Source organism: Arvicanthis niloticus, chromosome 8 (assembly GCF_011762505.2).
Source record: "Arvicanthis niloticus isolate mArvNil1 chromosome 8, mArvNil1.pat.X, whole genome shotgun sequence".
Classification (NCBI taxonomy): Eukaryota; Metazoa; Chordata; class Mammalia; order Rodentia; family Muridae; genus Arvicanthis; species Arvicanthis niloticus.
The window spans coordinates 65,376,728-65,448,816 of NC_047665.1; the positions used below are offsets into that span (position 1 = coordinate 65,376,728).

A 72,089-nucleotide genomic window follows, 5' to 3' on the forward strand; every position below is an offset into this window, starting at 1 on the left:
ATTAACCATGTGTAACAAGCATTTGAATATGTTTTGGTGAGATATACAGTCTCTTTCTCATTTCTTACAATAGTTTTTCATTTTCTAAAGTCTTACTTGGCTAGTATTTTATCCACTGAGCCCTTAGTAAGTTTTTTTATATGACTTTTGGTTACATTTAGCATATAGAACATACAGCCCCACTTGTACCCAGTGAACTTGGTACTTCACTCCTGAATGTTGTTTATTTTAGGAGTTATCTATTTCTACATTCTCAGTATCACCTGTGAGTAATAAGTTTTCTCTTTTTTTCTTTTTTTTTTCTTTCTTTTTTTGGTTTTTTGAGACAGGGTTTCTCTGTGTAGTCCTGGCTGTCCTGGAACTCACTCTGTAGACCAGGCTGGCCTCGAACTCAGAAATCCGCCTGCCTCTGCCTCCCAAGTGCTGGGAGTAAAGGCGTGCGCCACCACCGCCCAGCATAAGTTTTCTTTATCTCCATCTTTACTCCCTTCTTTACTAATTGAAATTTTTACAAGGGTGAATTGACAACAATGGAATGTTTGTTGCTGTGCAGAAATCATTCATTATGTCCCCACTTAGTATGGTGCCCACTGCAGGCTTCCTCCAGGTATTAGTGATTAAGCATATCCTCTCTTGTTGTTAATTTGAAAACCAGGGGTGTGCAAGTTTGTAACTTCCAGGATGGCTTTTCTGAATTCTTTTTAGATAATTTGGAGATCTGACCTTGGTAATGGTCCTTATCCTACAAATTCATGCATTCAACCTTAGAGTATACACTTATATTTATCTCCTCCAGTGACTACACTGTCTAGACTATTTATAAATTAGTTTCTTTGCAAGAAACTTCAGATTTACAAGGACAATAGACTAAGCTTTTAAAAAAAGACATATATAAAACTTGGCCTTGTGAAAAATATAGCTAGTGTAGAAAAATACTAAGGTAGTGAATGTATCAATTCATTCAGGTCATAATCCACATCATCATTAAATTCATCTAAAAATTTTAACATTTTTAATGTAATATGCTGTAGACATAATATTGACTACAAAAAGTAATCATGTCAATTCTTCACAGGCCATAGGAATTTCCTAGCACTGGGATTTGAAAACAACAAAAACTTCTTTAATGCTTTCATGATCATCACTTAGGTCATGGAAAGGATATAGCCAGGACTCTGAAACACAGCATCAGTGGCTAGTGACTGCTTCCGTTGCTTCCCTTTGGTAACTATAGAGAATACTTTCACAGCAAAACTCATTGAACACAACTGTCCAAGCTTCCAAAAATTAGACTAAGTATCCTGTACTAATGATGGTCTTCTTCGATGCATCCAAGGATACGGGAAGGGAGGTTTGTTTCAGGAATGGTCTTAACTTCTTCAAATACATTTGTAATTCTCTAGCTAGAGTTTGGGTTTTTTTCTAATGAATTGTTTAGTAGGAACTTTAATTATACATAATTTCTAGTAAAGACGTCCTTAATCCTTGTGATGGATTGAAGATGGTCACAAATTGTTCTGCAGTCTCCTCATGCAGAGGTGTCTTAATTTTCTCATTGTTTTTAAGTCTAGCTGGCCCTGTGTGTATCTAATCCTTAGAATGTGGCACACATGATATATGGCCAGTTATGGGACTGCCATTCATGAGGACAGTCTTCCAATTCTTTGGTCTCCAGCAGAGAGAACGACTACATACAGTAAACCAGCTGAGATGCCAGCCAGCCCAACATGCCAGCCACGTGCATGAGACATTATGAAGTCCAGGCCCACTGAGTCCCAAACACTGGAGCCTCACTCATATGATATACATTTAGAATATTGGCGAAGGTCAGAGATTAAACACTGTGCTCTCAAGTTGATTTCAATGGACACTCTCAAAATAATACAGGCTACTGCCATTGCTCTTGTGCCCCGGGACTTGGCCCTATTGCTGAAGATAACATGTACAATGGTTGAAGGACATGCAGGAAACAAGTTGTCACTCACGACCACAGGGAGCAAACACAGCCTATTTGCTAGTCAGTTCTATTTGGCAAGATGGTGGAAGATGGTTATCGACAGGTGTTTTACATCACCAAGTTTGGGTTTGTTTCTTAACTTGGTTATGTCTATATAAATGTATATATGCATATGTATACATGAACATAATTCACAGCACAGCAAGTTTTCCTTTTGGTAGAAGAGCTATACGATGAATGTTGTTAGGATACCGTAAGACACAAATAAAAAGACAAAAATAAAACAGGTGCCTGTAGATATCCAAAATCTCGAAAGAAAGTTACATATACTATAAAGAATAAAATAAAATGCACATAAAATGTTGAGGTGTTTAGATATCTTTAAGTAAAACTCAAATGACATACTGAAAGATTGTGTACCCCCAAATTTAAATATCGAATAAGACAACAGTCTTTATGAACAAAGCTGAACAAGGCACCAGACAGAAATGTGAAAAAATACAACAAAGAATACACTTAGATAACTTACAAATGCACTTACAAATCATTTTTTAATAAAAGAACATAGCTGCAAGCATATAAAAGGCCAACAGTATGGAAAGGTAATTCCAGAAACAATACAAATAACCAACAAACACGGAAATTTGTCCAGTTTTAATAATTATGTAATACAGTTGGGGAGAGGAGAAATTTTATACCCATTAGTACAAGGACACAAGACTGATCCTGTACTTTAATGTTGAGAATAAGGTGGTACAGATGTCTTTGGAGTACAGTTTAGCAGCATCTACCAGAGTTTAAATGTACTACCTTCCACCAAATAATTTTACATTTAGGAATCTGTCTCGTGTGTGCAGGTCTGTACAAAGGTAGAACGCACTTGTGCCTGATCCTTAACTCTGATTCTTCTTATTAAAGTGCTTTTAATAAAATACAGTCTACTGGAACTAGAGAGGTGGCTTCACGCTTGAGAGCTGCACACACACACATGCAGGTAAACACACAGAAAATATTTTTAATTAAAATATGACATAACTTACTTTTAGTGAGATAAATGATATTTTGCCTGGTACATAGCCAGTTTCAATGAACAGATAAATACCACATACTATTTAAAACCTCATTTCATTATATGTGGCATTTTATGTAGCTGTATATAACAAATCTGAAGTGAAAATGTCCACTAATACTAATGTTGGGAAACAGCATGTGCATATTGCCCCATATATGACACTTATTTCTAAGACAACACGTGAACCAAGGAGTAAAAGCATATGATATACATTTAGAATATTGGCGAAGGTCAGAGATTAAACACTGTGCTCTCAAGTTGATTTCAATGGACACTCTCAAAATAATACAGGCTACTGCCATTGCTCTTGTGCCCCGGGACTTGGCCCTATTGCTGAAGATAACATGTACAATGGTTGAAGGACATGCAGGAAACAAGTTGGTACTGACCAGAAAAGTTCTGCATGCTGGTTAGCTTATATAATATTGGGAGGTGCTATGTAGGCTGCTGGGGGAAGTGCCATCAATAGTCTTACCCGGCTGAGAACCCTGTAAACTATAAAAATGACCTGCATGGCAACATATTTCCATGGGTACAATAGTGGCATGGATGTTTCGGGGTAACCCACCACTTTCTGATTGGAGTTAAGGCCTGCTACCCAGAAGCACATGTCTGACACTACACATCTGTCCAAGAACCCATGGTTGAGAAGCTGCCAGGCCCCAGCACTGAGTCTACTGCTATTATCCTGCTACTAAGACATAGTCTCAAACTGCCTTCTAAATATGTCTCTCTGCTCATAAATTGGTGCCTCTCTTAGACCTCAGCAAAGAAGAATCTTCATAGACTGGATGGCAGCTTATGCAAAAATTCACACCTAGGCAAAGTACAGAGAATAAATGTCCCTGGAGTGTTCAGTCATAAATGGAACATCTGCACCACACTTTCCCTGATAAGGCACAGGGACCAGCAGAGAACAGGGAACAGAAAGACTGCAAGAGCCAGAAGTCAGCAAAGAGCAGAGCAAAGCAAAGCAGTGTTTTCTGGACATGATGGGCTATTTGCTCTCCTGTACTCACAGCAGCCACAGTTGACTGAACAAGACCCACTTGTCATCAGCCCTGGTGACTTGAACAAGTGATCGAGGCAGTCAACATTCTGGCATAAAAGGAGAAGGGGTGTATAAGTCCCAACCCTTATTGAGAAGCTATGGACAATTGATGGAGAAGATGTAGTATGGTCCCTGGCAGGTCAACCACACCCCCGTGGATGGTCCTACAGACAGGAGTATGGGAACAAATGGATTCAATGGGTTTTTTTAAAAATGACACAAATTATAAAGTGCAGGTGAGAGGGAGAAGAGAGGTGAATATAATTAAAATATATTACATGAAATTCTCAGTGAATTAACACAATATTTAAAGGATAAAAATAGTTGTTACCTAAGCGACTAAGAAGACATGAGGCTATCATCAACATAGTAAGTGCTGGCATGAAGGGAAGAGCTGAAGACTTGCTTTCAGGTGTCCTTCATTGTTTTAATCCTGTCCTATTTAAACAGCCAATAAAGCTCCATGATCTCACTACGACCAGCAAACTCAACGCATCCAGCCACAACCACTGACCATTTGGCTTCAGTTATTTAAAACCAATCAACTCAACTCATTTTTCAGGATGGAAGTGACCAGAGATATCTTTATGAACTACGTTTTGCATAGCACTTAGAGTTAAAGAGATTTGCATGTATACTTTAATGGGGATGGTCATCAATGAATTTTCTTTGTTTAAGAAAATCATCTTATTGCTGGCAATGACAGATTAATGAAGCAGTTCTGACCGAAATTATTTCAGCAGACTCTGACTAAGGAAATCTCTCATTTGAGAAACCCATAAAACCTTTATAATCTTCCATTAATGGCACATATACAAATTATTAACAATATGAACAATGTGCTGACAGCACAGAATCCTCTAAAAGGGTCCATAGGGCAACAGTTCATGGTGCTCCTGCTAGCCGGTCAAACCCCCCTGTCCTTCCTGGAAGCACTGCTGTGGGTGGGGGAGGGATGGCTGGAAACCCTCCACCACATGTCTGCCTACCCAAGCCTCATGTCCAGCCTCCAGCCACTGCATCTTTACTATATGTGGCTGATAAGAACCTGTAAGAACCTGTCACCAGAATCCAGCAACATCCTAAGGTACTGTCTGTAACTTTGAAGATGTCGTTAATATTTCTTAAGAAGTAAATTTATATATTTGGGGAATGCAGGTAGTTCTGAGAGTTGAACCCAAGCCTGTACTAAGTACTTAGCATGTACTAAGCGCGCATGTGACTATTGAGCCACACCCCCAGCAAGAGCATGTACTTCATCCCTAAAGAAATGTGTATAGCTTTAAATGAGTCCATTCAGCTCAGTTTAACATTATAACTAGGTGATTGTGGGAAGGATAAAGATACAGCTCGGAGGTTAAAATACTTACTGCTCTTACAGAGAACCCAGATTTGGTTCCCAGCAACCCACACTGTGGCTCGCAATCAACCATAACTCCAGTTGAAGAGGATTAGAAGCCATTTTCTGCATCCTCAGGCACCAGGCACAGGTACCAGGTGCACATACAAACATACATACACACATACATACATGAGGCAAACATACACAAAAAAGCAACACATTTTAATGCTATAAATGTAATTTCTTTATAAAATATCTGATGTAGTTTAATGTCAGAACTAAAAAAGAAATTCCAGGCTTTGGCAAAATGTTATACAGACAAGTTTCTAATACAGTTGCAACTTTGTAAAATGTTAATGTCTCATGTCCCTCCAAAACTATGTCCTCCAAGGTTAAAAAAAAAAGTTTAGGTTGAGTTTTTTGTTTGGTTTGGATTTTTTAGTCCATTTACTGTAAATTAATCTGTTAATTTCATTAGTTTTTGAGTTTTTTTTCTATTTTAAGAGTTTAGTAAAGTTCAGTTAAAGTTTAGCTCAATAAAAAGAGATTCTGAACACACTCATGAAGGTGCAAGTCTATTCTACTCAACTTATGAAATTAAAAATTATCCAGGCAAACTAGAATTATTTCTGATCATACCCATTTTTCAAGAGCACATACATTTCTACAACCTGGACATATTCATTGTTTCCTACCATGAGTACTGTGGAAAGAAAGCTTATTGAAGGAAGAAAGGAGACACTGGAAGTTCTCTGGGTCTAGTCAATAACAATACCACTGTGTGAAATGTCTTTTAATTGAAGCCTGTTATTTCACTCCATTAAATAACGTAGAAAAACAAACCCTACTTGATTTCACTATTGTTCTCTCTCTCTCTCTCTCTCTCTCTCTCTCTCTCTCTCTCTCTCTCTCTCTCTCTGTGTGTGTGTGTGTGTGTGTGTGTGTGTGTGTGTGTGTGTGTGTGATTTCATGTGAACCTTCTCCTCATTTTAACTAGTCAGATAAAGGCTAAACCTTGTGATTGGGCAGTAAAAGGGGAAAGTGGGACTGGAGGGATTAGAGAAGTGGAGAGACAAGGAGACAGAGGAAAACAGAGGAAGAGGAGGTGGAAGGAAGATGGAGCAGAACCATGTGGCCTGGAGGAGCAAGGGATCTGACAGCTGGGGAATAGAGTAGTGTAGTGGTATTGTTGGACCTAAAGATCTAAACCAGGGGATGCGCTCCCCCAGAGACACTCACAGATGGGATTCGCTGCAATAACGTGAGGTTTATTGATAATAAGATGAAAGCCAGTATGGTGGTGTTCCCCTGTATGCAGACAAGAGAAACCTCGAGCTGGAGCTGAAAGTAGCTTTTATATCATTTTTTTACAGAGTTCACAAGGACAGTTAATTACTTCTTAAACAATAACCATAAAGCCCAAACTCCAACATCCATTCCCAGGCCTGGTTTCCATTCCCAGGCCTGGTTTCTAAGTAACTCAAATTTGCACCTTATCTTTTTACAACAAAGAAGGTCAGCTTAAGTAGCTTCTGTTTACCCAGGTTTACTGTGTTAAGGGCTCATAAACTCCTATCTTGGGTCTTTCTTCCTGGAATGTTTGTTTGAGTCTTTGGACTGTGCTCTTCCCCGGATGTGCCTAGGGGGCAGCTAATATTTGACTCAAACTTACGGATCTTTTAATTTTAAGTTCAAGCTGAGACCTGAAATTACATTCTTACAGTATATCTGCCCAATCTACTCATGCAGCTTATAAATAGTAGAACTGAGTTGTGTATTCTTTGCACAGGCTTATTGGGGTTGAAGATTTACTGCACTGCTTGTAAATGATGGGGAAGCACTCAATCACTAAGTTACAACCCCAGCCCTTTTTATTTTGAAGCAGAATCTCATAGTTACCTAGGTTGGCCTTGAACTCACTTCCTAGTCTTCGCAGGCTTTGAGCTTGGTACCTTTGTCTCATCCACATGGGTTGTTATACGACCAGGCCAGACTGCCAAGCTATTTCATTGTTTCTCACAGGCTTGTGAGACAACCTAACTGTCTGCACCAAGGTATCACCTAACACCAGGTCAAAGTGCACATTTCTGCCTCTGCGATTACTGATGTGAAAGTCTCAATGGGCAGGATGCTAAGGTACCTGGGGCATGTCTTTTCTTACAAAGTATGAGCTGAAAACAATTCTGCTGTCAGAATTAATCCACAAAGTGCATTTGAGACCATTTAAAATTTTCAACCTGTCTAAACCACAGTTTCAATTGATAGGGATAGAATGCCATCATAAAAGATAAAATAAAATATAATCAGTAATCTCAGCCTGAAATCATACAGAATGTTAGCACAGTGCTGACAGTGAGGAGTGTATAGTAATATAGAACAAGATGTAGTCGAGAATGGCCAAGCAAAATCAAAGTGCATTAATTACAGAATTTTATAGAATCTAATCTGGTGGCATAAAAGTCAATATAAAGGCTGAGTTAATAATTTGCCAGGAAATTGTATGTGTGTAAAGAATTGAGTACTTTTTCATCTCTTAGACATTAATGTTCATGCATTAATGACACATTAATCTGGTTTTAAGAAAAGAAAGGACTCAATACCTTATTTCACAAACTCCCAAGAATCGGAACAAAAGATTTTCTATGGAACTGGGTATGATGGCACACCTGCAACCCCAACATTTGCGAGCTGAGGCAGAAGGAGAGCTGCAAGTCTGGGGCCAGCCTGGGCCACATAGTCCTAATAGGCCCTTTCTCAAAGACAAACAATGATTTTCTAACATTAAAATTGCTACACGAAATTTTCTGGAACAAAAACACTACAGGACAAAAATCTTACCACCTCAAGGCTAGTAACAGAAAAAAGAGAGAGAGAGAGAGAGAGAGAGAGAGAGAGAGAGAGTAAGAAGAGAGAGAGAGAGAGAGAGAGAGAGAGAGAGAGAGAGTAAGAAGAAATATTCCTGCCAAAAGTCAGGTAAGCTCATCAAGGAGAAAGCCCCAAGATGAAGGACTTGCTATAAATCAACTGTCCTGTGCTATTGATATACATCTAAGTCAAGAAGAACCAGTGATGAATCGGCGAATGTCAGGAGGCAGAGGTGTTTTTCATGCAAGTCTGACAGGCTTAGTCCCATTCCTGAAACCCATATAAAGGTGGGAGGAATCAGGTCCTCTGATGTCCATAAACACACTGTGGCACGTGTGCTCCCCCAACACACACACACACACACACACACACACACACACACACACACACACACACACACCAAGCAAGGAACTTCTGTAGACTCAACGAGGTGACAACTGCATGCAGTTCCTGAACCTGGCTTGGAAGTTGACCCAGAGTGCACATGTGCCTGCACATCAAGACTGGGAACAGTGGCAGATTGCCCAAAAATATGCCAGCAACACTGTTTGCCTAACTGGTCACTAAACGGGGGAAATGTAGGAAAGTTTCTAGAAAAATACACACTAAGGAAATTGGGTGCTGATGGTTTCCGATTCCAGAGAGAACACTGGGGAGACTGGAAAGCAGCTGACACATGGATAATTCTGAGAAGGCTTTAAAGTGCTCATTACGCTGTCCTTGCAGGCTGCCTGTAAGTTTGAAATGATTTCAAAGCAAAAAGCAAGCAGAATAGTCTTCAAGCTGACATGAGAATACTAAAAATGTAAAACCTTCAGACTATTTAAGCTTCATCTCTGAAGGAGCCACTTTTGTCTAAGTATTTATACAATTATACCAAAACATGAACAAATCTATTAAATGACTTCCTCTAAGAAATTATACTATTGTATTGCTAAATGTTTTAATTTTTTATTGGATATTTTATTTACATTTCAGATGTTATCCCCTTACCCCATATGCCACAGCCACGGCCCAGGAACCTCCTATCACATCCCCCCTCCTCCTGCTTCTATGAGGATGTGTCCCCACCTATCCCTCCACTCCCATCTCCCCACCCTCCAATTTCCCCACACTTGGCATCTAGCCTTCATGGTGCTAAGGATCTCCTCTCCCACCTATGCCCGACAAGGCCATCCTCCCCTACAAATACAGATAGAGCCATGGGTCCATCCCTATGTGCTCCCAAGCTGGTGGTTTAGACCCTGGGGAGCTCTGATTGGTTGGTTTTGTTGCTCTCCTCATGGGGCCACAAACCCTTTCAGCTCCTTCAGTTTTCTCTCTAACTCCTCCATTGGGAACTCCTTGATCAGATCAATGGTTAGTTGTGAGGATCCGCCTCTAAATATGTCAGATTCTGGCAGACCTCTAAGGAGACAGCTATATCAGGCTCCTGTCAGCATGCACTTCCTGACATCCACATCAGTGTCTACCTTTGGTGACACTGGGATGTATACCCAGGTGGAATGGTCCCTCTTTCCATTTCTGTCCCACACTTTGTCTCCATATTTGCTCCCTTGAGTATTTTGTTACTCCTTCTAAGAAAGACCGAAGCACTCACACTTGGTCTTCCTTCTTCATGAGCTTCATGTGGTCTGTGAGTTGAATCTTGGGTATTTCAAGCTTCTGAACTAATATCCAATTATCAGTGAGTGAATACCATGTGTGTTCTTTTGTGATTGGGTTACCTCACTCAGGATGATATTTTCTAGTTCCACCCATTTAAGAGAGGACTTCTTTCGTGTTTATATTTTATTTGGGAGGTGGCATGTGGATGTCACTGCAGATGTGTGGAGGTCAGAGGACAACTTTGCAGAGCTGGTTCTCACCTTTCACCTCATTGGAGCAGGGTCTGTCTTGTATTTCCCAGGCTGTGTGCTCTGGGCTCATGGCCTGAGAGCTAGCGGATGGATTTCCTGCCTGTTTCCCATAGCCATTAGAATAGTGTGATGACAAACTGACAGACTCCTTCCTCTCCAGGAGGCTTTTTTACCTGTGTCCGGAGGCTTTTTTACCTGTGTCCCAGGGATCCAACTCAGATGTTTAGGCTTTCGGGGCTAGCACTTTGACCCAATGAGTCTCTCTGTTGCTTTTTGGTTTTGGCTTGAGGTTTTTTTGTTGTTGTTATTGTTTTGTTTGGTTTTGTTTTTTTTTCTCACTGTATGTATAATCCAGACCCATAAGTATGAGTCAGAAAAATATCAACAGCCAGGTACTCACTTAAAAATACTTAAACTGTTGCTTTTTTGCACTTGTCCTTTCCTTCCATGGTCCCTTAATGGTTAATTTTCTCAATCTTATAACTGCTCTTCAGTCTGCTCTGAAGTAGCTCAAATACAGAATGGTGCCTGGATAGACACATGGAACAAGAATCCGGCCATCATCTTCATATCATCAAAACACTGTATTTTGTTGAAGTATATATAATATTCCACAATGTGACCTAATAATTGTGCCAAGGGGCTTCTGTGCAGGACAGCAAAAGACAAGAGAATGCTAGTTGCCCTCTGCAATAGTTAGCATGTAAGGGGCTGAAAATAATATTTGGTACGTGAGAAAGGTTGCTGAAATGGTGTAGTAGCAACATGATAAATAGATGCACAGAACTCTCAACATGCAAAACACTTCTGAAAGTGACCAGATCTCAGGCAGTAAAGGCTTTCAGTGAACATGTGTTTATATTTACTTTGCTATTTTAGTAAGCTACAACTAGCAGGGCTGTTTACTGATACTAAATCAACATTAATATGTCACACAATCTTTTCAATTTGCATGTTATATATTGTTAACAAGCTTAAATAAAGAACTGTCAAAATTTTAGTGACTGTCATGAAATGTAATTGAATGCTGCTGGTAATAAAATTTCTTGATATATTTTTTTCAAATGGCAATGGAATTCAAATTCTATTTGATTTGAGCCCTGGTTCATAGGCTAGGGTGACTACAGGAGAAAATTCAGAGATGCAGTCACAGCACGGAGAATTTCAAATAGTTTTTCTCACCTAAAGTCAAACTACCATTTAGCACTTTCCTACACAAATTGACAGTTTAAAATTGCTTGATTCTAGGCGATACCAAACTAAGCCTAAAACTTAAATGTTTTGAGTATATTATTTGAGTAATTCACCAAATAGCTTAAGAATTCATTTTTTTTATTAAAGTTAATTATAATTCCTATTTCAGGGTAGTCTATAACTGGAAGTAGAGAAGTATTCCAGCTTCATGGAGGGAGTGCAGACTGAATGAATGCCTGCTTCAGGGATATGATTGAAGGTATTTCCATAAGGCGGGCATTTAATAAGTGTGAATGTTTTACACTGTGTCATCCAAAACGAGGAAAAATTTCTTCATCACAAAATTCAAGATGAAAACCAACCAAGCAGTGTCTGAGCAGAATAACCGGTAGCGTTTGAGAATTAGTGATCTAATATATGGTGCTCATTTGAACATCCAGTCAGAGGAGACATAAAGTACAATGTAACAAAAATAGCATTTGGGGGAAAAAAAAGATATTGATAACAAATCTGAAAAACTGTTCTGAACTCCACCTCCCTATATGAAGATTTTCTATAGGAGCAAGTAACACAAAAAAAACAAGCCAATCTGAAAAGAGTGTGTTACATGTGTAAGTACACACTAGACCAAACACTCACAGCTACAATTGCATCTGTGTAGCTGCAGCAGACAAAGGATTTCTTTTCTTACCACATCTACATTCGCTTTTAACTTGACCAGTAAATCAGCATATTTTGCCATAGGACAGAAGTCTTTAAAGACCTTATTTAACTAAAGCAGAAGCGAAGAATGCTCAGGACATCTTTCTGTTAAACATGGGGTCAGCGCTTTATCATAAGACTTCTGCTCCCCTGTGTAATTCAGAATAAAACGAAATGTTTCAGAAGACAGCTAGCAATGCTGAGTTATAAAGAACCACAAAGGTTTATCACAGCATGGTTTTATAAGATAACTCTGCAGGTTAGAGTAGATTGCTCCACCAAATATCTGGAAATAATTAATATGATTAGATGTTTCTTTTAGCCAGTAGGCAAAATAAACATCTGCAATTTGTCTAACCTCTTAAAAAATACTTATGATTGAGAAAGCTGTCTTTGTGTGATTAATGCCAATAAAAGTTTGCTCGATAAATAATTTTAACAGTTTAGAAAGATCTTCAACGAATATTCTCCTGGAACTAAGGATGTTATTTGGTGACTGAGCACTTACCTGGAGTGCACAAGGTCCTTGGCTGTGTCTCCGGCAACCCCAACCCTCTCCAGAGAAAAGAAAATGGTTTCCAATACTGAACATTTATTTGAAAATTTTTATGCTTCCACTTTATATCAAAAGCTCACCGTAGAAAATTATGTCCACGCTTCCCAGATATCGATATTAATCCTAAATATTGCCCTACAATTTGAAACCATGGACAGGCAGTTCTAATGCAAGGTCAATCAGTCGTTACAATTTTGTGTTGGCTTTCATTTATAAAGTAAAATATAGATGTCATTGGTAGGTATCACGTTAAATTAAACCAGTTTTTACTTATTGATTTTTTAAAAAGCCTTGAGCACATGTTGTAAAGAATATTAATAAAGGTAACACAAAATTCTTCTTCCCAGGTAATACATCCAATGGCTACCTAAATGATTCACCCTCACCCCTTACCCACTGGTTTAGAATATTTGCAGTGGTCAAAAACAGATGCAGCGAAATACGAAGAAAAATACTGGCAAACACCATGTTTTTTTTTCTTATATTTTAAGAAACAATACAATCCATGGTATTTCATGAAGTTGTTTATTCTTATTATGAAAACTTGGACTCAAGTAATCCGGTTTTTCTGAAAAAAGCACCTTGTTTGTTGGGCCATTTAGTCGTCCTTCTCTACGGTCACCTCGCCATGAAGCACCTTTCTTCTTTGACGTAACATATGAAAATAGAGCTGAGGAAACACTTCATTGGAAAAAAAGAAAACAGAGATGAGTCATTGCTTTAAACACTGCTTGAAACCTGTAAGATGAGAGAACCCTGCACTTTATATAGGACTACGATACACTCAACCCATTGGTGCTTATGGAGCAGGGGCTAAAAGAAAAACTGGAGGCCATGTAACACATAAACTACTGGAGGTGTTTCTGTCATACCAAGTTCACATACCTTGATAAATACATTTTCCATATGGACCTAGACAATCAGGTTTATTTTTAGAAGTCGGTAACACAGAAATATATCAGAACCAAGGACAGCAGAACACACTGTCTGCTTTTATCTGTTCTGTTGACTGTATCTGGCTCCGTGAGCACCTGCATGCACACGCATGTGAATGTCCCGACTGCATCCAGCCTTCATCCATACCCACTGAAGAGCTGCACATGCTTTCGGGACAACACACATTAATGATGTGGTTAACTCTTGGATCAGGAAAGATACCGGACCTGGGCCATAGTCCCAGATGTGGTGTCTAAGGGAGAGCCAGAACAGAGTCCTGATCAGACACTCCCTACAGCTGGGTCTAGGAGCTTCTGTCATGTACACACACAGAAATGTGTGCATAGATCATATCAACCAGATATATGGCTATCTGTGCAGCAAATTTAGAGAAAAATTTGAAGCAGTATGAATCAAGATTTTCAATCACATCATAAAGGCTGGTGTCTGAGCAAATGTGTACCCACTATAAACTCCATATGTAAGGCCATCCCAGAATAACCACAGCAGAAGCGTTCAATATCTTTTTCAAGCAACTTTGGCCTCTGTGTGTGTGTGTGTGTGTGTGTGTTTCAAAAATTGTTTTAAAAACTTAGTTCAAACACTACAAGAATGTAGACAGGGTTCAGTTTTTATTTATATACTTCCCATACTGATAAATTCAGTCATATTATATCTACAGGTTAAAACATGCAGAATATGTATATTTAAAGCAAACCAAGGAATTCTGGTGAGTTCTCCCATAAAATCCTGAGTAGTTTAACAGAAGGCACTGCATCCTGGGTACTTTTACAAGTTCACTGAAATTCTCCCACATGGAATGCCCTCATTGGTGAGTGGGAGATAAAACTTCTCAGTATTGAAATTAAGTATTCAAATACTACTTTTAATTCAAAGTAAAACCAGTTGCTGTATCTATTAATAGCAATGAGGATGTGGAAACACGGGTCTCTGACAGACTGATCTGGGGCAAGAGGAACCTCAGTGACCCCAGGGACAATGAGCTAGAAGTTGCTACTGGCAAAGGTCAGACTTCCATCTCCCAGGACACCTGAAAAGCAGGCTAGAAGTTTGAAGCTTCAAATTACACTCTCTAAAGATCTTGGTTTCTATGGACTAACTTCAGAGGTCACAAGCGAGGGGACCACAGGACAGGTCACCCCTGTGACCACAGCAGTCTATATGAGCTCTGATTCTGTTTGAAGCATGATGTCCCCACCTAGAGACTCTTACAAAGCAAGGGGTGTGACACACGGTGTCTGTCCATCTTCCTTAGCTCACCAGCACTGGCTAGGTGGTCAATCAGGCTGTACCTAGTAAAACCTTGTCCTTGTCCTTTACAAGGTCAAGGAGGATGCTTCCTCTGAACTCTGTCTACTTTGGTTTTAGAAAAGCTCTAGGGTTGGAGCTCTCACAGACTGGCCATATCACATGCACATCCCTGAGAAATCAGAGGCCTTTGTCGCCTGGCCATGTTAAGTTCAGGCTCTCTGAAGTTCTCCCTTCTCCTTATACTTCCCATGGACATCCAACCCCTTATTTTATTGAGAAGATGAACAAATCATGTTTTCTTCTTTTATTTGCTGCTAGTGACGTTAGAAAAAAAAAAAAGACTTAAAAATCTATCACTCTTAGCACCTAAAAGAAAAGAAAAAACTCTCATAAACTCATTGAAACTGTTGAAAGATAGTGAGAAGTTAGGGGAAAGGCTCAATTATTCAAAACATTTTTTAAAAAAGCAGCGTTATTTCTTTCAAGAATATGAAACAACACAAATAAGACTAGAGAGTATTTGTATTAAATCTCCAGATATGCCAAATGGGTAGAAGTGATCTCATATCTTCTTGGTAGGATGCCTATGATTGATACACAGAAGGCTAGATGCTTAACAATAGTCCTACTGATGCATGCTTTTGAAATGATTTAGTTTTGTTCTTTTAGCCATACAAAGCATATTTAAATGCTTTAAAGAAAGCAATCGCTTGAATATTAATGTACTTACCTTTTTACATAAGCAGTAAAAAAAAAAAGGAAGAAAAGTAAAAACCAACTTACTTCCCTTCCGTTATTCCAAACGTATAAACATGTATTTGGGAGGAATGATTCTCTTTTCCCCTTTTTAAATTAGTGTAAGTTGCTGTTCCAAATACTTGCATGTTATACATTAAATCAAAGTACTAACAAGCCTATACTTACACGGTATATACGAGGCCATGGTTATGAGAAGAAAATAGTAGTAGTCAAAAGAGACATTGTACTTGTTAGGAAGCCTTACTGAGAACATTCCTGATTTCTTTACGTAAGGCAAGGCAGCGTATATTGTGAGAAGTTCCCCAGCAACTCCAACAGGATATAGGATGATAAAAAAATTGTATCTGGAGAAAGACAAGACACCGATGTTTGTTTCTCTAGAATGATTATTGTATTTTTACAGCACAGCCCTTCCGTTATGACTGTGTTTTAACTTAGAAATCTCTCTCTATGCATTTACCACATCACACACGGGCTGTTGATCTAACCATATGCTTGCTAATTATCACCTCGCTTCTAATAGTAATTCCCATGCTCAGTGACAACAACATAGGAAAAAAAGAGGCGGTTTACTCTACATAGTACTAAAATATCGTTGTAATTTATTTAAAAGTATACGTGCAGATTTCATTTGTTTGCTTTGCGATGTGGGACTGTTGTGTTGGCCAGGCTGGTCTTGGTCTTGACCGATCCTGGTCTCAAATGACCCTCCTGCTTCGACCTCCAAGTCACTGACACCACCAATGGGGACACTGTGACTATACAGCTCTTTTGTTTCATTTTATTATTTTTTTAAAAATAGCTTCTCTGGGGTATATAATCATAATGGCTCCTTTTTCTCCTATAGCTGCTCATTTAATGATGACCACTATGCCTTTAAAAGGCTAATTAGGATCCTAATTTGGTAGTAAGTTTCAAATGACTAAAGCAGGTATTTTAGGTCATTTAGGTATTTTAGGTCAAACTGTGATTACTGATTAAACATACTATTGGAGGAAACTGACAACACAACGTCAGTCACCAGCCACTAGTAATTAGTACATGGTGCACAATCGCCTTCACAACAACAGAATTTTTATAGAAAAATCATCTGTTTCATTTAACCCCCCAGCTGGCATGAATAAACATCTATACAGAAGAATCACGTAATTCAGCTGGGAGAGTGCTTGCCAAGCACACATGGAGCTCCAAGTTAGAGCCCCAGCATTGCATGAAATGGTCATGGTAAAGCATACTTGGAATGCCAGTACTCTGAGATAGAGGCAGGAGGAGCAGAGGTTCAGAATCATCTTCCACTACACAGAGTTCAAGGCCAGCCTGAGACACATAATACACTGTATGTCAGGAGGTGAGTGGTAGGTGGGAGGGAAGTAAAAGACAGAGAGAAAAAGAAAGAGCAACAGAGACAAACAGATGATAGATAGATGATAGATAGATAGACAGACAGACAGACAGACAGACAGACAGACAGATAGATGGATGGATGAGTGGGTGGGTGGGTGGATGAATGGATGACGGACAGACAGACAGACAGACATACAGGCACACAAATGATAGGTCACCTGATTCCCATGTATTACAGTCATATGAAGAGATAAGGTTGGAACTACACAGAAAGAAAGGGAAAGAGCTTCTGCTGTCCCTACATATTCTGGCCTTTCTGGGTTATGCTCCTGTTCTCTTCCCAGACTTGTATAATTGTGTGTATTATTTAAATCAATGTTTTCCAACTTTACCTTTTAAAAATCCTGTAGCCAGTTTTATAATCTCCTTTGAAACAAAATATCTAATCTAACTTATTTTTTAACCTCACGAAGCTCTCCGGTGATTTTTTAAAAAGTAGTATGTTCACTCCCAAGCTGGTAAGATTAGGTGGTGGGTAAAGGTGCTTGCTTCAAAGGCTGACAACCTGTGTTCAATCCCCAGGACACATACAGCAAAGGAGAAAACCCCTTGCATACTTGTCCTGTGACCTGCACTAACTATGGAAAGCCTTACTACCTTGGAGATTCCCAGATGTTACCTAACATTTCTTTGAGGAAATGTACTTCTGAAATTAAAATGGAAATCAGTGTGAACACATAACCCAACATAAAATTATCCAGGAGCACTTTCAACTCGTAAATAAAATCAAGGTAGTCAATGTTGATAGGTCAAACGATAAACAAGAATCCATTTCCAAACTTTATTTGAGAATAATATCTTCCACATTTGAACTTAAACATGAAAATTACTTTAGATTGTTTAATAAAGTTGGAAAATATATTTAAATATGTGAAATTTTCAAGAGTGTTTGGACATGAAACATAATTATGGATGATGATGGCTAGGCATGATGGTGTTCACACCTTTAATCTCAGCATTCAGGAGGCAGGAGAAGGCAGATCTTTGTAAACTCAAGGCCAGCCTGGTCTACATAATACTAAGCTAGCCAGGGCTACAAAATGAGACTCTATCTTTAAAAAATATTATTGATAATTATAATCAAATGATACGTATATTAGCAGATCTATTTCAGTGTTGGAACAGTTCATGTAAAACCTTTTGTTGTTGTAATTGTTAGAATTGGTCTCACATCATGCCAACTTGGCTTTGAACTACATATGTAGTAGAGGCTGACCCTGGACTACTTCCCACCTTCGTTTCCCAAAAGATAGAACTGCTGTGTACACTAGCATACCCAGATACTAAGCCCTTAACACTAATGAAATGACAAATGATTTCAATACAGCAAGTTGAAGCATGACACAGCAGAGTTCTGTACACTTCTAGAAATGTATGACATGCAGATACATTCCAAACAAGAGGACCAAGACACTGAATGCTAATAGGCCTGACCTATGCAAACATGCAGTGTTCACAGTTACCTTCTTCGTGAAGACTTTACAAAATACAGTTCATGAACAGAGACAGTGTGCTGAGTTAGTATGTTTGAAAGAACCAGAGGTTCCAAAGGCTCTTGGAAAACGGAACTGCCATGCCATCTAGCATTAGGCCCAACTGCATGCAAAGCTGCAGACCTCTTCAAAGGCCTAATGCTTAAATGTAAACGTATTTTCATGTAAAATAAGGATAAAATGAACCTAACTTTGCAACCTTCTTATGGCAAACAGTGAATTGAGATACAGTTTTAGAGCACTGTATTGTGTGTAACATTATGAGGTAAAGATGTCTAAAGAGGAACCAAAGAATATTTTAAGTCTAAGAGTCTAAAAATTACAGTCAACAGTGATGCCTTTGCATAATGGAGTTGTGAATAATTTTTAAAGTTTTACTTCCTTCTTATTTATGTATTTATTTATTCTAATTTATTAGAATATTATTAAACATGCATAATACATGAGTTTTTAAAAAAAATGTTAGGCTTTTAATACATGGGGATCTGGAGCAAGTATGAAAAATTAAGCATGTATTAATACAGATGTCAGAAGCTATTTTGTTTTGTTTGTTTTGGGGGGGGGTGTGTTGTTTTGTTTTGTTTTGTTTTTGGTGTTTTGAGACAAGGTTTCTCTGTGTAGCCCTAGCTATCCTGGAGCTCTCTCTGTAGACCAGGCTGACCTGGAACTCAGAGATCCATCTGCCTCTGCCTCCTGAGTGCTGGAATTAAAGGCATGGGCTGCCATCATCTGGCTAGTTGTTTTGTTTTTAGGACAGGTCTCCCTGTGTAGTGATGGCAGGCTTGGGGCTCACCAGTTTGACCAGGATGGCTTTGAATTCACAGAAACCACCCACCTGCTTCCGCCTTCCACGTGCTAGCATGAAAGGCACGCATCAACTTCTGGGCTTAAAAATCAGTTTGTAACCTCAACCTAGAACTGACCTTAATACATGCATGTAATTAAAATGGTATAAAAGAAGGAGGGGGGATAGGATGGGGGTTCTAAGGAGGGGAAATGGGGAAAGGGGATGATATCTGTATTGTAAATAAATAAAAAATCCAATAACAAATCTAAAAAAAAAAAAAGTCAGTTTTTGAAGAACAGAAATGAGAGATATGGTATTGTCTCTAATATTTTGCAGCACTACTTATAATATCAGAAGGCTGGGAAGGAACACTGCTGGCAGCCTCCAAGTACTGGTGTTGAAGTGCTAGGTTGACATGCTCTCCTGCTGACTAGAAAAGGTATGGAAGGGGTCCTGCCTCGGCAGTTAAGAGCACTTGCTCTCTTGAAGAGGGCCAGGGTTTGGTTACAGGCACCCATATCAGGGTGTTTACAAACACCTGCAACTCCAGCTGCAAGGGAATCTGATGCCTCTGGCCCCCAAGGATGCCGACACTCACTCAGATACATATATATGTACAAAATCAAAAATAATAAAAATAAATCTCAGCCTTTAATCCCAGCATTTGGGAGGCAGAGGCAGGTGGATTTCTGAGTTCGAGGTCAGCCTGGTCTACAGAGTGAGTTTTAAGACAGCCCAGGCTATACAGAGAAACCCTGTCTCGAAAAGCCAAAATAAATAAATAAATAAATAAATAAATAAATCTCCACATAATACCTTAAAGCAAACATTTATAATGTAACTCCCAAAATGTATATTGTACTTTCCAAAATAATAAAATAAGTGACCAACTGAGATCACTTACGGATGGATATTACTTAGGAATATGATTTTACATAAAATATATTTTGGTACTACTATGTGCCTATAACCATTGAAATTCAGCTTTTAGTACCTATGTTAAAACACTGCTAGTGACCCAAGCAGTAGCATTCTGGCATCGTGGAGCTGTGACCCAAATGCAATTCTCCCGTGTTAGCTCAGCACACAAGGTCAGCATGCACAGGGCGGGAAGGAACTAGAAGGCAAGACATTGCCACCTGGCCCATTTAATGAAGTACGGCAAGTGGTCGAGGAGACTGAATGTGTAGAAGGAATAGCGAGTGATCTCAGTCACAGTCCAGGAGACCAGAAAAAGCACCACGCTCTCTTCATTCTGGATCTGCAGATTAGAGAAAGCCACAGTCCCGTTCAACCTCCGGCTTTTTGTCCAGTGAGATAAGCAAATTTTTTTTTAGATTGTTTGTCGCCCTTTATTATAATGGAATGCGGGACACAATGAAGTCACCATTACGTAATTGGTTATAGTTGGTTATAGTTGGAAGGCCTGACTACTTACTGATATTTGCTCCCTCATTCCTCAGTCCAGCCAGTAAATGTGATTAATATCCTGGGACAGCAATGTCGCCTTGAAAGCTGAATGGGAACAATCTGCCCTTCCAACTTCCTAGTAGTCATCAAATCATACAAACGCTACTGCGATATTATGGCAGTCTGAATGACAATGGCTCCTATAGGCTCATATATTTAAAGCTTGGATCCCTCTCCCCCAATTGGTGGAACTGTTTGGGAAGGTATACAAGGTATGGCCTTGGTGGGGTAGGCGTGGCCTTGGTGGGGTAGGTGTGGCCTTGGTGGGGTGGGTGTGACCTTGTTAGGGTGGGTGTGGCCTTGTGGTGGGTGTGGCCTTGTTAGGGTAGGTGTGGCCTTGCTGGGGTAGGTGTGGCCTTGTGTGCTGCTGGGGGATGTGCTTTCAAAAGCTCAAGCCAGGCCCAGTCTCTCTCTCTCTCTCTCTCTCTCTCTCTCTCTCTCTCTCTCTCTCTCTCTCTCTCTCTCTTTCTCTGTCTGCTGCCTATGAAGCTCAGTTCTCAGCTATTGCTCCAGCACTATGCCCATCTGCTTGCTGTCATGATGACAATGGACTGGCGCTGTGAAACTCTAAGTAAGCCTCCAATTAAAGGCTTTCTTTTATAAGAGCTGCCTTGGTCATGATGACTCTTCACAGCAATAGAACAGTGACTGAAGATACCAACTCTCTAATCTGGCCATTCTTCTTTGTCCCTAACATTCGGATTTCAGTTCCAGCTTTATCAAGTCACAGTTGGACCATTCTAACTATTTCCTAGTGGTTTTCATTTCTTTATTCTCCTCTCCAACACGAAAGTTTTCTTAAAAATAAAACAAAGCTGATGATGATGATGATGATGATGATGGTGGTGGTGGTGATGGTGATGAAATCAGACTAAGTCATATGATATGAAACTTAGCATTGATCTCTCCTTGCTTAACAGACTAAAAAGGTAAATTCTAACACCTGAATACTATATAAAGGTCCTCCTAGTCTGAGCTCAGTAACCTCCACAACTTCATCTGCAGTTACTTATCTCTCTCCACTCCTCACTGTGGTAATGTTCTAGTTTGTATTATTTCCCGGTTATGCTTAGAACATCTTTACACATGCCGATACCTCTAATTAGAATTAGTTTTTCCCATACAAAACCCTTTCTCATCTCTTAAGACCCAGCTCTGAGATTACCCAGCCCCTGCAAACATTCCTGTTATGGGTTGAATGTGTCAAACATGCCTGGTGGTGGCACTACTTGGGGAGACAATGGAAATTGGCAGAGGGGACATAGCTGAAGGACACAGGTCCCTGGAGAGGTAGAGCTTTGAAGGTTACACCTGATTCCTGATCCCTTATTCTCTCCACCTCCTGTCTCTACTGTGAGCTGAGTAATTTGTACATATTCCTGCTGCCAGGATGCTGTCCCTCCACATGGCCTAGGAGGCAAGGACTATATGCTGAAACCTCTAAAACCATGACCTCAAATGAGTCTCTTCATTGTTAAGTTGTTTGTGTCAAGCACACTGTCACGGTGATTCAGTCTAACACAAGTCCTAAGCCTCTCCAAGGCCTGTTCAGCTCCTAGCTCACCTTCCCATTCTGACACGACTTTCTGGATTAACACTCATCCATCTGAATTGAAAATGTTCTAATACATCAGTCAGTGCTCACTCATCTTACATACACCTTTGTCTCTGGCAGCTCCAGTCACTTCCCAGAAGACACTAAACTCTAGCTATAAAATGTAATGCCTACTGTGCTCTTGTCTTAAAGGCAATCAACTCAGCATTTTCATAACTATGTATTTAGATTCCCTCCATCACAGGCTCAGAGGGTCAGAAACCCTTCTGCTTTGTTGACAGCCACATCCTCAGCATAGTGTCAGGCACAGAGTGGCTGCACAGCCGCTGCGTGACCTGTGTACCCAGCATCCAGCAGAGTGAGAGCTGCAGTTGCCGTATTCGATTTTTGGAAATCCAGGCATTAATACGAGACGTATAGAATACGTTCACTAAATATTGACTGAATTAATTAATTAGTTGTTGATAAATGTCAATGGGAAGCTACTGTCAGAGAAAATCAAATAATAAACTCAAGGGATAGAGCCTCCAGGGTGTGAAAGGGCCAGGAGCCTCCTTTCCCCCTTAGGACCTCCCCGTCCGTAACTTCTCTTTAATGGTTTCCTCTAGGTAGTGTCAGCTACACAACTCTGCCTTCCTTCTTTCTCCTTCTTCAGAGTCTCTGTGGTCCTGGCCAATATTATATTCCTTCACTGTCTAGAGTCATCGTTCTGCTGGTCTGTCAATGTGGTAGACCTGCTTTTAAACTAGAAAGCAACTTTAGAAAACGCTTGGGCAGTGTGTGCGGTGTGTACTCAGTGCTGGCTACAGACAGGTGGTTCAAGTCAGTTGAGCAAAAGATCCCCGTCAAGAAGGCTAACGTGCAGAGGAGTGAGAGGAAACAAGGTCAGAGATCTGTCCCCACACAGACACGAGGCCAGGGAGGCACAGAGGAAATGGAGAGGAGGTTAGGTGTCAGCCCCAAAGCACAGAGGAGACGAGAAAGGAATCTGAGGGATGGAAAGAAAGCCAGAGATCTGTCCTCAAGTGGACAGGAGACTACGGAGGCTGTCAAGAAGGTCAGAAGGGTCAAGCTGAGAAATGTTTCTGACACGGGTTTAAAAGGCCCAACATCCTCAGAGAGACTTGCACAGTGTTTGTTTTGTCTACATCGTTAAAACCACTAATTAGATTCAGTAATTAGGTCTGTCTCCTGTCATGCGTCCATAAATAATGTGTCTATTTTTCCTCTAAGTTCTTCAACCTTAACTTTCAAAATGTATTTTAATTAGCAAATTAAAACTGCATATATTTATGGTACATAACATGCTGTTCTGAAAATATGTACGCATTACAGAATGGCTGACTGAAGCTAATTAACTTACACTTTACCTTGGCATATTTCTCATGTGTTTGGGGTAAACACTTTTAAACCCTACTGTCAACAACTTTCAAGTAGACATTGTCAACATCTGCAGTCACCACGTGCAACAGCTCTCTGAAATGTCCTGTCCGAGATCTAAAAGCTACAACTTTTAATGCAAGTGTTTTCTATCGGTTCAGATGTAAGACTACATTTACATCTGCCTGTTGTTTTAATGCCTGTGCTAAACAACGAGAAGCAAATAACTATTTACACTGACAACTTCGAAGGTTTTTTTTTTTTTTTTTTAATGACTTAGGTTAAGAAGAAATGTAACCTAATAGAAAAGAAAAATTCAGCTGGATGGAAATGTGTTCCCATCCAGAAAACACAGGAGCAGATGCTCTTAACAGAGGATACGGCCTATTCGACACCAAAGCCCACCTTCTCTTTGCGCAATCATTGGGCTTCCCGAAACACTAGAGTGTTAGTACTTTAGGTTTCTAAGAATGAAAAGCTTCCCCGTGGCTCAAGTAGACAACATGTCCGCATCACTTACGGGTTTTATACTGTGAGTAATGAGCCATACCATGAAGATTCTTGAACTCACTTGGACCCCAGTCACAAGCACAGAAGTGGGTACAATTCCTGGAAGAGAAATTGAGTCAATGACTGCCTCACAGGCACTTTAAAACAAAAGTATAAAATTAAAGGAAAAACTCACCAATCAGACAGTGGACTACCTGTAGGGAAATTGAGAAACGACAAGTCAATAACATGAACATTAAATACCCATCGGCAGGGGTAGGAAACAAGCCCATAGGTATTATGTAATTAGCAAATGAGGATTCCCATTGTTCAACTGAAGTATTTCCAAATAAACACCACAGCAGACATACTGAAAAAAACTTACCTCAAGCAAAGCAAATGTTTGGAAAAATTTAAGTGTCTTCTGAATGCTTTTATATAAACCTCTGTGTGTTCCTTTTTCCATATAAAAGCGTACCATAGCAATAGCTAGAACCAACCACCTAGGGAAAATAAAAGCATTTTACAAAGTTCTATCAGAACTAACATTACTGCTACATGCATGCAATTATGGCAGCATTATTTACTATTAGTGGTAACTAAAAGGTAGAAGCAACAGGTATCGGTCGCTGACTGACTGTAGTCAGTCCATGGTACCTAAATTCAAGCCACCCTATTTCACTCATGTTGCGCTCTGCAATAAACCAACAGTGTAGACAGAAATATACCAGTGCTTGACATTCCTATCTATGGGACTCCTTCCTACAGGCCCAGAATATTATTCTGTCTTTAAAAAGAAGGGACTACAGTATATGCTATGACATAGGTGGACCCTGAAGGCAGGTACTGAGGGAAATAAGCCAGTTGCAAAAGGACACATACTCTACTTCATCTACATGAGGTACCAAGGGTTACTGGAATCCTAGGCTTTGAAAGACTGGTGGTTGTCAGGCACTGGGGAAAAGGGCGAGTAGGAGTTAGTGTCTAATGTGTGCAGAATTTTGTTGTCTGTGATGAACTTAGGGATATGAACTGTGATGACAGCCACCCAAATCGTAAATGTACTTAGTGTCTCAGGACTATACCTGTTAATAAAGTTCAAGATGATTCTGACGTGTATATTTACCCTTAAAGACTCACTGAACTTCTTGAAAACATATGCCAAAAACTCTACAGTAATATTTGTTCTTGGTTCGTTATTTTGAAAACAAACAAACAAAAACAGCCCAGAGGAAAAAGAGAGAACAGAAGGCATTCTCTGGAATATACGAGGGGCTGACTACAGACAAGCAGTGGCTGAGATGTGCTTGTTTTCAGCAATTAAACTGACAGATTACAGAAGTAGCTGCGTGTATTTAAAAAAGAATGCGATTATCAAAGAATTTATAATTACATAATGTCACAGTGCCACTTTCCTTATATTTCTGTGATAAAACATTCGGATCCAAAGCAACTTGGAGAGGAAAGGGTTTGTTTCAGCTTACATTTCCGGGTCGCAGACCATCATGGAGGGAAATCTAGGCAGAAACTGAACCAAACACCATGGAGGAACCGATTACTGGTTTGCTTCCTTCCGCAGCTAGCTTTTTTTTTCTTTATACAGCCCAGACCTACTTGCCTAGGGATGGTCCCGCCCACAGGAGGCTCAGCCCTCCCCCATCAATCATCAAGTAAGCTGATGTTCCACAAACAGGCCCACAGGTTGATCTAATCTCTAATCTGGGCAATTCCTCAGTAGATTTTTCCCTCTGCCCAGGTAGCAGGTTAACAATAAGTAAACTAACCAGTACAAGTCTCAAGTTAAAAAGCTATCAAAAAGCTGAAACCATAAGAAAATACAGCTTAAAAGGAGGAGGGGAAATGGGATAGGGCTTTCTAGGGAGGGGAAAGGGGATGGCATCTGAAATGTAAATAAAATATAAAATAAATAAATAAATAAGAAAATACAGCTTATAATTTATGTAGGCACACACAGAAAACTTTAATAAGAATCATTTATTAATCTTCCCTAAACAAAACCAATGGCTGGAATATTGAAGAGATACATACAGATCAAATATGAGCCTGGTTTCAAAGAGTTACTGTTGTTGGAAGCCAGGTCTTACTGTGATGGCCTGGCTGGTCTAGAACTGTGTAGACTAGGCTGACCTCAAAGTCATATAGATCTGCCTACTTCTATCTTCCACATGCTAGGAGTGAGGATACTTGCCAGCACTCCCAACCAAATGTTGGAGTTTTTAAAAAAGAAAAGAACATGTATTGACCCCTTTTCAGCTTACAGATCTATGTTAAGTATGCACTCTCCTCCATGAATTTACACTTGTGGACAGCAGCTCTCTGGTACACTCATCACACACTTGACATAGTTCCTGGTGAGAGCTAACTTCCTGGTTTCCATCTCCACTCCTGTATGCTGAAGCTTAAGAAGGTTGCCTCATCAGTGGCTTTTGAAAGCCTGGACCACTCCATCTACAGACATGAGCATTTACCCTAGGCTTTAAGAGAGGGACGTATCAACGTGTACAGTCAAATCAGCAGTTGTCAACCTGTGGGTTGCAACCCCTTCAGGGATGAAACAACCCTTTCATAGGGGTCACCTAAGACCACTGGGAAATCACGGATCTTTACATTATGATTCAAAACATAGCAAAATTACAGTTATGAAGTAGCAATGAAAAATAATTTTATAGTTGGGGGTCACCAGAACATGAGGAACTGTATTAAAAGGTCACAGCATTGGGAAGGCTGAACCACTGGCTTAAATGCATTCCTTTATAAAGATAGCAGTGACTATACAGCCTTGACAGAACTGAAGGACAGAGTGCAACATGCAGAACCACTCTCCTCTCCCCCTGCTTGGCACAGGGCACACTGGACAGGACAACACAAAGCCAAGCAAATGTCTAACACCATCAGACTTCTGTGATGCAGAAATACTAACAACTACAGCAAAGACAGTAAGTGGATCTTCAGCTCTGTTTCAGACATGGCCACACACCAATTTTGGTCCTTGCAGCAAACTTCTGAAGGATTATTCGTGGGTTTTGTTTTTTTTTCTGATAAAGAAGCAGACACAGAGGGACACACAGCCAAGCCAGCTGAGACCTAGAGCCCCCACTCCTGAGCTCCTGAGCTGAGTGTCTTGGGCTGACTTCAGCCACTATGATCCCAGAATCATCCATGCTTACCTTATATTGCAAAGTCTTAGGGAGAGACTGTGCTCAAACATTTTGATAGTATGATTTTTAAGAGTCTACTCATAATAAAGAGGTTAATTTCCTAAGCCTCCTGCTGAGGACATAGCTCTGTGGTAGACTGCCTGCTTATTGGTAGACTGCCACCGACTACACAGGAAATAGTCGGCTCAATCCTTAACATTGGGGGAAAAAAACTTACAGAATGCCTCTTGGAGTAAGATACTGGGCAAGGTTGGGGATGAGTCTCTAAAGTCCCCAAACCTCTGTCCTATCACATCACAGCTTTATTTGATTCAGCTCATGACCCTGACTTCTGTAAGGGCAATTTCTAGAATCAGTACTGAGCTATTCCTGAAGCACTGGTTTAAAGATGTTCTAAGCAGCTCAAAACGTAATAACTTTATCAACCTTGGTTCTAAGTCCCTAAGGTTCTAATAAGAAAACCAAAAAAGTTAGTGGAGACATACTCATTTTCCATACACCTGGCAGAGACAAGTTAGACTCCTATAAAATCTAATTTGTGAGGCAATTACTAAGTTAACAACAACAACAACAACAAAATCGTCAAAGCATTAAGTGTTCTTCACATTTTAAACAGTATTTCTGTGGTATTTCAAGTTTGGTACTGTCCCATAGGTGGCAGCATTGTACCAGCTACATGCTATACAAGTGAAAACAAACGGAGGCACGGGAGCTGGAAAAGACCAGCAGGGCTTTGACTCCATCTGCGTTTCAGTAAACAAGGCCAAGATGTATATAAACTAATCAGACCTCATTTCCCATGGATACCTTCACCAAGAATGCCCAAAGGTTCTCTAAGGGCCCTACATTTAGCAAACTTTGGGTATCAGTTTAATAATTTTATATATATATATATATATATATATATATATATATATATATATATGTGTGTGTGTGTGTGTGTGTGTGTGTGTGTGTGTGTGTGTTATAGATGATAGATAGATAGATAGATAGATAGATGAATACATAGATACATACATACATACATACATACTTACATACATAAATACATAGAGATATATCATAGCATTGGGAATTGGTTTGAGGGATGTTTGTTTTCTTTTAAATGTGCTAGGAATATCAATTACATGAACTCAAATAGATTCAATTTTCGTCCTTGACAAGCCAGATTCTCAAGCCTAACAAACAAACAAACAAACCCATCAGATTCTCTTAACGCAAAAACAAACAATCAAAAACTGTTTCAAAGGGGTTTCTGCTTGCTTTTTTTCATTCATTCGTCCATTAATTCCTCTTTCAGCAAGTATTACTAAGATAGGGAGGTGCTAAACTAGATGTGAGATAAATGGGACATGATTTATTTTAGCTCAAACTGCACTAACTTAGCAAGTAAAGATAAGAGGACAGTGCTGGGACAAGCAACATATGTCAGAACCTACAAAATGAAGGGGTTTTTTTATGTCACACTGGCTCCAATGTCCTTGACAAGTTTATCTCTTTCTTTTAGCGAACTTCTAGCACTTTTTCTTAAAGATTTCTTCTAGATTTCTAGACACAACACCTGTTCTTTGAAGCACTTGGTTATGTATATTCATAGTTCTTTTGGAAAACTTACATTATGATTTTTACTATAAAACAGCTTCAAACTTACACAAAATTATATACAATGGTAAAGAGATGCCCCCATGTGCCTACCATCCAGCTTCAAGGACTACCATGCTGTGGTCATCTTGTTGCATCAAGGCCTCTACTATTGATACTGCTCTAATTAATTTTAACTAGATCCATGACACTCACTAATGTGGTCCTGAATACTTTATTGTATATCTCTAAAATTACTATCTTTATAATTAAAACTATAATCCTCAGTGCCCTACATAAAAATAACGACTTCTGGCTGTTATAAAACATTGAGGGCTAGCAAGATGGGTGAAAAGGTGTCTACCACTAAACTTGATGACCTGAATTTGGTCCCTGAAACCCACATGGTAGGAGGAGAGAACTGACTCCTGAACTTTGTCCTCTGACTACATAAGCATCAGAGCATGTGCACGGCACGCATACGTGCATGTGCGTGTGTATACACACACACACACACACACACTTTAAACAGGATTCATCTATTCTAATTATTTGGTGTGTCTCTTGAATCTACAGGTCTCCTTCTCCCTCCCCTTCCCTTCATCCCTTTCTTTCAAGTTGTCTGGTGGACACTGGGTGGCTGGGCCTGCGGTATGTGCCACTGTCTTGATCTAACTGGATACTTGAGGTTTTAAGTCATTCACTATGTTCTGCCTCCTACATTTCTATAAATTGGCAGTTAGTTCTAGGGCTCCATCAGACTCTGACAAGGCTACTTTAACAAGTTTTCTGGTGTATTTCTAAAGGACTAAAACATTTCTGGCTGTTCTTTCTTTGTGATGTTAGTCTCTGCTCACTGCCTGAATCTACCATTTCCACCACGGTTGAAAAATGTCACCCTAATTTGGAATTTCTTCTTTGTACCCCCTTGAGATTAACAATTAGGCCTGCAGGAGGGATGCCTCCAATTCATACACCGCTGTACTTGCATATGTAATCCATTTTCAACTCTTAATTGCATTTCCTAGACTAAATTGCTACTTCCTTCTGCAGTCAACACATGAATGCTTTGACTGCCTGCAAATAGGCACCCATGCCCATAAAGAGTTAAATGGAAAGGTTCAGAGACAGCGCAGACTTAGGATTAGGAGTACCTGCTCTCTGAGAGCCACTGATGAAAGAGAGCAGGAACCAGGAGAAGGTATCTGCAAATCACATACCTGGCAAAGGGCTACTTAAAGAATTATTAAAAGCTAATATTAGGAAACCAAACAGCACATCAAAGCAAAATAATTGGCAAGAGATTTAAACAGACATTAAGCCCAAGAAGACATTCAAGCTTACCAACAAGTAAGCCCATGAAAACATATCCAGTATCATTGGTCATGAAAATGAAAATTAAATTCACCCTGAGGATATACAATATACTTACTGGGTGTGGTGGCTAATTTTATGTCCACTTAACACGGGCTAGAGTCATTTAAGAGGTGGGAACCTCAATTAAGAAAATGCTCTCATATGATCAGGCTGTAAACAAATCTATAGAGCATTTTCTTAATTAGTGATTGATGGAGAAGGGGCTGTAATTGATGGGGGAGGGCCCAATCCATTGTAGGTGGGGTCATCAGGGCTGGTGGTCCTGGGATCTGTAAGAAAACAGACTAAGCAAGCCATGAGGAACAAGTATCCAGCACTCCTTCATGGCCCCTGCATCAGCTCCTGCCTCCAGGTTCCTGCCCTGTTTGAGTTCCCGTCCTAACTGTATTCAGCGATGGACAGTGATCATTGGCCATACCAATAGTTGCCAATGACATGCAGGAACTGTCTCATTTATTTTTAATGGTAAGGGAAAATGGCATTACACCTTGGGAGAAGAGCTGAGTGTCTTGAGACATTGGACATGTGGTTACTCTATGACAGAACCACTAAACTTTTAAATCTTTATCCAAGAAAAATGAAAGCAAAAATCCACATGCAGACCTGTGCATGAATGTTAAATATATTACAGTCCCAAACAAGAAATACCCATCAACAGGTAAATGGATAAACCAACTGTGGTATATCCATTCACTCAATCTACCATCCATAGCAAGATATGGCTATTAACATTTTGGGAAATGAAATTTGATTTATTTTTCTATCAAGGTACATTCAGTATAACAGTGAAAAGAAAAAATCTTAAATAGTTTCTCTTTTTTTTCCCCCATGAAGTGTAATTTCAAATTAACCACTAGGGATAGGATACTTCTTCCTGAAGTGTGAGGCACAAATTACTAAGCAGCAACCCTTTTTGGCCAATACACCGACTCCTGCATCTGTTCATCAAACACCTCTGCTAAGAACTTCATAGCTATCATCTCTTTACCCCTGTAATAATCTAGCAAAGCAGTTGTGTTGTTCCAGTTCTACGGATGGGAAAACTAAGGCTCAAAGGTCAAACAATTTATCAACTTTATTGCACTACAGAACCTTTCATCAAAAGTTTCACAGTGTTTAAAAAATAAAATCCACACATCAGCAAGGCACCTGCAGCCTTACAATGGACGGGCTGAGCAGCCGAGCTACCTGTCTATCTGCTTCAGGGCCATTGGTGTTGCCTAACTGATGTCTCCCAGTATCCTGTCTCTATACTAGCACAGGCTATCTTCTCAACCGTGTCTGGTAAACCTGGCTTAGCCTTCAAAGATCTGTTCAAATGCCTTCATCTCCTTCACAAAGATTTCTCTCAGTCTCCCTGTCTTCTCAGTCCTCTGGCTCCTGTTTTGTATTCACTCATCCTATTCCATCTTTATTGCAATTAGTATCTACCTGTAAATGTCCAGGCTGTGCTTCTTCGAGGACGAGCCTGGAATATACATGTCTTACATTCCCCACTTGACCTAAGACAATGCATTAGCCTCTATGGGTTTGTTGGAAAGTAAAGCACAGATGCTCTTTACTCTAGTCAAGAACTTATGAGTAAGCCATATATATATATATATATATATATATATATATATATATATATATTCATAAAAATCCCTCCTTTAAAAGTGCCTGTACTCTGGATTTGCCTAAAGCCACTAATTATTCCACAGGGTCAGGGTAGAAGGACTTTAAAATGTCACTAGGGCCTGACTTAATCCATAATTGTACATTTCTTCCATACAGTCTTATATAACAATATAAAATAGAGTTATGAAAATTAGAATGACATAATTGAATATCAAGTCGAAACAGGATCTTATACAAAAGACATTCATCACCAATGTTCTACAAGATATTCACTCACTCATTCACTCATTCATTCATTCATTCAATAAGTATTTATGACTTCCTAGAGCTTACAATGAAGAATTAGCACAATATATGGTATGGTTGAGTAACAGTAAGTGGGACGGAGAAAAATCAAGGAGTCAGGATGTACTAGTACATCACAGAAGATGTCCAGGCAAAGTCTCCCTAAGGATAGAGATTTGGGCATAAACTTGAAGGGAATCAGATGCTCAAATGATAAGTAAGGAAATATAAAAGCTTATCTATAGGCGGCTCACAGAACTACGTGGATTGCTGCATCTGAGTACTCTGCTTTGATAAGAGTAACAGTGGGCCCTCAGTACAAATGAAAGACATGTTTAGGATAAGCAGTGGCTGGCTGGAAAGGAGGGCAGAGAGGACTGAAGTGTGAAAACACAAAGCATGAGCCCCTCGAGGCAAGGGAGCCTAGAAAACTTCAAACACACTGCTTCAGCCACGAGAATAAGGATGGCATCACGGAAAGAGGGAACAGCTTAGGCAGAGACGGAGAGAGCTGTAAAATGCACCCTGAAAAACAGAGTTGGGGGTTTCAAAATCAAGAACACTGGAAAGGTGAACTGGGGAGTACGTAAAAATGGTCTTCAATGAGGACAGCCCCAAGTCCCTTAAAACGGGAGAAGGTAACCCAGGGAACACCTTAACATTTTCATTCAAGATCTTAAACTGGGATTATGCAGCAAGTTTTCACTTTTGAAACAGTTAACGTGGCAAAAAAAAAAAAAAAAAAAAAAAAAAAAAAGCAGGCTGAACAGGGAAGGGACAGCCAATCAACTAACATAAGGTGGGTAAAAACGTTTACTAACTTGGTGAGACTGTCTCCGAGGAGAGGGGACTCTCTCAGCCCCTGTTGCATTTTAAGGCAACGGAGCACCGTGGGCACTGAACTGTCTGCCAATTGTCGTTTTAAGCCGGCTCGTTTTCTGAACTTTCAAAGGTCTATAATTTGGGGCAGCAAGAAGATGAAGCTGCACAACTCTGGAGTCAGTCTCTGTGGAAATCCATGCCTGACACTTTCTGGTTGTGATTTCCAGCCAGTGACTTAAGGTTTCTCCTGTACCCCCTCACAGAAAACTAAAAATTAGAAGACATAGCCAAAGGAAAACAGCACAGTCCCTGGCACACAGTAACCCTCAATAAATACATATTTATGAACTATATTTGATGTTCAGTATTATATGTTAGATGATCAACAGGAACATTTGTTAAGTAGAAGAATTGCATTTTTCTACACTTGACGTAGCTAACAGGTCAATTCAATTTATAGAAAAGTTCACATGATTTCTATAAACCTCAGAGACTGTTGTAAATACTAAACATTTCTTCGCAACTCTGTAACTTAAAACGTGCGAAGATATTGACAAAGTAACTTTCTAAAGGGAAGATAGCAAAGGACATTTTTATAATGGGTTTAAGCCACCGTAGACCCATAAGTCACTTGACAGCCCTTTGAAGACTGATCTTGTATGATCCTAACTTCCAACTCACACTAAGCCTGGAGGGTTGGGGGCAGAGGAGGTGGGCCGGAGGGTGGAGGAGACGGGAAATCTGGAAAGGGTAAGGCCGGAACAACACTGGACATCTGCCCTGCTCCATGTGTTTCAAACAAAGTCCCAAGTGGGCATTTCTAAGTGTCATGCTTAAAAAGAAACTGTAGGTGAAGAAGAAACAGTAGGTGAAGACACTGTCCAGCGATACACAGCACCAAGAACCACAAGCCCAGGGTCCGTTGTCCACAGCCAGCGGACAGCTCCTGGCTCGGGGAAACAGACCCGGCGGTTTCTTCAACAGCAGGCGGAGGCGGCTGGGCCACAGTCGCCTCCCCCGTGGGTCAGCCCCACATTCCTGCCCGGGTCTATACTTAACCTCCGGCCCGCGCCCCGTGCCGCCGCGCCACACCGTGCACCGTATTAGGCAATGCCCAGCGAGCGGCGGCCGGCCCGCCCCGCCCCGCTCCATTCAACCCCGCTGCGCCCCTCCCCCACCGCGCCGCGCGCCCCCGCCGCGACCACCTAGGGCCCAGCACGCGCGCTCTGGCTCTCTGCGCCGCGGCCACGAGCCCAGAGTGCTCCGATCGCAAGTGGCCGGGCACACGCGCTCCCCCCCCCCCGCCCCTGCTCCAAGTGCGCCAGCGACGCCGGGACCCCCCAATTGGCCGACACTCGCGCTCTCGCTCCATAAGCGCCCCTACGTCCGTCGCGCGCCTCCGCCTCGACCCCTGAGAACTCCCGTGCGCGCTTCCGTTCCACCCCGGTGCGCGCGCCGTCGCCGCGGCTCGACCCCCGGCAGCCCTGCGAGCGCGCGCTCCCCGCGTCCCCGAGCCCCGATCGCGAAGGGACCGCACAAGTGCGTGCGGAGCGTGGAAGGACCTTCGCGCGCACATACCCGGCGGTCATGGCGATATTGTAGAAGGTGAGCCACGCGGTGGCCAGGAAGCCTAGGCGTCTCCGCTTGCCGGTAGCTTCCTTCTCGTCGCTAGCCTCGGAGGCGCCGTTGGTGCCGTCTTCCTCACTGGACGCCATGGTGACCGCGCACGCGGACCCGGAGGAGCAGCGCACAGGAGCGGGAGGGGCCGGCTGAGCGCGCCACTGAAGCGCCGCTGCCCGCGGTCGCCGCCTCGGTCCAGCGCTCCATGTGCGACGCGCGGGGGGTCGGCGCCGCCTGCCCGGACGCCAGCGAGGGGGAGGAGCGCGCCCCCGGCCGCGCGCCCCGCCCCGGCGCCGCCTCTTGGGAGCGCGCGCTCAGGGCCCCAGCCCCGGGGTGGGCCAGCTGGGGTCACGGCTTCTAGGCGGTGTCGCGCTGCGCACTCCCGCGAAAGAGCTGTCCGCGCTGGCTGCGACCTCTTCCTAGAGAGACGCGGGCGACGCGCGCCCTGGCAATGGGTGCCCCGCTGGTGCGCCTTGTCCAGACAGAGCGAGTGCACCTAAGGTAGTGGGGGTTTTGACCCTAGAGCAGGGTCTCCCCACCAAAGACTCGGTCTCCCGAGCTTCTGGAGAAGCAGCTCCGGTCTTGTCCCCTGCCATTACTGGGTCAGATGGGTATCCTGGGCTCTAGAGAATCTGTTTTAAAGTTGTGTGCCAAAGGGGAAAGGACATGGTAACAGGGGTAGGTGTTAGGGTACTTCTAGGAAATCCAGCCATGGTGTTAACAAGTTCCCTGTCCTGCTGGGAAGAAGTGCTCCACTACTCTCCACACTTAATCTCCCATTTTTCTCTCTTCCTTTCAAGAACCATTCTTGTAATAGCTCCCTTTCCTTTTCTCTTTATAGAGTGTAGCTAAGCAAGCAGGCTATCAGTTTACGGGAAATTCAGCCCCCAAATTCCTGACTCCACCAGTCTGGAAATTTAGAAGTTTGTGTATGCCTAAAATTCCGCAAAAGAAAGCAAAATGGTGTACCTGATAAGAGAGGTAGGGTTAAATAAATTATCCATCAAAAGCAGGTACTGACTTGCTACTGTTCGTCACCTTATCAAATACGTGTATTAGTACTTTTCTGGTGATCTTGCTTATAAATAGAGAGGAATTTAGCAAAGGGCACCCGGAAGTGTTACACAGTTCAGCAACGGAATCAGTTACCGTCAGAGGGGACAAATGACTATAGGTTTTGTCCATGTGCTCCCCTAGGTGTGCGTATTATTCTGGATGTGACCCAATTTCAGAAATGTCGGGGGTTGGGGGGTTGGGGGGGGGCGTAAGAAAAACCTTCCAAGTGGAAAGTGCAATAGGGATAAATTTACTATAGCACGTGCTGGCCCTGTACATTAAATCACTGCCATATGACAGGCCTCCAAATCTCAAAATGTTAGGATGTCAGTTCGCTCCAGATGCCAGCAGACTTTATTTGAAAAGCTAAAACCTACAGATCCATGAAAGTGTATAGAAGAACAAGGAGCACGTGCATAGCCTCAATGTGGGGCACTGTAGCCGCAGAGTCCAAATCTACTATAATCTAAAATAATTCAGTGTGGGAATTCTAATCTTTTCAATGAGTGGAACTGGACAACCACATAAAAATGAATCTTACATCACAGACACGTGCTAACTTCAAGGTGAGATCATAGAGTTAAACACAGAACCAAGCGCTGTAAAACTCCTAGAAGAAAGCAGCAGAATCTCTGATGTTAAGGAAAAAAGCAAAGACTTCTTAGGTGCAACTACCATCAAAAACAGGAAGGAAGAAGGGAGGAAGGAAGGAAGGAAGGGAAGAAGGAAGGAAAGAAGACTTAAAAATTGAACATCAAAATGTAAAAATCTATTCCAAATCTATTCATTTTAAAAATGAAAAATAGTCACCATACATTCAAGTAACAAGAATACATGATGAATCTTTATAATTCAATAAGACAGGGGCTGGAGAGAGAGCCCAGCAGTTTAAAGTGCTTGCTGCTCTTCCAGAGGATCCAAATTTGGCGCCCAGCACCCAGGTCTGTGATTTCACAGCCTCCAGTTCCTGGGTATCTAAACCCCTTTCCTGGCCTCCTCGGGCACCTACACACAGAGAGACACACAGCACAGGAGTGAAATAAAGTATTTTTTAATTCAATAAAAGAGTCTGTTTTTGCTCATTTGTTTTTAGCAAATAAGAGAATGTAGACCACAGGGGAATATAGAAATAGCCAGTGTCACATTCAAAGGTGCTTTGCCTCATTAGTTGTTTGAGAAATTTGAATTAAACCCACAGAGAGAAGAACAGCACAATTAAACTGGCTAGCATTTCAAAGGGCTGGCAAGGCTGTGTAGCAATTGGCCTTTTCCACAGGGCTAAAGAGAACATTGCTTTGGAAAACAATTTATCAACTTATTTAAAAGATCAACACATTTAGTTGTCATATGGCCGAGCAATTTCCCCCTTTGTATTTAAGCAAGGCAAACAAAAACATATGCCCACACAATGAATTAGACACAGATATTCCTAACAGTTTAGTCATAGTAGTCCCAGACTAAAAATAACCCGCATGTCCATTAACACATGAGTGAATAGACAAATGGTAGTGCATTCGTTTAGTGCGATATTACTCAGCAGAATAAAGAGATGAGCAGCTGGCCATTCCACAAAAATGAATCTCATAAACGCCATGCTGAGCTAAAGGAGCCAAACATACAACGTATGGTTATATTTTATGAAATTAGAAAGGATAAAAGCTTAACAGTAACAGTGTTACTTAAAGCTAATGATGTGTGGGGAAGAAAGACCAAGACTAAACAGGGGCCCTGTTGGTTGTGATTTCTATTTTCACACCAAGTTAATATATATATATATATATATATATATATATATATATATATATATATATATATAATTTAATATATATTATATATATATACACATTTAATATATTAAATTATTTATAAAGTGTATATTTACAAATTAGTGGTGACAAGAATCCCAATATCATAGCAGAGGTGGGGTTTATTCCATGGTTAATAAATCATCTTTCTGATATCTGTACTCCCCCTGAACACCTATGCTCCTGTGTCATCCCCTTCTCCACATCCTGCATTTTTGTGTTTATAACCCCTGTGTTAAAAAGTAAAAATTATGATTTGATAATAAAATAAAAATAGGAAAAAATCATCTTTCTGCCGGGCAGTGGTAGCACATGCCTTTAATTCCAGCACTTGGGAGGCAGAGGCAGGCGGATTTCTGAGTTCGAGGCCAGCCTGGTCTACAGAGTGAGTTCCAGGACAGCCAGAGCTACACAGAGAAACCCTGTCATGAAAAAACAAAACAAAACTAAACAAAAAAAAAATCATCTTCTTTCCAAACATCCCTTTAAAGCATCGAATTTGAGTCACTTCTTAGCAGTTTGACTGAGACGAGCACAAACCACAGAACCTGACACAAGATTGTACCTCATTTTTATGATAATGATGTTTCTTACAAAGTTCAAAATATAACATTTCAGAAAAATAGTAAATACTTAGGAATAAATAATGACAGATTTTCTAAACTCTCTCTGAAAATGAGTAATTTATTGTGTACTAGTTGTAAATAGCTTGTACAGATGAGTGAAAAATGAGGGTATATCCTCGTGAGCAGTATTTTATAGTGGATAGGAAAAATAGTCTTATGAATAAATTTCAGGATATACTCTATATTTTGGAGTAATAAGATGTGTTAGTTGCATAACACCTCTCCTGAGAGGGAGTTGATTTAATAGTCTCTTTACCTTTTATGAATGTCAAGAAGAAGGTCCCTTAAGCCCTACACAGAATCTAAAACCTCCTTCACAATGGAGGCAATCATAAAAATTGATAGCCTGAGAGTTGAAAACCAAGATTTCTTTTTTTATTGGATATTTTATTTACATTTCAAATGTAATCCCCTTCCCCCACCCACCCACCCAGGAACCCCCTATCCTATCCCCTCTCCTCCTGCTTCTATGAGGATATGCCCTCACCCACCCTGATCATGAAAATATTCACATGCTACGATAAACAGTCATTGTGCATGACTGAATATAACATCTGAAGGAGTATTTTAAATTTTCCTTTAGGGAGAGTGTTCAGATAAGCAGATAAAGTCCAGGGAACTTTAGAATGAAGATGCTTTTCTTCTTGTAAATCTCCCTACAGCCAGCATCTGCACATTTCAGTGTTAAACACTGAATTTCCTTTAAAACTTTTAAAGAAATCTTTGCACGGCAAATTGCTTTGAAGAAGCAGATTCCTTGGGGGAGGAGTCTTCTTTTCAAAGATCCTTCATAGTGTGTCAGCTGCAGACCCAAGCAAGGACTTGCTCTCAACCCAGACCAGCTGGCAGATGCAGGTTAGCCACTTAACCAGCCTGTGGCAGTTAATAAGTGTTAGACTCACTGTTACAGGGAAGAGGGAAAGTCCAAACGTGAACTATAAACTGGGGAAGAGTATTTATTATAAAACTGTTATTGGTTATGAAGAGGCTATTTACAAACTTTGGCATTATAAACCTTAGTTCAACCACTTTCCAAAAGTCAGGAAAGGGAAAATAATCTAGGAACGAGAGAATGGTCTGAGACTGTAGTTTTCAAGCATTTTTCTGGCTTTGTTAACTATTTACTTTTCTTACTTCATTTATTAACATTGATTTTTGACATAGAACACCCCTCCCCAGCTGTGTTAAAATACAAAATGCTGAATATTCAAAGTGCCTCACTCACAGGTGAATGCTGGCAAAAGTACCAGCTTATTTCAATGTTTTCCTTTTTCATCTTAAATATTTTTGTTAATTCTTTGAAGATTTCCTATAATGTGTTTTGATCATATCAGCCGTTCAGATCCACCATCCTCCAAATTCATCCATCTTACTGATCTCTTTTTTAATCTTACTTTATTCTTTTTAAAAAATTCTTTTCTTTTTATTTCCTGTGCATTGGCGTGTTGCCTGCATAGGTGTTGTGTGAGGATGTCGGAGCCTCTGGCACTGGAGTTACTGAAACTGGAGATAGAAACAGTTGTGAGCTGCCACTTTGGTGCCGGGAATTGAACCCAGGTCCTCTGGAAGAGCAGCCAGTTGTCTTAACTGCCGAGCCATCTCTCCAGCTCCCCCTTTATTTTATTCTTAACCAAAATATGATTACATCATTTCTCAGTTTTCTTTCCTTCCTTAAATCCCTCTCAACCTTCCCACCTCCCTGCTTCTCAAATTCACAGCCTCTTCTTTTTATTGTTACTACATATCAAAATAAATATAAAAATACAACCCACAGAGTCAGTTTCATAAAAGATATGCTTTGATGCATATCTTTGAATGTTGTCCACTGGTATTGGGTAACCAATTAGCTGCATTAGGGAAGACTAATTCTTCCTCTCTCAGCAGATATGAATCTCCTATGGGTCTTCATCTTTGGGTGGGGTCCCATGTAACTTCACTAAATTCATGTTGGTGTTTCAACTGTTTTCACCATTGTTGGGATTTGATGGGTGTAGCTTTCTTGTCATAGTTAGAAGATACAATCTTGCAAACGGCTTCCTGATTTTCTGGCTGTTATGAGCCTTCTGTTCTCTCTCTGATAATGTCCCCCCTAGGTCTTAGATATAAGAGTTGTGCTGTACGTAGATGTATCCGTTGAAGCAGAGAACATGGCAGTCAGTTGTTCTCTGAATTTTGACCAGTTGTAGATTCTCATATGAACTCCATCAGCTGCAAAGAAGATGTTTCTCTGATGCTGGGTGAAAGTGATACTTATTTATGAGTATAAAAAAGAGAATTAGGAATGCAGCTAGGAATTTAGGTAATTTAGAAAAGTGGTCGTAATAGATTCTTCTCTAAATTCCATCACCTCCTTAGCCATGGGTAGTTGGCTAGGTTTACAGTACTAAGTATAATTTTCCTCCTTTGAGTGAGCTGTAATTCCAATTAAACAGCTGCTCGTTACCACAAAGCTATGAATGCTATTATTATAACTTTAGAAATATCTTACCAAACTGGTCATTGGTGTAGCTCATAAGAGTCACAATGTAGTAGGATTGTTGATTGCTTTCTTCCCTTGGCAGCTTTCAGAGCAACTATGAAAGCTAACATTCCTTTAGTCGTGTGTATGAAGTGCAACTTGGAGATTCTCTTACTCCAGTCATAATGACTAAGCTCAAGAAAACAAGGGATAACAGGTGCTGGTAAGGATGTGGGGAAAGGGAAATACTTATTCAGTGTTGTAGAGTTGCAAAATGATCCAGCCAGTCTGAAAAGCAATGTGGATAATTCTCAAAAGGCTGGAAAATAAATCTACCATACAACTTGTCTAGACCATTCCTTGGCATATTCCCAAAGAGCTGGACCTCCCACTCCACAGATACTCAGTCAGATGTACTCTGATCTATTCTTTCTCCTCATTAAATAGCTAGAAAATGCAAACAACAGAAATGTCTTTCAACGGATGATTGGATAATCAAAATATGGTATATATTATATAAAATATTATTCAGCTTTAAATAAAAGCAGTAATTAATAATGAAAATGTAGTATATTTGTACAATAAAATGTTAGCTACTAATAAAATTAAATTTTCAGGCAAATGGATAAAGCTAGAAACCAGTCATCCTGAGGGAGTTAACCCAGAACCGGAAAGACAAATATGGTATATACTCACATATATGTGGATATTTGCTGTTAAGTCAATAATAATCAAGCTATAATCTGTAGAACCACAGGGGTGAGATAGAGGGTGAGGGGCTAGAGGAGACAGATCTCCAGGAAAGGGAAATAGAATAGTGAGGAATGGGCAGGTGTGGGGGGGGCGTGGGATGGGAGGATCAAGTAGGGGTGGAGGGTAAAGGGGGACAAGGGAGGGGCTCTAGAGAGAGATAGCTAAAATTAAGGGCCATTTGGGGAGTAGTATGGAAACCTCCTAAAGAAGAAGCTTCACTGTGTAGCCCCAGCCTTCCCCATACTGGGATTGTAGAGGTGTTGAGGATATACACATGTCTACCATATACAATTTGGAATTTCATTGTTAAAAAATATCTGTAGGAGGGATTGAGCATCTAGCTCAGTGGTAGGGTGTTGAGGATATTTGATCATACTGTGAACCCCGAGATTGTGTTACTTACTGACAAAAGTATGTGTAGTTGTGGTGTGTCTCAACCCTTAGCATAGACCCTTTTAATCCCCCTGGCTAGAATACAGACATGTCCTGAGTACACACCTTTTAATCCTAAAACATGAGGGTAGAATTTGTTTGTAGAAGGGAGCACCTGTGTTTGAGAGTAATGTCTAACTGAGTGGCAGACAGGTGATGCACACCTTTAACCCTAACAGTTAAGGCAAAGGAAGACAGATCTCTGTGAATCTGAAGACAGCCTGGTCTACAAAGAGTTCCAGGACAGCTGGGACTACACAGAGAAATACTGTCTCAAATAAAGAAACAAACAAGCAACGAAACAAACAAAAAACCCTATGGTCAAAACACTTAGGTCATCTGCTTACAAAGTTGAGTTTACTAGACATTAATAAAGAAGATTATGGATTGACTCCAACCGGGGAAGCACATCAGTGCCTTGGTGAGCCATCATCAGAGAAGTTTCTTCCTGCAGCAGAAGGGAACAAATACAGAGACCCACAGCCAGACGATATGCAAAAAAAGTGAATGAGAGACCTTGGAACACTTCCTCCCAAATGGGAGGCTCACTTCTGTCTTAGTTAGGGTTTCAGAGACACCATGACGGAGGCAACTCTTATAAAGGACAACATTTTATTGCGGCTATCTTATAGGTTCAGAGGTTCAGTCCATTATCATCAAAGCTGGAAACATGGCAGCATCCAGGCAGGCATGGTGCAGGAGGAGCTGAGAGTTCTATATCTTCATCTGAAGGCAGCTAAGAGAAGACTGGCTTCCATGTGGTTAGAAGGAAGGTCTCATTGCTCATCCCTACAGTGACACACACTTCCTCCAACAAGGCCACACCTACTCCAACAAGGCCACACCTCCCAATAGTGCCACTCCCTGAGCCAAGCAAATCCAAACTATCATACCTTCAAATTCGTCTCCTCAGCCCTCAGGGAACCCTGAAAAAGAAAAGCAACCCAAGTGCTTCTTTGGAGCTTCTTTGACTCATACCATAGTGCCAGGCCAGGGTTCTATTTTATTATTTTATTTCATTTTATTACTTCTTTATTCTTCCCTCATATATTACATCCCAGCCACAGTTTTTCATCCCCATTCTCCTTCCAGTCCCTCTCCACCAGATTTACTTCTCCATTTCCCTTCAGATAAAGGCAGGCCTCCCAGGGATATCAACCAAACATGGCATATCAAGTTGCAGTAAGATTAGACACCTCCCCTTATATTAAGGCAAAACAAGAAAACCTGGTAGAAAGACAAGGGTCTCCAGAGCAGACAAAAGTGTCAGAAGCACCCCTGACTCCCACTGTTATGAGTCCCATGAGATACCTACACAATCATAACATGTTCAGAGGGCCTAGGTCAGACCCATACAGGCTCCCTGATGTGAGTTCAGTCTCTGTGAGGCCCTATGAGCCCTGGTTAGTTGATTCTGTAGGCCATTTTCTTGTGGTGTCCTTGACCCCTCTGGCTCCTTTAATTCTTTCTCCATCTTCCACAGATTTTCCTGAGGTTCACCTAAATGTTTGGCTGTGCGTCTCTGCTTCTGTCTTCATCAGTTGCTGGATGAAGCCTCTCTGGTGACAACTGGGCTGGGCTCCAATCTATGACTATAGCAGAATATCATCAGGCATCATTTCATTATTTTTTTTCCAGATGTGTTTGGTTCTATCCTAGGTCTCTGGGCTATCCAGCGTCAGGAGTGGTTTCCCTCCTGTGGCATGGGTCTCAAGTTGAAACAGTCATTGGTTGGGCACTCCACAAGTTCTGTACCACCTTTAATTTTATCTTTTTAACTTTATTTATATACTCATCTCTTCTCTTCTCCTCTCTCTCTCTCTCTCTCTCTCTCTCTCTCTCTATCTCTATCTCTATCTCTATCTCTATCTCTATCTCTATCTCTATCTCTATCTCTATCTCTCTCTCACAGTTCCTTTGTGTATATATTAAGGTTTCCAGTTTTGTATTTGTCAATGAGTAGGTTTCTTCATCTGTTTCTTGTGCCTTTGCTTAAAATCTTTTCCTTCTGTTTGTTTTGCACTGTTCTGGGGAGTTTTTGTTTTATTATATTTTATGGCACATATATTTTTAAATATTTTATATATAAACAAATATATTTAAATATATTATAAATATATAATATATAATGTATGTGTACATATATATTAAATATACATATAGACATACATATTTATATATATAATATGGCACATATATTTTTAAATATTTTATATATAAACAAATATATTTAAATATATTATAAATATATAATATATAATGTATATGTACATATATATTAAATATACATATAGAGATATATATTTTTTAAAAACTGGTAATGTGCTCCTTAAAGAGCCATGGACTATCTAACAAAACCCCCAGTCCCAGATATGAGAAACCATCTTTCGAGCAGGTCAACGGAATCCAAAAGACTCCCATAACAACATCAGCTATTGCTGTTGCCCTCACTTGCCTCTCAGAGGGTGAAGATAGGTTCCTACTGCTGAAGGCGTCAATATTTTCATTTTAAAATTATTTAGTTGGCATATAAAATAGTTTATGACACTTTATACATATATGACATTGTGCTTTGTTCATATCAGCCCATGCATTAGAATCTCTCCGTGTGTGTGTGTGTGTGTGTGTGTATGTGTGTGTGTAGTAAAAAATATGAAAAATCCTAGTCCAGAGCTTCTTTCCCACCATAGAACATTTATGTTTCCTGAAGAAAGACACATTTCAGCCTTTATAGTTTTTTTTTTTAAATATGCCTTAGGTATCACAATATCTAGGCAGCTGCCTACCTTCCATGTTGTTAAAATCTACTTTTGATAACCCCAAGTTATCACTTACTATTTACTATGTTCCATCTGGGCTGCTCTTAATCTAATTAGGCAGCCCTCTGGGACAAGTTCTTTTGGTCCTTAGCCCACATCGGCTCTCCTCCCTCCTGCTGCTGCATCTCCTCCTCTTCCTTTTTCTCCTCCTCTTCTTCCTCCTCTTCCTCCTCCTCCTTTCTCTTCTTCCATGGAGGCTCCTTCTCTCCCCTCCCTCCTTGTTTCCTCCTGCAAACATGTGAAACCTCAATCCCACTGATATCTTTTCTGCCCAGCTATTAGCTATTGGTATCTTTATTGACCAATCAGAATTAACTTGAGGCCAGGGTCCCAGGGGCTATGTGCAGACTCCAGGTCTTGTGGTCTAGCACTTAGTATTACAATAGACAGAAAAAGACAAAATCCTCAACGTGTATGTGTGTGGGGTGGTGTGTGTGTGTGGTATAGTGTGTGTGTGTGTGGTGTGTGTGTATGTGTGTGTGTGTATGGTATGTGTGGTGTGTGTGTGTATGGTATGTGTGTGTGCGCAAATACATGTTGAATCCAGATACTGATGTCCATTGTTTTCCTTGTTTATATTCCACCATTTTTGGTACAGGGTCTCTTACTAAATCTTATTAAAATCTAGCCTGGTTCGCCAGTGATGTCCAGGTACCTGCCTATCTGTCTTCTCTGAAATGGTGTTTTGTTTCTCAATATCAGATTTGTATGTGGATTCTGGGGACCTAAATTGAGGTTCTCATATTTGGAGAATGACATTTAGCAGTATAGTATAGGCTTGCCTTAGCCTCACAGATATCTGGGTCTGACAGCTGAGTGCTAGGATTAAAGTCCTGCATCACCATGCCAAGACCCGAAAACATCACCAGGATCAAAACAAAAGTTCAGGGACACCCCCCCCCCTCGTGGTGTCTCTGCCTCCCCATCGCTGAGATCCCAGGCAGTGATGCTATGCCTGCTCTATGTAGGTTTGGGGCAATGAATTGAGATTCTCATGCTTACACTTTAGCAACCAAGTCATCTCCCCAACCCATGTTTCATAGAATACTCTTATATTTAAAGTGGGTTCTTTGTTGTATGGTAATTTCTGATTGGATTAGACATTATTTTACTATGTTAGATGCTATAACTATGATCCGTGTACTCAAGACTTCAATGTCTCCTGCCACTTTTGTGTTTCACTTTAAAAAATAAACTTTAAAATTTATCTGTATGTGCCTTGGTGTTTGCCTGCATGTATGTCTATGTGAAAGTGCCAGATTCCCTATAACTGGAGGTACAGACAGTTGTGAGCAGTCATTTGTGTGCTTGGAATTGAGCCCTGGTTTGCTGTAAAAACAGCCAGTGCTCTTAATCACTGAGCCATCTCTTCAGCCCCATTCCCTTCTCCAGTTCCCAGACACGGTTATTCTGTAGAACAGCCTTGGCTGTCCTGGAACTCAATTTGTAGACCAGTCTAGTGTTGAAATCAGAGATCTGCCTGCCCCTGCTTCTCTAGTGCTGGGATTAAAAGCTTGTACCACCATGCCTAGGTTTCCTTTTCTTTTCCTTCCTTCCTTCCTTCCTTCCTTCCTTCCTTCCTTCCTTCCTTCCTTCCCTTTTCCTTTCTCTTTTCTTGTTGTTTGTTTTTGCTTTTTCAGAACAGGGTCCTGGAACTTGCTTTGTAGACTTGGTTGTCTTTGAACTCAGAGATTTGCCCGAATCGACTCTCTGCCTCCTGAGTGAGTGCTGGGATTAAAGGTATGTGCCACTATGCCCTGTCCCTCCCCCCTTCCTCCAAGCCTTGATTTTACTCTTTAGCCTAGGCTGTCTTCAATGGCAAAGTAATTCTCTGGCCTTAGCTTCCTCAGTGTCAGGGTTACAGGCATGAGACATCATGTTTTACTTATTCTCCCCTCCCCGGGAACTTCACACACAGCACACTATTTTGGTTTTTGTTATTTTTGTTGTTTCCACGGATAATTGAGGTTCTGATCATTTTTTTCAGGCTGCTTTGCTTGCATTCTTGTATTTTTATTTCTGTCATCTACATCCAATTTACATTTTCTTTTATTGTTTTCCATTTCTGGGCTTTCCATGTGCTCCTTTTGGGTACCATTTATTTCTCTCATTTCTCTTTTCTATACTTAATTTTCTGTAAAGTCTGGAGCACATGATCATAGTTATAGCAGCTATTAAAACATCCCTACAGTATCTGAGACATCCTTTCATTTCAGGGTCTGTTTCTTCAGGCTATCCTGGTGAGTCACATTTTCTGTCATATGTTCAGTAATTTTCTCATTGACCCTTGGACATTGTAGATGGTTGTACTTTAAAATATTGCATCTTTTGGGTGCTACAGTTTGGGCCATGTGTCCCCCCCCCCCCAAGTATCAATGTGTTAAAGGCTTGGTCCTCATCTTGACATTATTGAAAGGTGGTGGAAATGTTAGCAAATAGGCTCCTGCCAGGAGATACTTCCTGTCTTTTGCTATCCTACCACTGAATGTGTGATTCTGTTTTGCCACTGGCTCTTTCAAAGATATGTTATGTCAAAAGGACGACGAATGAATGAGCATGGGCTGAAACCTCTAAACTATGCACTAGTCTCTTGGCCTCCCTCAATTCTGATTTTTTTTCTCTTCAGTAATACCTTAGGGTTTTACTGCTGTGAACAGACCCCATGACGAAGGCAACTCTTATAAAAACAACATTTAATTGGGGCTGCCTTACAGGTTCAGAGGTTCAGTCCACTATCATCAAGGTGGGAGCATGGCAGCATCCAGGCAGGGATGGTGCAGGAGGAGCTGAGTGTTCTACACCTTCATCTGAAGGCTGCTAGAGGAAGACTGGCTTCCGGGCAGTTAGGACAAGGATATTAAAGCCCATACCCAGAGTGACACATCTACAACCACAGGCCACATCTACTCCAACAAGGCCACACTTTCCTAACAGTGCCACTTCCCCAGCCAAGTATATTCGAACAATCACAAGTACATTATGACTACTTGGGGTCATTTTTGGGTTCTATGCTACAGTTCAGAAACCAGTCGTGAGCTGGCCAGAAGCTCTTGACTCTTATGTGGCTCGATGCACATTTCCTGCCTCCTTGGCATTTGTTTTATACTGCTATTGGCTCATGTTGGAAATCACCTGTACCTTATAGTCTGACTTTTTCATAGCTGGGATAAAATGCCTGGCCTAAGCAACTTCAAAGGAGGAAAGATTTGTTTTAGTTTACACCCTCAGAGGCCTCAGCCCATGGCCAGCTGGCTCTACTGTTTCTGGGCTGTGAGAAGCAGAACCCAAAGCTGCCATTTCACTGTGGCCATGAAGCAGGGCTAGAGAGACAAAGAAGAGATTTTGAAGATATACTTCCTCTGATGAGACCTCACTTCCAGTTCCGTTATGAACATTATCTGTTGATGAGGTTAGTATCCTCATGATCTGATTGTCTTCAATAGCATCACCAGTGGGGAATACATGAGCCTTCAAGGCACATTTCAATCTAATCTATAATATATGAATTTCCCCCAGTTTTCTTTTGCTTACAATAAAGGAGGTACAGATTTTGTAACCTCTTATGGCCAGTAACGGCCATAGTATGCTGTTTTAATCATAGCAGATTGCATTTATTCCATTTAGTAAACATCATGGAACAGCTAACTATAAAAAGCCAATACATATAAATAATTTGAAATAAAATGCTTAAACAGAGGGTACAATACTGTGGTAGCATTTAAACATGCCCCCTACCCCAGTTCGTTGAAAGTCATTTCACCAAAAGATCAACTTTGTTCTCTGTCCTTGAGTGTAGACACTGTGGCTGCAATAGAGCATAGTTAAAGTGATGCTATCCCCACTTTCTAGTCCACGTCTTAAGGAATGGGAAGCTTCCTCTTCTTGTCTCCTGAAATGTTCCGACTTATGTCCATTCAGTATGCTGGGAGAAGCCAAGTAGATGCATAGCGTGCTCTGTGCAGTTGGTGTGGCAGACAGGCCCAATGACTCAGCCAACTTCCAGCATCCACTGCCAGACACACTCTGAGCAACTTCGTTAAATATTGAAAACAAGCTGTATTGATCCCAGTCACTGTACCAATTCTGTTGATGCTGTCTGAGGGAGGAGGCAAGCTGTTCATGGTGAGGTCTGACCAAACTTGCGATTCATAAGCAAAATAAACCTATTGTTCTTACACTAAGAGGCTACACTTAGAATGTGTTATGTAGTAAGCAGTATCTGGAACAAATGTTAACCCACCGATCCCCTACCTAGTGCTGTGATAGAAGTGACCACTTAACAGATTAATTAGCAAACATTTATGACGTATTGTTATTCATCACGTACTGAGTTAGGAAATGCTCTTGTCAGTGATACCTAAGTGGAGATTCAGAGAAGGTCCAGAGATTTCTAAATACAACAAGAGTGATAAATGTTGTCTGTTTTAGGATATGGAAGGTATGGGACATCTGGACTGCTGTTGTAGTTCAGAAACACCTAAAGTATGTGAAGTGAAGGGGCAATCGGGGGGCCAACTCATTAAGAATGTAATAGTAGTATAAGGCTGGGCATTCCTCCCTTGGAGCACCTCCCACTCTTAAACATTCTTTCTCATTTTTCCTTAACAATTCTATGTGTTAAAAAATGAATTAACTTTGAAGGCAGGAGACTCTCTGCATACCTATAATAGGGCAACAACTTAAGGACTCTCTTCTTGATATGTATCCTATAATATTTCCAGCATATAAATACCTGAAAGATATAAGAAGTTGATACATATTTATTGAATCATTGCCTGATTGAGGAATCATGTAAGAGTTGTGAATGAATGATGTCACATTTATTGAAAAATCACTCTGTAATATAGAGAGTGGTTTACAGATAGGTAGGTTGAGTGTATTAATTGTGGGTTATTATAATAACAGAAATTTTTCCTGGAGCTACTCCATTTTACACACAGATATCTTTATAATATAGAACAGTTTTAAAAATCAAGTTGATTAACGGGATGTAACATTTCAAAATTAACTGTGGGACTTATTAACTGTATTACAGAAACATTTTAATGTGAAATCAAGTCTCTAAAATGTTTTTAAAGAAACTGTTATTAAAACCAGTAATTTCAGTATTTTAGGTAATATGACAAGTTAACCCCAAAATACAAAGCCATGCCACCTTGTATATTTGGCTTTTCTTGTACATATAACATTTCTTATTTTCCAAACCTCTATTTCATAGCATATTACATCATAAAGATCCCTAATAGCAAAGTCATTCTTCTAGGTCAGAATACATGGTTAATGTTATCAATACTAATATATGTTATTCCTGATTTTCACATATTGATGATTAAAACTTGAAAAGTACTGTTTTGCTAGCAACATAACAATTCAGTTTCAGTACTGGATTATAAGCATGCCTAAATAAGTTTTCATAACCATCTGGCTCTGAGTCAGGGCAATTATGATAAGGTACCTAAGGCACAGGTTCATCATTTTAAATGGATAAGTTGACACTTCATTCTGTCAGTGCAGTAATCAAGAGAAAGTCTATTAAAAGACTCTGCTTCCCATACCAACAGCGGGAAGATTTTATACTTCTCATAATGACACACAAGCACTTCAAAATGTTAAGAATATGGCAGCTTTAATGTATGATGTTTGTTACATTCTTATATTTTAATCTCACCCTTTTGAAAGGAAAATCATGCTCATCATTAAATCACTTGGAAAATATAAAATGCATAAGCAAAAAATTATTCAGAGAGATCCTGTCCAGAAATAATCATGTCATTCATGTTTTCATTCAGATTGTTAAAAATTGCAGAACTTATTTCACATGTATTTGTAGGCTTTTTTCAGTGCTAAGGACAGAACTCAGAGCCTCTTTCATTTTAAACAAGCACTCCATCATTGAGCCACATACTTAGTCTTTACAACCTTTTACATTTTTATGTACTCAGATGTCTACCTATGTTAATACAGATCTAGACTGTTACTTTCAATGGCTAAATAATTTTTTATATCACAGACGCTCTATTTGAGCAGTACAATGAAAACTATTGATTGCACTTGAGTGCTTGCTATATGATAGACACTATTACAGGGGATTTGCTTCTACTAATTTAATCTTCAGTAGTTTTTTTTTTTTTTCATTTCCGTTTCTTATAAGTGAGGAAACAGACACGAAGAAGAGTTTGTCCAATCTCTTTAATGTCGGACATTTTAGCAGTCAGCAATGCTTCGATGCTGTAAACAACGCTGCCATTAATATCTTGGTTCATGTTTTTAAAGACTGTCTTTATGTACATTTTAAAAATCAGGATTACTGGAACCAAAGGCACATTTCCAAAAGCTCGCTATATACTTCCCATCGTTTCTCTTAAGAATGCTATATTAATTTATATCCCATCAGGCAACTTTGTTTTCCATCCCTTGGATTCTTTTATTTTTAAGTAACTGAAAACATTAACCGATGCTTTAGTTTGCTCCTTTCTCTTCAGAATTCGACTTTAACCGTTTGGTAAGCAAGCTGTTTGTACTGTTACACAAATCTTGTTGACATCTATTAGTTTATAAGCTTCATTTCTAAGTGTCCCTATTTGGGCACATTTTACATAATCTCACTGCGTGTGCAAGATCGACTTACTAATTTTACGTAATATTTCCAAGAGATGATTCTTTAGATTTCACATCATTTAGAGGGCAATGTGTGTGTGTGTGTGGGGGGGGGGCGTTTGTTACACACACATTTACAAATTAGATCACCAAATCAACATTTAAGTTGCCAAGAGTCCTCATCAATGTCTGGCTTCATTTTTCGTGGTTTCTTGTTTTTGTTTTTTTTTTTTTTATTTCTGCTGCTGGATGTGTGTGCTTAACTAGGGCTGCGACGGTCTAATCTTCCAGTCACCCCAGCGACTCAGTGACTGCACGTTTAGTCAGTCGGAGCCGACACCCAGAAAGCTTCCCTCTGATCTCAGGCTGGGGAAGGAGCCAGCGTTACCTCAGCCTCTCGGGAGGCTGCGCGCCTCGACACTCCCCCTCCGAGGGATTCCAGGCAGTTCCACCAGCTCACATGACTCCAATCCCAACAACTTCCTTGGCCCCCCAACCAGCACGCTCGACATTCTACTCAAATAACCCAAAGGACTGTCTGATCTTCTAGAGGGATTACAACATCATCACAAACAACCCATCGAATAAACTCAAGGAGTTAAAAATTAAAGGCTTGGCTGGACCCAAACCGAACCCTCTTCCTTTCCCAGTCTCTGATTCACTCCAGAGGCTCTTAGTTGGCCTCGGTGCGCCTGAAGGACCTCGTCCTCCCGAGACGCCCGGGCAATGGAAAAGCCGAGAACATAGCCTCTGACCACACGGGCACGCGGAAGCTCAGTAGAGGAAGCGACAGAGGCGGCTCCTCGCCTGGGTCTCGGTGCAGGCGGCGAGTTCTAGGAGTTCTAGTTAGAACTGGAGCAGGCAGCGTTCAGGCAGCGCTCAAGTCGCCTAAATTCCCGACACGCCCCGCGCGGGGACCTGTTCAGCTTCTCCGCTGTTGCCGCCGCCGCCGCCTCTGTTGCTGGGGGTGGGTGAGAGGAGGGGCTGAGAAGGACCCTGCACTGGCAGATTCCCTGGCTGTTTTTGTACCTGAGGGGCCTCCTTTCTCCGTCACACCTTGAGTGCCGCGGTGTCGAGGGCAGTCCCTGGGGACACCTCGGCACGCAGCGGACATGCCTCTCTTTGCCACCAACCCCTTCGACCAGGATGTTGGTAAGTGTTTTCATCGTCCCCGGTGGGTTCCCCACGGGACTGCGAGCCCACGCCGCCCACCCACCCCCTGCGTTCGTTCTTTCTGGATTCCCAAGGCCGAGCTCACGTTCTTCTCTCCCGGGGCCCCTTCGTTCAGAGTTGGGAGAGGGTTGAGCGTTTGGCGCATCCTCTTTGAAAGACATGGGACTTAGAACCTCTCTAATGGGCCTTGAGGAGGGGGAGCTTTGAAAGGATCGCTTAAGGGATTTGGGGTAAAGGGTTGCCTCGGGAGGAGGAACAGACGACGAAGCCATCTGCCGCTGGGGCTTGGCTTCTGGGAGAAGTAAAGGGCTGAGGCGTATCTTGGCTTGAGCAAATTGATTATAAGCTCTATCGCCAAAGTATTTGGCCCAATGGAAAGCATCAGGAACTGGCAAAATGTTTTAGGTAAGGTTACTTACTTAAAGGGTTTTTTTAAGTGGCCCTTATAACGGTCCCTGGAGGACAGAGGTCTGGTTACGTATGGATAGTTTGAAATGTTGGAAGAGATGAAGATGGATTACTTGGCAACAACTGAAACGCCATTGAAGACTTGAGCCTTTTTCAGGCTGGGCCTCTGCCTTTGGGAAGTGTAGAAGAGGATTTTGATTCTAGAAAGGGGTCTGAAATCGTAAATTTTTGTTGTTGTCTGAATCACTGGTATTAGGTACCGATCGTACCAATTTAGCAGGACTGTTTTCCTGGCCTGAATTTGAATTTCTTGAAAGAATTTTGGAATGTTTTGAATGCACTACACTGAACTACACTGGCACCATAGTGTAGAATGAAGGCGAACCAGCCAGTCCCACAGGCTGAATTTAACCGTAACTGTATTAAAAGAAAGGTAAAGATAACTTGTGAGAGTTACTTTATGAATTTTGTTTATTAAAGGTGAATTTTAAATTTTGCCAACTGGAAATCCTATTACTGCCACTTTGTTCCTGGTTCATAGTGATTTAATTGAATGTCCTGAATCTGAGCTGTGGATGGAACTTGAGAAATCATCAATAATGCTAAATAAGTAATGAATTGGGAAATTGTGTTTAATAAATGCTTAGCACCAGTACTTACTGAACACAGTGTTCATTGACCATAAAGAGCATCTCATTGCAGTCCTTTGGCAGTTTTACAGTTTGTTGCATCAGTTTTTAGGACATATGCTTATAATAAAAAACTTGCTGTTTCTGTTCCCAGCACCTGTAGTGATCCTATATAATCTTGCTTTCTGCAGTCACACTTATATTCTCCTGGCTTGTTAGTTTTCATGGTGTCCGGAATGGAACCCAGGGATCAATATGTGTTCTTTCTGATTTTTTTTTTTTGAACCTACATTTGCAGTGGATTCAGATGGATTTCTTAATGTTAAACCTGTTCTTGCTACCTACGCCGCCCAGTCCAAACACAGGCCCCTTCTTGCCTTTATGCTTTTGTTTCTGTTATTTCATCTGTCTTTCTACATATGTGTCCTCATGCTTTGAGGTCAAATTAGAGTCAGACTTGTTGTACCTGAATTATTTGCTGATTCCTGCAACCTGGAGTTTATAAGTAGCAGCATTATTGACTGTTTAGACTAGATAAAATCCTTAAGGAGGTTATGTTCTAAACAGTGTAGAGTGTTAACTTTGTATTTGCTCTTCATCCAGTAGATGCCAATAACATTTCACAGTCAGTCATGACTTTAAGTCTTCAGTCATGATTTAATGTCTCTGGGGCTGTTTAAATATGGTAATTTTCACCTTCCCCCATCTTCTACAAATCTCAGCATTTTTGTCTTTACTAAATTAAACATTACATATTTGAATAAATGTTTGTTGAGTTGAAAATATGTTAAGCCTGTTAGACTTTTTTTTAAAAAAATGCAGTTTGAATTATAAAGATAATTTGTACCATCAAGCTCCCTACTGATTTGTATTTAACAATTCCAACAGTCAGTTCCTCATCCAGTTTTTTATTGATGTCTTACATTTTTCTTCTGTGCTTTACCTATAGGTTTGTAGGTCACCAACTCTTTCTGGTTTTCTGCTTAGCTTTTTAGTGTCCTCCTCCCCTTTTTTTCAGTGTCCAAATGTTGAGCAGTAATAAAACCTCTTCTCCATTGGCACTTTGTTCTCGTAGAGTCTTATGAGACTCAGTGCTTAGAGTTTGGGGTGATTTGCTTAAATTCAGGTTTCAGACTAGCCCCTTATCAGCAATGTGGCTTTAAGCTAGTTGCTTAGATATTCTGTACCTTTGTTTCTTTGTCTTTAAATATGGAGTATAAGAACTATAATGTTTCCTTGAAAATATATTTGCAAAAGCAAAAGACAAACAAATAAAAAAGTACAGTGTTTCTTAACTGACAGCGTTGGTAAGAGAATTGAGTCAGTGTTTAAGAAGTACTTAGAAAAAAATTTTTTGCCCAGCAGTGGTGGCTCACACCTTTAATCCCAGTACTTGGGAGGCAGATGCAGGAGGATTTCTGAGTTCCAGGCCAGCCTGGTCTACAGAGTGAGTTCCAGGTCAGCCAGGGCTACACAGAGAAACCCTGTCTTGAGAAACAAAAAAACAAACAAACAAAAAAAACAAAAAAAATTTTTTTTAAATATTTATGATGTAAGATTTAAAACAGCTTTAAACACTTTTCATATTCCAATTACTCACAAGTTTAAATAGTCTGTCAGTATTGGAAGTTTAGGCATCCATCTGCTGAATATTTCCACTGGATTTTGATAGGCGTCTAGAAAAACTCATTTATTCCCCTCCCACTTCTCATTCTGTCATCTTAGCCCGTCTCAGGATTGAGTCATTAATCTTTCCTGTTAGTCAGTTCTGATGTCTAAGAGTCATGTTGATTCTTTCATACTTCCACCCGTTCTGTTAGTAAGATCTTTTGGCCCTATGTAACTTGTATCCAGATTCTTGTTAGCTCAATGTTATACTCAGCCATATCTCAGCCCTCTCAGAGACTGTGACAGGGGCTTTGTGATAGAATTTTTTTATTACCTTTTTGTTCCTCTAATAAGGTTTCACTTATAAAAGCCATTACTCTTTGAAAAAAAATACTGGGTAAGGTCACCTACCTGTTCAAAAAAATCTCTGGTAATTTTCTCTATGTAATACCTAAAGATATATATGATTCTGATCCTTGGATTCCCTATCATGTCAAGCTGCTTGGATCTGAACTTTGCAAGCATTTCCACCACTGTAGCTTTGTAGACCATTTTCTTTGCTTATGTTAATGTTCCCATAGGCATTTTACGATCTTAATGTCCATCACATCATTTGGGCACTCTGTTCAAAAATTTTTCTAAGAGAGGCTTTCCTAGCTACTGTCTCTTAAAGCAAATCATCAGTTGTTTCTACTCACTACTCCTTACTCATTTTCTTGATAGTATTAAGTTCATCAATTGATGGTCTTGTATGGCATAAACGTCATAAAGAATATTTCAGTCTTGTCTCTTGTACCTTAGGGGCAATTCCTAAAATGTACTAAAACCCATAATTTATCTAGCAATGACCTACTGACAGTTTTATAGATTGTCAGTTTGACGTTCAGTTACCACTTAAAAGTCAGTGTATTAGAAACTTGAATTTACCTTTCCATTATGTTATTTTCATTATTTGATTATTTTATAATGTTCCATTTATCTTGACTTTGGTTTTTGAGACAGGATTTCACTGTTTAACATGGCTGTCCCAGAATTCAACACTATACTAGGTTGGCCTTGAACTCATAGAATTCCAATTTGCCTCTGCCTTCCAAGTGCTAGGATTAAAGGCTTGTCCCATCACCTGGCAAAACATGAGATTTTGTATGTGTCATTCATCTTGAGTTTTGGTTTTTGAGACAAGGTTTCACTGTGTAGCCTTGTCTGTACTAGAACTAGCTCCATAGACCAGGCTGGCCTTGAACTCAGAGATTTGCCTACTTAACCTTTGCCTTCTTAACCTTTAAAATATAAAAAGTGTGGGTTTCCCTCCCTTCTGTGCTGGAGATCTAACTCAGGGCCTTGCATTGGCTAGGAAACCCAAACCCTGCAGTCCCTGGTCTTGTTTTCTTGAGATGGGACTCACTTTGTATCCAAGCCTGCCTTTGCTTCCTAAGTGCTGCCTTTGCCTGCTAAGTGACAGTTGTGCAAAAACAAGCCTAGTGCCAATAAGAAATGTCTTTGAATCATTCCTTTGTCTCTGATAAATGCTGCTTTAAATATTTAGAATAAATAGTAAGTTAGCAGCCAGGTGTGGTGGCCTACACCTTTAATCCCAGCTCTCAAGAGGCAGAGGCAAGTAGGTGGTTCTCTACTGGTTGGAGGACAGCCTGGTTTACCTAGTAAGTTCCAGGTTAGCCAAAGGTATTATATATAGCAAGACCTTGCCTAAAACCAAACAAACTAATTAATTAATTAATTAATTAATTTTTAAAAAGTATGTATTTCTAGTCAAACTGTTTGACCAGTCCATGTCATGAATACTATTAATCCACTATATGTACTTTTTACTTATTTTGTTTAGTCCAGTCAGCATCATAAACCACAGTCAGGTTAGTTTTTCCTCTAAAGCAGTGGTTCTCAACCTTTGTAATGCTGCAACCCCTTAATAAAGTTCTTTATATTGTAGTAACCCCTACAACCATAAAATTATTTTCAATGCTGCTTTATAACTGTAGTTTTGCTACTGTTTTGAATCATAATGTTAATTTTTTGTTTTATTTTTTTTTTGAAATAGAGGTTTGCCAGGAGTTCAAGACCCACAGGTTGAGAACCACTGTCCTGAGCTCTTGATTTTGGCCTTCAATTGCCCCTATAGCATTTACTATTAGTGAGTAGGAGAATTTTGTATTAAACAGGATCAAACTCCTTTGAATTCATTTTCTAGTGTTGTAAGTAGTTATAAAAATATCTCAGGTTGCTATCAGGATTATTTGTCAAGACACTTGATATTCTAATTCTTTACTGGTATAGAATATGTTTCATACACCTGAACCTCAGCTTGTTCAAACCTATATTGAACCTTTTTTTTTTATTAGTTAACATTTTTTCCTTTTGTTTTTCTGACTAGACATCAGTTATTATTTGTTATTTAGGTTAGTAGCCTGTATGACATCTTGACTGCCATTGTTGTAATTGTCTACATTCCTGACAACAAATATGTACTCTTGACTGTGTAATAGACGAACTTACTGTGTCCCTTCAGGATAATGGTATAGTGTATATGCTTTATCTTAATTGCTTTGAATCCATCCTTCTATTTCTGCAACTGGGAAGTTATTTACCATTGTAAATAGCTTTTAGATTAGTACAGAAGCTTTTAATTGTTTTCTTCTTTCTCTAGTGATGTTTGGTTGTGTTTTAAGAATGTAAATGTAATCCTTTTGATTAAATATTTTTAATTGACTCTACAGTCTAATATGAACTCATGATGAATTATAACAACTCAAATTTTCTGGTTCCCCTGTGCCTTCATGTGAAACCTTGACAGATCAAAAAGCTTTCTTTAAAGCGGGCTGTTGTTTGAAGCAATTCTCCTGCCTCTGCATCTAAATATTGGGATTGTAGGTGTGTAGCTCTGGTGTCTGACTTGGCTTCTTTTTAATTCTGCAGTCTTTTCTTCCTCCCTCCCTCTCTCCCTTTCTTCCTTTCTGTTTATGTAGTGGTATTGGTGTTTTCCCTGTTGCCTGTATGTAGTCTGTGTGTGTGTGTGTAAGGGTTTTGGATCCTCTGCAACTGGATGGAGTTATAGACAGTTGTAAGCAGCCATGTGGGTGCTGGGAATTGAACCTGGGTCCTCTGGAAGATCAGACAGTGCACTTAACCACTGAACCAATCTTTCCAGCCCTCTATCTCTTTCTTAAACATTTCTACTCCTTACTGTTTTTATGCAGCTGTGTTTGGTCAGATACATCTCTCTTCTGACTTTAATTAGCTTTCTTGTCACTAGCTTGGTTCTTTGTTGAGGATTGAGCCCAGTATCTGAAACATAGCATATACTTTAACACTGAGTCTCAAGCCCCTAATGCTCAGTTTTAGACAACATCTTGAAGCTGGCAAATGAGAATTCCTTTTCTACAGGATGATGGTTATGGGTTATGAGTTCTGTCCCATTTCTTTATTTTCTCACATGTTCAACAGTTAAATTTTAGGAAATCAGAAATACCTGCTATCTTAATTAGGGTTTCTATTGCTGTGAAGAGACACCATAACAAAGACAACTCTTATAAGGACAGCATTTAATTGGGGCTGACTTACAGGTTCAGAGGTTCAGTCCATTATCATCAAGGTGGGAACATGGCAGCATCCAGGCAGGCATGATGCTGGAGAAGGAACTCAGAGTTTTATGATTTGATCCAAAGGTAGCCAGGAGAAGATTGTTTTCCAGGCAGCTAGGAGGAGAGTCTCAAAACCCACCTCCACAGTGACACACTTTCTTCACAAGGCCACACCTCCTAATAGTGCTATTCCCTGGGCCAAGCATATTCAAACCACCACACCTGCTTATCAGTAAAAACTTGTCTAATCTGTTAAGAAGACTTAAAATTCATTTGAAGCATTAATAATGTGTGATTCTACTGAGTACTTTTAGAAAATCCTTACTCTGCTCCTTATGACTGTTGTCTTAGTGTTCTATTGCTTTGAAAGGACACCATGGCCATAGCAACTCTTACAAAGAAAAGCTTTTAATTGGGTCTGGTTTACAGTTCAGAGGTTTCATCCATTATTGTCATAGTTGGAAGCATGGCAGTGTGGAGGCAGACTTGGTACTGGGGAGTAGCTGAGAATTTTACATCTTGATTGGTGGGCAGCAGGAAGAGAGAAAGACACTGGACCTAGTTTGAGCATATGTGACCTCAAAGCCCACCCCAGTGATATAATTCCATCCAACAAGACCACACTTTGTAATAGTGCCACTTCCAATAAATCTATAGGGGCCATTTTCATTCAGACCACCACAACTGCAGAGATAATCTAATGATAAAATAAGCCCGGCTGTGGTGCCATGTGCCTTTAATAACAGCACTCAGAAGAAGTAGGGGCAGAGGGATCTCTGTGAATTCAGGACCATACTGATCTACAGAGCTGAGCTCCAGGACAGTCAAGGCTGTTGTTACACAGAGAAGCCTTGTCTGAGGAAAAAAAAAACCCAAAAAACAAACAAACAAAAATAGGTTTTGAATTCTTTAGAAGCAGATATGGGTGGGTGTGTGTATTTATGTATGTATGTATGTATGTATGTATGTATGTATGTGTCTTGTGTGAGCTGAGAAGAATTAGGCCACTATTTGGTTGATCTTGAGGAAGCATCAGAAATGATTAGTTCAGAACTGTAAAATGTATTATTGAGGTGTTTGGTTTTTTGTTTTTGAGGCAAGATTCTCAGTGTAGCCCTGGAAGCCCTCGCACTTGTTCTGTAGACCAAGATGGCCTTGAATTTAGAGATCTATATAATTCTGCCCTTCCAAGTGATAGGTTTAAAAGCATGCACCACTGTGCCTGCTACATGCATTTCTGATTTACATGAGCAAATGTGAGTCAGATGCTGATCCTCTGTATGCATGTGGAGAAGGGAATTTATAGTCTTTGGCATGTTTGATAAGGATTGTGCCATAGATTCTGGTTGGGTGAGTTTTCTTTTTTTTCCTTTCTTCCCTCCCTCTCTCCCTCCCTCCCTGCCTCCCTTCCTTCCTTGGAACCTCTACTAAGAAAATAGTCTGTAGGGCATTATCTTGGTTAGTGATGGGGTGTGACCCCTGGGTAGGTGGTTCTGGAGTGTATAGGAAAGCAACTGAGCAAGCCATGAAGAACAAAGCTAGTAAGTAGCATTTCTCCATGGTCTTTAGTTTCTACCTCCACGTCCTGCTGTGTCGTTGCTCGATGTACTATGACGGATATGTAAGCCAAATCTTTTTTCTCTCCAAGTTTCTTTTGGTCATGGTGTTTTATTGCAGCAGTAGAAACCAAGCTAAGATGCCATATATTCATGGAAATGTCATTTTAGGAAACGTCAATTTAGGAGACGTAAAGTCATAACAAGCAATGTATAGTTCATCAAAAGTAGGACTGGTAGTTCCAGTTAGCATGAAACTTTTAAATAGGTGTCATTTTGATTCATTCACATAGGCTTTTTTTTTTTTTTTTTAAGTGCCTGCTTGGCTACTTGTCCAAGATGAATCAATTATTAAAATGCACTACTAAATCAAAGTAATAACTGGTTTCCAAAGATGAAGTAAATGTTAGACTGAGAGATGGCTGTATAGGCTGACTCAAACCTTCTTGGGATTCAAAGCAGCTGAGGTCTGGTCCTACAGGGCTTTAGATACTGACGTTTTATTTTACGTATGGGGCTTCCTTAGCACTTGTTCAACAGGTAGAGAGCATGGATTTTGAAACACTTAAGATAGAATTGTTATTTTTGAGGAAACCTAGACTATATTTTGGCTGCCTGAATAATTGCAGGTATGTTTGAAACAGTTCTTTCTCAATCAGAACTAAACTGAAAAAGCATTTTGTATTTGCATTCTAAACAACCCACCTAGTTATGACAGGTTCATAAATTTTTTGTTTTCTTCTTTTTCCTTTTATAAGCTGCTTTTATATTCATGGAGAATGATTCTTTTTTTCTGACAACCCAAATCTGATTGTATTTGCTTGTTCAAGACTCTTGGCCTTCTGATGTTTCTTGAATCAATACAAACACCTCTTCTAATGGGTTACATAGTAGTGTAGTAATTGTGTCTTATTATTTCATCATTATCCTTTTCTGTTTTTATTACTTTATGCTTTATCCCTTAAGTAGAAAGAAAAGAGATCTTCCCATTTCTTTTTAGTTTCTAAATTCATCCAACATCCTTTCTGATTTTTTCTTTCTTCCCCACCACTCTTTTCTTTTAAATTGTGTTGATCATCATCATTTTGGGACACTTTTCCTGTTTTATATTAGGTCTCTGTTAACTCCTTTGTTATTATAGTTGTAAGCTGCTTCAGATATGACCTGGACTGGGTTAGAAATCCATTTTATTTTCTTGAATATATACTTAGATTTTGTAATTTCCTGTAAAATCAATTTAGCAATGTAGAGAAGAGCAGGTGATCTATTTCTAAGATGGTATTGTGGTTTGTATCCCTTGTATCAAACCAGATTAAGCTGGGCATGGTGGTGCTTATTAGTGGTCTTCCTGTCATTAGGGTGAGTGAAGCGGGAAGATTATATATTCAGGCTAGCCTGCACTTTAATGAATCCAAGGGTTGCTTAAAAAAAAAATTAAGGTAGGTTAACAAGAGATAAACATAATAAATTGTGATAATAATTTTTCTTGACATGGGAGCCATATTACTGAAGTCTCAGACATCTGGGGTTCTGTTCATTTTTATGCTAAAATTCGATATTTGCACAGCTATGTAGAAAAGTTATTGGACAGAAAGTCTATGAGCTAGTGGTAATGAAGTGAGTGGAGAAACCTACTGAGACCTACCTGTTGAGATGATTCTTCTGTCTGCTGTAGCAGATCCTCTGAGTGTGAACCAGGACACCTCTGTAATGATGGTCTTAAAGTTTTTACAGCCAGCTCCTAGACAGAAAGGCAGAGAAAGATTAGAGTAATCCTAGTTTTTACAGCTGACTGAGGAAAGAATGGCTTTTAGTTTCTATAATGTAACTTTGGAAAGGTTTATGGCTTTGATCATGACAGAATGAGGGAGAGACTGAGGTGCAGGAAAAAATAAAAAATTGCATGTGAGGCCTTTGCTTTGAGGTATCATTTTCTGAGGCTAAGTAAATTAAAAAATGTTTTGAAAATTGTGTATTCTTACATATCAATGAATAACTTATTTTTGTTATTTTCCATATTAAAAGATTATGCAACACTATTGTAGTTTAAGTATGGCCCTCAGGTTCATGAGCTAGAAACTTGGTGCCCACTGTGGCAATGTTGAGTAGTGATGGACCTTTTAAAAGGTGGAACTTAAGAGGGAAGTAATTGGGTTGTTGGAAGAGATGAACATAGTTCTTACAGAACCTGGATTAGTTCCTATAAAAATGAGCTGGTATTCATTTATATTTTAAAATGAGCCTGTTGTCTAAAATTCCATGGCTTCCTGTTTCATGAAATTATGTGACTGGTGTGTTAAAATCTACTCTGAAGTTATGTGACTGGTGTGTTAAAATCTACTGTGAAGTCTCCGGATGGGGCTACTAGAGCAACCAGTCTCAGGTATTTGTTATTACAACCTCACACTGGTGATAGAGACAGCAAGGCAGAGGCACTGTGTGAACTAGCACCTGTGGGTTGATGCCTTTCTTGAAAGGTGTTTATTCTAGACGTTCAAGGCTAGAGACTAACTTGAGCAATGCTATGATCCTGACAGCTCTGATATGGATCGTTTTGTAAGCCTGAAGGAATTTTCTGCTTTTAAACTTGCCAATACCTCCTTTACCTTTACCCGTTGAACAGGGAATGTTCTTGAATTAGCACAGCACTAAGAAAGACCAAATACTACAAATAAGAATCTTTGTTTAGCTCTGTACCCCATTTTTAATAGGGTTATTTGGTTGTCTGGAGCCTAATTTCTTGAGTTCTTTTTATATATTGGATATTAACCCTCTATTAGATGTGGGATTGGTAAAGATCTTTTCCCAATCTGTGGGTTGCTGTTTTGTCCTATTGACAGTGTCCCTTGCCTTACAGAAACTTTGCAATTTTATGAGGTCCCATTTGTCAATTCTTGATCTTAGAGTATAAGCCATTGGTGTTCTGTTCAGGAACTTTCCCCTGTGCTTCTTCCCCACCTTCTTTTCTATTAGTTTCAGTGTATCTGGTTTTATGTGAAGGTCCTTTATCCACTTGGACTTGGAGCTTTGTATAAGGAGATAAGAATGGATCGACTTGCATTCTTCTACCTGTTGTCCTCCAGTTGAATCAGCACCATTTGTTGAAACTGTTGTCCTTTTTCCACTGGACAGTTTTAGTGCCTTTGTCAAAGATCAAGTGAGCATAGATGTGTGGGTCTTCAATTCTATTCCATTGATCTTCCTGCCTGTCTCTGTACCAATACCATGCAGTTTTCATCACTATTGCTCTATAGTACAGCTTGAGATCAGGGATGGTGATTCCTCCAGTTCTTTTATTGTTGAGAATAGTTTTCGCTACCCTGGGTTTTTTGTTATTCCAAATGAATTTGAGCGTTTCTCTTTCTAACTCTGTGAAGAATTGAGTTGGGATTTTAATGGGAATTGCATTGAATCTGTAGATTGCTTTTGGCAAGATGGCCGTTTTTACTATATTAATCCTGCAAATCCATGAGCATGGGAGATCTTTCCATCTTCTGAGAACTTCTTCGATTTCTTTCTTCAGAGACTTGAAGTTCTTGTCATACAAATCTTTCACTTGCTTGGTTAGATTCACTCCAAGATATTTTATATTATTTGTGACTATTGTGAAGGGTGTCATTTCCCTAATTTCTTTCTCAGCCTGTTTATCCTTTAAGTAGAGGAAGGCTACTGATTTGTTTGAGTTGATTTTATATCCAGCCACTTTTCTGAAGTTGCTTATCAGGTTTAGGAGTTCTCTGGTGGAAGTTTTAGAGTCACTTAAGTATACTATCATAATCATCTGCAAATAGTGAAATTTTGACATTTTCCTTTCCTATTTCTATTCCTTTGACTTCCTTCTGTTGTCTAATTGCTCTGGCTAGGACTTCCAGTACTCTATTGAATAGGTAGGGTGAGAGTGGGCAGCCTTGTCTAGTCCCTGATCTTAGTGGGGTTGCTTCAAGTTTCTCTTCATTTAGTTTGATGTTGGCTACTGGTTTGCTGTATATTGCTTTTACTATGTTTAGGTATGGGCCTTGGATTCCTGATCTTTCCAAGACTTTTACTATGAAAGGGATGTTGAATTTTGTCAAATGCTTTCTCAGCATCTAGTGAGATGATCATGTGTTTTTTTTTTTCCTTTGAGTTTATTTATATAGTGGATTACATTGATGGATTTCTGAGTATTGAACCATCCCTGCATTCCTGGGATAAAGCTTACTTGATCACGATGGATGATTGTTTCCATGTGTTGTTGGATTCGGTTTGCGAGAATTTTATTGAGGATTTTTGCATCGATATTCATAAGGGAGATTGGTCTGAAGTTCTCTTTCTTTGTTGGGTCTTTGTGAGGTTTAACGTATGAGTGTGAAATGGGATACAGAGCTAAACAAAGGTTTCTCAACTGAGAAAACTTGAATGGCCAAGAAGCTCCGAAAGAAATGTTCAGCATCCTTAGTCATCAGGGAAATGCAAATCAAAACAACCCTGAGATTCCACCTCACACCAGTCACAAAGGCTAAGATCAAAAACTCAGGTGATATTAGATGCTAGTGAGGATGTGGAGAAAGAGGAACAATCCTCCATTGTTGGTGGCATTGCAAGATGGTGCAACCATTCTGCAAATCAGTCTGGCGGGTCTTCAGAAGTTGGACCAATCCTCCATTGTTGGTGGCATTGCAAGATGGTGCAACCATTCTGCAAATCAGTCTGGCGGGTCTTCAGAAGTTGGACATAGCATTACCTGAAAACCCAGCTATACCACTTCTGGGCATATAACCAGAAGATGCTCCAACATATAACAAGGGCATATGTTCCACTATGTTCATAGCAGCCTTATTTATAATAGCCAGAAGCTGGAAAGAACCCAGATGCCCTTCAACAGAGGAATGGATACAGAAAATGTGGTACATTTACACAATGGAGTACTACTCAGCTATTAAAAACAATGAATTCCTGAAATTCTTAGGCAAATGGATGGAACTAGAAAATATCCTGAGTGAGGTAACCCAGTCACAAAAGAACACACATGGTATTCACTCACTGATAATTGGATATTAGCCTAGAAGCTTGCAATACCCAAGATTCAACTCACAGACCACATGAAGCTCATGAAGAAGGAAGACCAAGTGTGGATGCCTAGGTCTTTCTTAAAAGGAGTAACAAAATACTCAAGGGAGCAAATATGGAGACAAAGTGTGGGACAGAAACGGAAGGAGGGACCATTCCACCTGGGTATACATCCCATGTGCAGTCACCAAAGGTAGACGCTGATGTGGATGTCAGGAAGTGCATGCTGACAGGAGCTTGATATAGCTGTCTCCTTAGAGGTCTGCCAGAGTCTGACATATTCAGAGGCAGATCCTCACAGCTAACCATTGAACTGATCATGGGGTTCCCAATGGAGGAGTGAGAGAGAAGGACCTGAAGGAGCTGAAAGAGTTTGTGGCCCCATGAGGAGAGTAACAATACCAACCAACCAGAGCTCCCAGGGTCCAAACCACCAGCTTGGGAGCACACAGGGAGAGACCCATGGCTCCAGCTGTATATGTAGGGGAGGATGGCCTTGTAGGGCATACGTAGGAGAGGAGATTCTTGGTCCCATGAAAGCTGAACATGAGTGGTAGGGAATTTGAGGGTGGGGAGGGGGGAGTTGGTGGGTAGGTGGGGCCATATCCTCTTAGAAGCAGGAGGAGGGGGGATAGGATAGGGGTTTCTGGGTGGGAGGGAAATGGCGTAAGGGGATAACATCTGAAATGTAAATAAAATATTCAACAAAAATAGTCTGCATAAAAAAAAAGCAAAAAAAGAAACTAAGAATTTTAGTATTATTGTTTGATTTGTGTCAGGCTAAAAAATTAAATCTCTTGTTTATTACAGTGTTCTAGTCAGGACTAGTTACTTTGTGCATGTATGCAGCTTTGACCTTTGAACATAGCTTCTGTTTAACCTTTTTTTCCCTCTCTTCTTTTTCCCACTTATTTGTGTTTTTCTTATTTTCATGTTAGAACACTCAGGTGATAATCCTTGGCTGACTGCCTCTGGTTAATACTTAAATAAAAAATCAAACACACACTGGAAATGCTGATAATACAGAGTTAGGTCTTGACCTTGAACTTCATTTTAGTAAGTTTCTGGTGGTCAGTTTACTATGGAGTCTTTTCCTCAACCCTCCACATTTTGTTTTAGTCTTTCATATTGAGCTGAACAGAGCACATGAAGTTTTTTGGTTTTTTGGTTTTTAACTTTCTGAGACACAGATTCTCTAGCCCTGGCTATCCCAGAACTTGATCTGTAGACCACACTGACTTCAAACTCAGAGATCCACCTGCCTCTTTTTCCCAAGTGTTGGTATTAAAGGTGTGTGCCATCACCTCTAGTCTAAAGAAGTCTTCTTATCATGTTGCAGAAAATGATAGCCTTGATGTCTAACCAGTCTTGCATAATTAGAATAAACCTCACTTAGTCAAAGTATGTGATTTTTCTAAACATTATTGAATTCAGTTTGTTCATATTTTGCTAGTAGTTTTTGCATTTGTATCTATGGAAAGGATATATTCATAGTTTGAAAGTAGTAGTGTTACCTGACTTGAGTATTATGGTAACTCTGGAAGCATTACTAAGTTAGGAAGTATTCTCTCTGCTTCTGTCTGTTGCAAATGATTGTAGAGAATTGATGTACTTTTTTTTTTTTTTTTTTTTTAATGTTTTGTAGAATTCTCTAGTAAACCCAACTGGGCCTGATTCTTTGTGATTTGAAACATTATTAATTTTATTGGTTTAATTGTCTTAATAGGTAGCCTGTTTGTCTATTTTCTTTTTGTCTAGGTGTATACCTTTAAAAGAGTTACCCTGCTTTATCCAAGTAATAAAATAAAATGGGCATAGAGTTTGCAACATTTGTTTTGTAATACTTATAAGCTTATTCCTTTGATTTCTAGTACTAGTACCTTTTATCTCTTTATAGTTAGCTTCTATAGAGAAATACTGATTTGGTTGATCTTAAACAGTTATGTTGATTTATTTAATTATGTATTTATTTAGAAATATTGATTTGGTTGCTCTTAAACAGTTATGCTGATTTATTTATTTATTTAGAAATTGCTTTTCTATTTTTTGCTTGCTTTGTATTTTTTTATTTGCTTGGAGGTTGTCTTGGTCACTTCTCTGTTGCTGTGAGGAGTTGCTGGTCTTTTGCTACTTTGTGGGTCCTTCTTCTACCCTTCTCCAGCCTTTTCTTCTATCCTTTCCACCCCTAACAGTAGATAAGAGAGAAAATGATAGAGAGGAAAGGAAAGAGATTGCTGAGTAGAGTCAGGGATTAGAAAGGGGGAGACATTAGTATTATACTACTTCCTGAAGATTAGAAGCTTCAAGTTTCTTGGGGCAACTTTGGTCTTTACAGTCAGGATAACAAATTTCTTCTTTGTGCATGGGGCTGCTTAACAAATTGTGACCAACAACAACCAACCTACCAACAGTCTCCCCTACCCCCCAGCTTCCACCTCTCAGGGCCCTAGCATTCATATATCTTCTGAAAAGTCTCTGGAATTTCAAACCACACAATCCCCAAAACTATCTGCAGCTGGCAAAATCACACCCCAGCGAGAGCATGAGGCAAATCATAGTCAGCTGCTGCAGACTATGTCCCACATTGCCATACCTGGGCCTGGGATTAAAACAAAAGCACATTCTCATAATATTTCTGTTTTTGTTGTTGTTGTTTGTTTGTTTGTTTAAGAAACCAAACTTCTCACTTCAGTGAAGAGATGACTATGGCAATTCTTGAAAAGAAAGCATTTAATTCTGGGCATGCTTACAGCTTCAGAGGGTTAGGTTAGTTCATTATCATCATGGTAAGGAGCATTGCAGCAGGCAGGCATGGTACTGGAGACATGTAGTTGAGAGCTACATCTGGATTCACAAGCGTGGGAACTTGGGGGGAGTTAGGGGAGACTGGGTTTTTCCAACCTCAAAACCCACCCCAGTGAAACACCTCCCCCAACAAGGACATACCTACTCCAACAAGCCCACACCCCTACCCCTAATTCTTTTAATCCATTCAAATAGTACCACTCCCTGATGTCTAAACATTCAAATATATGAGCCTGTGGATACCAGTTTTATTCACACCACTACAGAGGCTTTGAAAGTTTTTATTCATGTTTGAAGTGTATTGGGCTAAGAGGTAGCAGAGTTGCTAACGTGGTAGTCTAGCACACACAACGCCCTGGGGTTTGATTCCTAGAGCCTCATGAACCAGGTATGGTGATGCATTAGTAATCTCAGTGCTGAGAATTAGAGAAAGGCAAATCAGAAGTTCAAGGTTATTCTCAGCTACATTGTGAATTCAAGTCAGTTTGGGCTACATGAGATCCTATAAAGACCCTCAAACAAAAACGAACCACAATGACAAACAACAACAAAACAATCAGACCTAGGGCCAGTGAGATGGCTTAGAGTTTGCTTTCAAGTCTGATGACTTGAGTTGCATCTCCAGGATCTATGTGGTGTTAGTATAGAACTGACTCTGCCAGTTGTCCTCTGACCTCCCACATACCTACACACGCACAGATACACATAAGACAAATTAATTAAATGAAATCTTTTCTCCATGTATTTAGGATTCTTCAGTAATTACTTACTAGTCTAATGCTATTGTGGTCTGAGCAAACATTGTATGATTTGTATTTTTAGTACTTGTATCTTATGTATGGTTCAGATGTAGTATATATTGGTAAGTTTGCATGTGAGCTAGAGAAGAGTGTCTAGTCTACTATTACTGGTTAAAGTAGTTCATTGATGTTAGGTTGAATGGCCATTTGGCCCCAGGGACCCATGTGTCTCTGTCTCCTCAGTACTGGGATTACAAGTGTGTTCAACCATGCCTAGCTTATCATTATCTTTTTTTAATGTGTGTATTGTGGATCAAACTCAAGTTCTCATGAATGCATGTCAAACATCTTCACTGACTGAGAAATTTCATTAACCCTTCTATCTATAATTTCTGGTTTTAAATAATCATTTTTATTCTTTTTTCAAACTTTTATCTGCTTCTACTGTCTTGTTCTTATAGGTTGTTCTTACATATTAAACATAGTTTGAAAATTCCAAGACTGTTAAGTCTAGCATTCTACCATCTATCAGTCAGAATTTGAAGCTTGCATGTCTTTTCAGGTTGTTTTTGTCTTTTAGTATGACTTGTAAAATTTTGCTAAAATCCCAACATTATGTACTAGAGAATAGGAACTACTCTAGGCCTTTAGTGATCTTTGCATCGGCCTGAGCAGTGTATCAGAGAAGCATGGCATCATGGTAAGTACAGTAATGAGCCTGTGCCCTGGGTTATAAACTTCACCAATGCTTCTTAGTGTTGCCCCACTATATGAAGTAGTGTAGCTAGGGTGAACTGTAGCTGGATGCTCTTCACGTGGAGTACTTGAGGAGGCTAGAGTTAGGAAGTTTCCTACCTCAAGGGAGTTAATCTCTGGTAAAACTAATTTGATTAGTTATTAGTAAAATGTTGACCTTAATTTTTCTTAAGGACAGGTTGCATTAAGAACTGAATTCTCTGAGGTTTTTCAAAATGGTTTTATTTCTTCATGCATGAGTTTAAATACACTCCCTATGTAATTCTTACAGTTAGAGATTACAGAGGTGTGGACCCCATGATTTTACCCCTGGCTTGAAAGTGCCCTGACTTGTCCTCATTGAGCCTCCATCAGTCTGTTATGTTGGGTCCTCCAGCTTGTCATGTCATTGGTTCTTTTTTTATTTTTTTTAATTTATTTTTTTAAATTTTTTTTTATTTTATATTTTATTTACATTTAAGATGCCATCCCCTTTCCACATTTCCCCTCCCTAGAACACCCCTGTCCCATGCCCCCCCTTTCCTTTTTGCTTTTATACGATTTTTTTAAAATGTTAATCAAAGGATTTATAAGTTTGGTAATGCTCAATCAGAAGCATAACCCAATACCCAACCTAGATATAAAAACTATCTTTGACTGGTGGAGACATGTGAACATCTGCCTCCATGCCCCCTCTCTCTTTCTCTCTCTCATCACCCAGCTTCTCCTCTTCTTCATCTTCTCTCCTTGTTCCATCTCTTCCTCTCAGTACTCCTTCCCACTTAGCTCCTCCTACATATCACTCTTCCTGTTAAAGTAGAACTTTTCTCTCAAAATACAATTAGAGCATACTTATTCCTAATTGTACCAGTGAGGTACAAGATAGTCCTAATACCCAGTCCATCATTCTGTTGACTAACCAGAATCTCTGTCATCTCTTCTAACTAAAACACTTACTTTTGATCCTGGCTTTTTTGGCTTTAGAATGAATGTCAGCTGAAAACCATCTACTCAGATCTTTTCTCTCCAAGTAAATAGCCAGGATTGGTTATGAGACTATAGGTCTTCAACCCCATCAGAAATCCAGAATGACTGAGTTAACCGAAGTTATGGGAAGCACTAAGCATAGCTTCTAAAACTTAGCCAATTTATAGAGACCGCTGAACACCTGAAAAGCCCCTATACTACCGAACGTTGGAGCATCAAATCTTCAGCCTTCTGGCCATGTCATTGGTTCTTAAGGAGATAGATGAATGTGTGCTACATTAGAATTCTTTCTTTTTGCTGTCTTTGTAGTTTTGGAATCAGCAATTGGCAGTAAGTTCCCTTTCCTGAAGGATCGTTCTAGAACAAGCTACGTTTTCAGTTCACCCAGCTTTTGGTGATGGCATCTTTTCTCTTTTTCATGCTGGGTCAAGAATTAATACTTCCTTTATTTTTTGTGCCCATCTCTACTATTCTGGTGTCTACTAGTCCAGAAAAGCATTGTTTGATCTCCAGAAAGCAAACTTCCTCTCTTTCTCTCATTGGTAGTTGCTAGCTCTCTTGCATGAGGAAGGCAAGTAGTGATCAACCTACATTTTAATCAGCTTGTACTTATTCCTCTTTATGATTTGTTTTTTCTTTTGAGAGAGGGTCTCACCTATGTAGCTCTTGCTAGCCAGGAATTTCCTGTGTAGGCCAGATTGGCATTGAATGCTGAGATCCAGCTACTTCTGCTTGCTAAGTGTTCAGATTAGAGATGTGTGTGTCACTGTAGCTAGCATCCATTCCTTTTCAGTTCTCTTTGTTCTTTCATTTCTAGAGCGAAGTTCTTTGTAACTCAGTAGTATAAAACAGCCTTGTTCTTAAGGCTTTATTATTATTCCTTTTTGTTTCTCCTTTCTTATGTCTTCTATATTGGCTACCCTCTATATCTGTATTGCTAGAAAACTTTTGCTGCTAAGAAAGCTTCCTATGTTTATCTTGCTCTTGTTTTTTAAATTCAATCTGACTGTCTCTGTTGATGTCTTTAATAATATATCAGGCTTTTGACTGATTTTTGCTGTGAGTGTGAATGGGTGTATGTGTCAATGCTTAGTCCATGTCCTTTTCATTGCCAAGTAAGGCTAAGAATTTTCTGAAAATAAAAATATTTTTTACATAGTCTTTTTTCAGATAGAGGTAGATTTGAATGAAGAAAGATGAATGGCTTTCAAGTGAAATAAAGAGCAACTGAAGTGTGAATGGGAAAGACTTGTGATAGATTGAACCTGTCCCTGTGAGAGATGCACATCAAAATCTGATTAGTAATAGTACTAGCAACTATTTGGGTTTGATGTTGAGATTTAATTATGTTACAGCTTGGTGATTTGAATGTGATAACATTTTATAACAATATTCTTTTCTAATCTACAGAGAAAGCAACTAGTGAGTTGAATACTGCCGAGGACTGGGGCCTCATCTTGGATATTTGTGATAAGGTTGGCCAATCTCGCACAGGGTGAGTGTTCAAAGATTCAAGAGTTTTTGTTCATTCTCCTTATAATTAAGAAAATTAGAAAAGTAAAGTATGTTACAGTTGTAGATTATTTTAACAAGAGAGTGTTTTTACTAGAATGATTGAAGAATTGTTTAGATT

General features: G+C 40.0%; 2 protein-coding genes across 4 annotated transcripts in view; one reads left to right on the forward strand and one right to left on the reverse strand.

Annotated features, from left to right (window-relative positions):
- Window positions 1–13,065: 13,065 nt before the first annotated feature.
- Window positions 13,066–34,846, reverse strand: Hacd1 (3-hydroxyacyl-CoA dehydratase 1). Its single transcript, XM_034510327.2, is given in 8 exon segments — window positions 13,066–13,279; window positions 15,731–15,909; window positions 20,389–20,510; window positions 24,175–24,263; window positions 24,340–24,358; window positions 24,529–24,646; window positions 34,583–34,768; window positions 34,770–34,846. Coding segments are annotated over 8 exon segments (858 nt in total). The 5' UTR covers window positions 34,832–34,846; the 3' UTR covers window positions 13,066–13,196.
- Window positions 34,847–52,068: 17,222 nt separating this feature from the next.
- Stam (signal transducing adaptor molecule) overlaps window positions 52,069–72,089 on the forward strand; it is a 60,023-nt gene continuing 40,002 nt past the window's right edge. For 2 of the 3 annotated variants that reach the window (XM_076939520.1, XM_076939521.1), the window contains exons 1-2: window positions 52,138–52,322; window positions 71,867–71,951. In XM_076939520.1, coding sequence (XP_076795635.1) covers window positions 52,283–52,322; window positions 71,867–71,951 — 125 coding nt within the window. In that variant the 5' untranslated portion in view covers window positions 52,138–52,282. Of the gene's footprint in view, window positions 52,323–71,866; window positions 71,952–72,089 lie in introns of all 3 variants that reach the window. The other variant, XM_034509967.2, reaches the window with a different exon arrangement.